The sequence below is a fragment of the Salmo salar genome, chromosome ssa14, assembly GCF_905237065.1.
Source record: "Salmo salar chromosome ssa14, Ssal_v3.1, whole genome shotgun sequence".
Lineage (NCBI taxonomy): Eukaryota > Metazoa > Chordata > Actinopteri > Salmoniformes > Salmonidae > Salmo > Salmo salar.
The window spans coordinates 69,866,537-69,928,904 of record NC_059455.1 but is presented as its reverse complement, the minus strand read 5'-3'; the positions used below and the strand labels follow the sequence as shown (position 1 = coordinate 69,928,904).

Sequence of the window (62,368 nt, the reverse complement as noted above, 5' to 3'; positions counted from 1 at the left end):
CAGTTCCAGATACTTGTAGAATATATGCTAAGGTGCCTTGAATCTTTTCTGGCTCGTGGTGGCCCAACTCCCTACAGCCCTTTCCTGCAGTCAAATGATCAAATTGCCCTCTTGTGGCTTCATTGGTGGAATATTATTCATATTTTCATAATTTCATAATTAATAAACATTATTTAAAGAAACATACAAATCTGGTGTTTCTATGTCAAACATGTATTTATTTATATTTCAGTCTTCTGTGATGTATATAAAGTGTAATATTGGGATGCAAACTCAAAATGTAATACATTTCAACTCTATATCTGACATGGTATAGCTGTCTTCTCTTTTTAAGCCCATAACCATGTGTGTGAGATGTATACTTTTGTTTCAAAGTAGATTAGTTCAAGACTCCCAAGAAACACTCTGCATGACCCTGATTTAGCCCACTGCAGTAGAAGTTTATTAAGACACTTCATGTTGGTGTTTCCTTTATTTTGGTAGTTACCTGTCTCTGTAATCTATTAGGTTATGAAGAAGGCTGACCTTTAACCAAACACTTTGGCATAACAAGAATCCTGCTCAGATCAAGTGAGGTAATGAGGTTACATGATGTAACCCTCTTCCGGTGATGATACACTTAGCTTGTCCAAAGAGAGCTTTCATAGCATTGTCAGGATGGGTTCCACATACAGTAACATAATATTTTTTTAGATTTATTCAACATTGCCCTTTCAAAAACCTTTTGAGCTCTGTAAACAATTTACATTTTGTTACTATAAATTCATGAAATATAGCCTTTGATTCTTAAAGAAGCTAACTCAAGAGCATAGCTCAACTGCTGCCCCATCAGAACCCCAACTATGAGCTTGTTTATATTGTTTGTAAACAATATAATTGTAAACAAACACTATAGCTTCAAAGCATGTTTAAGAGTAGGATTCAATTCAATCAGCGTTAGATCCGCGCACCTGATACATAAAGCCACATTGTCGGCTGTCCAGGGCACGGCAATATGATTTGAATCCTGGCCTTAAAATATGATTTTGATCTCATGGATAGTCAGTCCTTACACCCATAGCTCCGTCTATGAATCTGAGAGTGGTTACATTTCTCCTGCCCCATCCCTCAGAAAGTGGTGGGCAGACAGTTTTTTTTCAAATCCCAGACAGTAACTTTAAGCTACCACAGCACCCAAAATCTGTTGACATAGTATCACAACAGATCCCAAGATTTCAAGCTTTTACTACACTGTCAACCACCACTGATTTCACTGAATATATATATATATTTTTTTTTTCTGTTTCTGTTTGTCATGCTGGAATTGCATCACCAAATGACAGAGGAGATTGAATGTCCTATGCAGTACAATGCCACAATAGTGAACACTATAAATCCAAGATGGCGTAGCAGTCCGGTGTCTTTGTCTTCGGCTTGTCGTGTCCTGTGTATATATATTTTTTCTTTGCATATATTTCATATATTTAAAAAATATATATTTTTTAAACCTCAACTCCAACATAATCTCCTGCAACCCGCCTCACCCAATGTGGTATGGATCTGCTATTTTCTTTACTTTAGAACAGGAACCCCCAACAGAAGCTAGCCAGCTAACTAACTACTAGCTAGTAGTCAGCTAGTGGTCATCAGCTAACCTTAAGCCCGGACAACTCTTGCCAGTCTGCACAGCGCGATTCAACCCAGAGCATACTGGACTCTTTTTTTCCCCACATCTCTGGATTTCTACCGCAAGCACTGAACCTTTTCACCTGGATCATCGCATTTAGCTAGCTGCTATCCAACTGGCTACTCCTGGCTAACATCGCTGTCCCGAAGCAAGCACCAATTAGCCTGGAGCTAGTCTATGCTAGGCCCATCTCCCGGCCTTGGGCTACAATACCTATTTTGCCAATTGGCCTGGACCCCTTTTACTGCCGACACGGAGCCCCGCCGATCCTTCACGACAGGTCTACCGACGTAATCCGCCCGAGGGGGTTTTCAACAGGCTCCTCCGTCACGACGTCGGCTGAATGCCCATCTGCTAGCCTGCTAGCTGCGGCCCGCTAGCTGTCTAGAGCATATCGGACTGTTAGCTGAAGAGGTCCATCAGCCAATTTTCTTTGGCTACAATACCTATTTTGCCAATTCGCCTGGACCCTTTTACTACACGTGCTCCTGCTGATCCATCACGACTGGTCTGCCAACGTAACTGCCCGAAGGGCTACAACTGACTCTTCCATTGCGATGTCCCCCTAAGGCCCTTCTGCTAGCCAGCTAGCCCCGGTCCGCTAGCTGTCTGAATCGCTGTGTCTCCAGCCCGCCTAGCTACTCATGAACACTCGGCTACGCATGCCTCTCCCTAATGTCAATATGCCTTGTCCATTGCTGTTTTGGTTAGTGATTATTGTCTTATTTCACTGTAGAGCCTGCTCAATATGCCTTAGCTAACCCTTTTGTTCCACCTGCCACACATGCGGTGACCTCACCTGGTTTAAATTGTGTCTCTAAAGACAATACCTCTCTCATCGTCACTCAATGCCTAGGTTTTACTCCACTGTATTCACATCCTACCATACCCTTGTCTGTACATTATGCCTTGAATCTATTCTTCTGTGCCCAGAAACCTGCTCCTTTTATTCTCTGTTCCAAACGTACTAGACGACCAGTTCTTATAGCCTTTAGCCGTACCCTTATCCTAGTCCTCCTCTGTTCCTCTGGTGATGTAGATGTTAATCTAGGCCCTGCAGTGCCTAGCTCCACTCCCATTCCCCAGACGCTCTCATTTGTTGACTTCTTTAACCGTAAAAGCCTTCGTTTCATGCATGTTAACATTAGAAGCCTCCACCCTAAGTTTGTTTTATTCACTGCTTTAACGCACTCTGCCAACAAAGATGTCCTAGCCGTGTTTGAATCCTGGCTTAGGAAGGCCACCAAAACCCCTGAAATTTCCATCCCTAACTATAACATTTTCCGACAAGATAAAACTGCCAAAGGGGGCGGAGTTGCAATCTACTGCAGAAATAGCCTGCAGAGTTCTATCATACTATCCAGGTCTGTGCCCAAACAATGAGCTTCTACTTTTAAAAATGCACCTTTCCAGAAACAAGTCTCTCACTGTTGCCACTTGCTATAGACCACCTTCTGCCCCCAGCTGTGCCCTGGACACCATATGTGAATTGATTGTGCCCATCTATCGTCAGAGCTCGTACTGTTAGGTGACCTAAACTGGGACATGCTTAACACCCCGGCCGTCCTACAATCTAAACTAGATGCCCTCAATCTCACACAAATTATCAATGAACCTACCAGGTACAACCCCAAATCCGTAAACACTGGCACCCTCATAGATATCATCCTAACCAACCTGCCTTCCAAATACACCTCTGCTGTCTTCAACCAGGATCTCAGCGATCACTGCCTCATTGCCTGCATCTGTAATGGGTCAACGGTCAAACGACCACCCCTCCTCACTGTCAAACACTACCTAAAACACAGCAGGCCTTTCTAATCGACCTGGCCCGGGTATCCTGGAAGGATTTTGACCTCATTCCGTCAGTAGAGGATGCCTGGTTATTATTTAAAAGTGCTTTCCTCACCTTAAATAAGCATGCCCCATTAAAAAAATGTAGAACCAGGAACAGATATAGCCCTTGGTTCATTCCAGACCTGACTGCCCTTGACCTGCACAAAAACATCCTGTGGGGTACTGCATTAACTTTAAGCATCAGCTGTCAGAGCAGCTCACAGATCACTGCACCTGTACATAGCCCATCTGTAAATAGCCCATCCAACTACCTCATCCCCATACTGTTATTTTTTTTCTCTCCTCCTTTTCACCCCAGTATCTCTACTTTCACATTCATCTTCTGCACATCTATCACTCCAGTGTTTAATTGCTAAATTGTCATTATTTTGCCACTGTGGGCTATTTATTGCCTTACCTCCCTTATGTTACCTCGTTTGCACACACTGTATATAGACTTTTCAATTGTGTTACTGACTGTATGTTTGTTTATTCCATGTGTAACTCTGTGTTGTTGTTTGTGTCGCATTGCTTTGCTTTATCTTGGCCAGGTCGCAGTTGTAAATGAGAACTTGTTCTCAACTGGCCTACCTGGTTAAACAAAGGTGAAATCCCCCCCCAAAAAATGTTTTTTAGGCATAGCTTCCACACATTTTTCTGAAAGGGAAGGACATGGGCTTGAGGGCATTGTACGAATTAACACCGTCTGTGATTAACCCAAGGTAAATCAGCACTCTTACTGTAAGACGCTGGACACATTTGGGCCCAGGTTACATGCAAACGCAGCTAATCTTTTGAGACATTGATTTCATCTGCCTTTCGATGAGGGATGCAGGGAGTGTTTGTGTGTAAATTGCTCAGCTAACTGGTTGCTTTGTCATGTTAATCTTCTCCCAGTGATAGCCTCTGATGATGTTGTGCATGGAATGTATATGAATGAACATAGCACTGCAAAAGTTATTTCCCTACAAATGTTACTTAGAAATGTTTGTGGAGAAATTCCTCCCTTGATAACTAGAGAATCCTGACCTAATCTTTCAATCTGCAATATTTATGAATAACAAACATTAAGAACACCTGCTCTTTCCATGGCATTGGCTGACTAGGTGAATCCAGGTGAAACTCAATATTAGAAAGGTGTTCCTAATGTTTGTTATAATCAATGTATACTAATATAAAATGTATAGTTATACATATGTATATTGTAAAAAAAACTACATGTAGTTTCAGTTTAAATTCCTGATGGTGTCACACTCAATATTTGTACCCAATTATGACAATCCTCACCCAGTGTAAAACGAGACAAATATTGAGTACACAATATTATGTATAAGTATATATTGTATATCCGTACAGAACATAAGTTTCTGGGCCTTTTATTCAGTAATGTTGCAGTTAGGTCATAGGTCATATTTTACCCTGCAAAGTCTGTATTGTGGGTACATTTTCTCCAGTCATCCCCAAATGCCATCCTTCATATTCGATAGAAGGTAACAAACTTTCTATATCTCATCTCATGCTGCACACCATTTCAATACACTTTGTTTTATTTCTTATGTCATGGAAATTGACTAATATATTCCATGGTTTGGAACTAAGTAATATTGATCGATTAACTTTGATTTATTCAACATGGGAACATTTAGAAAATTAATCTGTGTATTCATAGATGACCTGTTTTAAACAAATACACACACGAAATAGAACAGCAAACATAAACAGTTAACATGTGATTCACACAGAAAGTCAGAAACAGCTGAACTGAGTCATCTTCAGGCTGACCCCTGGACAGTACTGTGGCTGCCATGTTTCTGTACTTTTGCAATTCTTGTTGTGTTTTAACAGCTTGGTTGTCATTCTCTCTGTTTTGTTGTTTCTTGTGATGAAATGTCCTGTGTATGTTTTCTTTAATCAGATGCTTTGATAAGACACCTACTGCGTTTGAGCAATCAGCACTCCTACGCAGGAGGGGAACTCTTGGACTTTAGAGTGGATTGCCTTGGTGGCAAGCTGAGCAGCAAGGGTCAGCCTGCAGTCACATGCTAGCACAAACATCCAATGATAGTCCTGTACTTCAACCTACGCTGCCAATGGGTCTGCGTCTGAGGTGGGCCGTATCATTTCTGAAGGACTATAAGACGTTTGGGAGGCCCAACGAAAGATACCATCCGATTTAAACTGTCCTGCAACTCAGGTGAGTGGTCCCCTTTCTTTCTCTGCCAAGGAACTCTTATGCTTGATGCAGTAAAAAGTTAGTTTTTCGTGCAATATGTTGTTTTGTAGTGAGTCAGGTATCTGTAAAAATGGGCATTCAATTATAGAGGGACATTCCTTCCCAACCACATTGTAAGCTGCACATTTAAACAGTATTGCTATAAGCAGTAGTTTGAGAGTGATCTTTAGAGTGCTTGATAGATGTTTCATTGCTGTTTTTCCAAGAGGTAAACTGTCGATGTGAATCAAGATGATTCTTCTCAGGGAATTCAGAAAGGCAAATGAAGATGAAAATCATAACAGAGTCCATGTCTAATTCAATTCCAAATTTGCTCAGACAGGCAGAACATGCAATTTCCTAGGGAGTCGGGGTAATGGACATTACATTACCATTCAGACCATTTATTATGATTTGAAATCTTCCTGATTTGAAATCTTCTTGAATTAACTGAGTTAAATTGAACTGATCTCAAACCTGCCACCAAGTGCACTTATTTGTTATCCCAAGAGAAAAACCTTGAAACTACTAAATGCTTTAGAGATGGCCATCCTACCATCCGGCAGTGGTGGAAAAAGTACTCAATTGTCATACTTGAGTAAAAGGAAAGAAACCTTAATAGAAAATGAGTAAATTAAAAGTGAAAGCCACCCAGTAGAAGAAGAACCTTGAGTAAAAGTTTAGAAGTATCGGGCTTTAAATGTACTTAAGTATAGTGGTGGAAAAATATTATTTTGTCATATTTGAGTAAAAGTAAAAAGTAAATGCTTACAGGCCTACATAAAATTCCTTATATTAATCAAACCAGACTGCACAATGTTATTGTTTTTTTAATTTAAGGATAGCCAGGGGCACACTCCCACACTCAGACATAATTTACAAACGCAGCACATCTTTAGTGAGCCCGCCTGATCAGAGGCACTAGTGATGACAACGCGTTAAATTGATAGGTCCGTGAATTGGTCCATATTGCTGTCCTGCCTGAGCATTCAAAATGTAGCAAGTACTTTGGTGTGTCAAGAAAAATGTATGGGATTAAAAAATACCTATTTTCTTTAGGAATGTAGTGGAGTAAAAGCAAAAGTAGGCAAAAATATAAATAGTAAAGTAAAGTACAGATACAGCAAAAAATGACTTAAGTAGTACTTCAAAGTAATTTTACTTAGTTAATTTACACCACTGCCATCCAGTGATCAAACCACACCTCCACAGACCAATGGGGACAAGCGAATTCTACCACTCTCTTCTCTCCTTAGGTGCCCTACTCAGCAGCCATGAAGTTCTCTCTTGCCGCCCTGGTTGTCATGCTTGCTCTGGCACATGGTAAGAGAAAGTTCTTCATATCTGAAAGGTGCACTCTGTTCGTCAGTTTCTCCCCTGTGGCAGCATTCGGAATTAAATACACAATCGCTGCTAAAATTACATGTATTTTTCACAAATATTTCATTCTGTATGTGGTTCTATAACTGCATTTCACATATGTGCAATATATAATATAATAATAGTGAGAGATATGCTTGATATGAAAATGTTATATTCCAGAGTTGGTGGATTTATTTTTAACGGCTGTATGTGTAGAAGGTCTTGTATGTGTTGTTGTATGCTATATGGGCATAAATGGTTTGTGTACAATGTGGGCCTCTGTTAATGACGTTACCCTCTGGCTACCCCTAGGAAGCCAAGCAGCACAGTCCCCCGAGGTTGAGAAACTGGCACAGTACTTCCAGGATCTGTCAGCTCAGCTGACCTCCACCACTCAGGAACTGGTGCAGAAGATCCAGTCAGAGTGAGTGACATTTTTTTAACTATTAAAAATATTTGATACACTTTTTTTTTAAACTATTACATTATTTGATACACTTTTGAAGAACCAGCCCTTCCAACCAAGTCCTAAATAAAAATTTGAAGAAAAAACACAAGTCATCCTCATTCTATTGCCTTATAATTTACAATAAAGAAACAATGAATGGAGCAGCCAAAAACAATGCAAAATAATGGATGTAGGATCAAAAATTATATACCCAAAAATTTGATGAAAAAAGGCCAATGGCCTGCAAAAGCATTAATAAGCAATGTGTTTTGATCCTATTTTTCAATAATATTTTTGGCACTACCTATTGTGTTCAGACCACTAATCACCCACTCCTTTCCGAACAGGACCTTCTTAGAGGATGGGAAGGCCCAGCTGCAGCAGATCCAGGCCAAGCTGGCACCACTGGCCGATAACATGCAGGCCCAGCTGAAGCCCCTGGCTGAGAACATGCAGGCTCAGCTCAAGCCTCTGGTCGACAACGTCCAGGCTCAGATGGAAGACCTCTTCCGCAAAGTGATGGACCAGACCAAGGCACTCGGCCAATAAAGCATCTCTTTTTCAACAACCTGACCATCTTGGACCGAATCAACAGCTCCATAGGCTTACAAGAAGCCAAAACCAGTTCACCAAGAATTGGAACCAGACAAACCTTCTGTTTAAGTCATTTGCATTTGTGCCAAGACCAATGTTGTTGACATGCAAAGACAGACAGTAGTAATCTAGAACATCATTAAAACTTGTAAACTGGTCCTGTGGTCTCTATTGTAATTTGTTGTCTATTAATTTTGACAGAAATTAGTTTCCAATCATACATCCCTTAGCATGTTTGTTTTGTGTCTGATTATTGAAATCTGCTTCATTTCTTAATTTAGGAATTATAGTTTCAATAATAACCCATTTTACTACATCACAGGTCATACACTACCAACCCATTCTCTCAATAAAGAAATCACTACACTTCCCTCCGTATTTATTTGGACAGTGAAGCTAAATGTTTAAATTTGGCGCTATGCTCCAGCACTTTGGATTTGAGATCAAATGTTTCATATGAGGCGACAGCACAAAATGTCACCTTTTATCTGAGGGTATTTTCATACATATCGGTTTTCCCGTTAAGAAATAAAAGCAGGGAAGAACCGGATTGCGGCTACATGGTATACAGCTACAGACGGAAGTGAGGCATACATTTGAGCATTTTAACTAACCCTAAACCTAACCATTGTTTTAACCTTAACCTAATTATCCTAACCTGCTACATTAAGTATCCTAACCCGCTGCGTAAGTTCTCCTCTCCTACTATGAAAAGTAAATTCTGTCTGTAGCTGTATACCATCTATGACAAAAAGTAACGCATTCAGAAGTAACACGGCCATTTTCTCAAATAATACAGACACTGGAATGATTTAATGACACACGCAAGTGTCTACTGCGAAAGACGACCTCCCTGCAAAAAATCTGCTCGCTGCAACATTTCAACAAGTTATCAACAAAAGTTGTTTTGAGTGAGGGAAAGTAAAAAAAAAAGTTGTGCTCATTTTTTTAAGGTTCTTAACATGTTATTTTCTTTAAAAAAAAAGTTGTGTTCATTTTTTTAAGGTTCTAAACATATGTTATTTTCTTAATCCATCTAGTGACTAAATTACAGCATAGGTTTAAAATATATTGATAGCTACTCTTGGATGCTAACCAAGGAGAAGGTACAGGAGAGAGGGGTGGGGCGGAAGTAACATTGGTAGGGCACAGAAGTAACAGATACTGTGCACTTCTCGCCAGACTTCCAACCCAAGCCTGTGTTACTTTGGCCCAAAACAGGTACAAAAGTAACGTTGCAGTAGTTCTGTTCTCGGTCTATTTCATTTGAAGTCCTTTAACCTAGAAATGAAATTACAGTTGCTAATGGTAGAGGACATGTATAAGTTGTTTATAATAAAATATGGCGGCTTTAGCTCTATCAATCTCTGAGTAAATAAGTGTTACTTACGCCCCGGGTTCTCCTCCACTTTATGTATCTAGTCCCTCCATTTGAAGAAGTCAGTATTTGGACAAATTCACTTATAGTCTATGAAAGTAGTCAAACGTTTACTATTTGGTCCCATATTCCTAGCACGCAATGACGACATCAAGCTTGTTACTACAAACTGGTTGGATAAAAATAATACTTAATAATAATATCACAACTTAAGTCTTCTACCTGCCTTCTCGATTCTGGAGAAATTGGTTTTCAAACAGCTAAATAATCTTTAAGTGCCAATTGTATTTTTTTGAAATTCTAATCTGGATTTTGTGCCCACCATAGCACAGAGATGCCTTTGTTAAAGTGGCATATCTTAGGATCAACACAGATGTCAAAAAGCTCTCTGTCCTTGTCTTAGATTTGAGTGCAGCATTTGATACTGTTGACCATGATGTCCTTCTGGACAAACTTCTCCAGTCCAGTTCTTAACTGGTTTAGGACCTATTAAACTGGTCAAGAGATTTTTGTAACTCAGAGAAAATAGATACCACGTGTGGTGTTTCACAAAGTTCAATATTGGGTCCGGTTCTTTTCAGTTTATATATGTTACCCCTTGGCAGAAAGCACGGCTATGCAGCCAATACACAACTTTAAAGGATTTTAACCCCACTAACAAAGAAAGCCATTGGTCAACTGCAAAACATACAGAATGCAGCAGCACGGGCACTGACCAAGACCAGATGGAGAGCACACAATACACCAGTATTAAATCCTCTGCATTGGTTGTCTGTGAGTTTTAGAATTGATTTTTACATCACTTAACGACCGTGCACCCCAATGCATGACATACATGCTTTAAAGGTAGCATGCGCAGACCAGCTGGCTGGTGTGTTTACGGACATATTCAATCAATCCTTATCCCAGTCTGCTGTTCCCACATGCTTCAAGAGGGCCACCATTGTTCCTGTTCCCAAGAAAGCAAAGGTAACTGAGCTAAATGACTATCGCCCCGTAGCACTCACTTCCGTCATCATGAAGTGCTTTGAGAGACTAGTCAAGGACCATATCATCTCCTCCCTACCTGACACCCTAGACCCACTCCAATTTGCTTACCGCCCCAATAGGTCCACAGACGACGTAATCGCAATCACACTGCACACTGCCCTAACCCATCTGGACAAGAGGAATACCTATGTAAGAATGCTGTTCATCGACTACAGCTCAGCATTTAACACCATAGTACCCTCCAAACTCGTCATTAAGTTCGAGACCCTGGGTCTCGACCCCGCCCTGTGCAACTGGGTCCTGGACTTCCTGACGGGCTGTGAGGGTAGGTAACAACATCTCCACCCCGCTGATCCTCAACACTGGGGCCCCACAAGGGTGCATTCTTAGCCCTCTCCTATACTCCCTGTTCACCCATGACTGCGTGGCCATGCACGCCTCCAACTCAATCATCAAGTTTGCAGACGACACTACAGTGGTAGGCTTGATTAATAACAATGACGAGACGGCCTACAGGGAGGAGGTGAGGGCCCTCGGAGTGTGGTGTCAGGAAAATAACCTCACACTCAATGTCAACAAAACAAAGGAGATGATCGTGGACTTCAGGAAACAGCAGAGGGAGCACCCCCCCATCCACATCGACGGGACAGTAGTGGAGAAGGTGGAAAGTTTTAAGTTCCTCGGCGTACACATCACGGACAAACTGAAATGGTGCACCCACACAGACAGCGTGGTGAAGAAGGCGCAGCAGGACCTCTTCAACCTCAGGAGGCTGAAGAAATTCGGCTTGTCACCAAAAACACTCACAAACGTTTACAAATGCACAATCGAGAGCATCCTGTCGGGCTGTATCACCGCCTGGTATGGCAACAACCGTAAGGCTCTCCAGAGGGTAGTGAGGTCTGCACAACGCATCACCAGGGGCAAACTACCTGCCCTCCAGGACACCTACACCACCCGATGTCACAGGAAGGCCAAAAAGATCATCAAGGACAACAACCACCCAAGCCACTACCTGTTCACCCCGCTATCATCCAGAAGGCGAGGTCAGTACAGGTGCATCAAAGCAGGGACCGAGAGACTGAAAAACAGCTTCTATCTCAAGGCCATCAGACTGTTAAACAGCCATCACTAACATTGAGTGGATGCTGCCAACATACTGACTCATCTCTAGCCACTTTAATAATGAAAAAAATTGATGTAATAAATACATATCTAGCCACTTTAAACAATGCCACTTTATATAATGTTTACATCCCCTACATTACTCATCTCATATGTATATACTGTACTCTATAGCATCTACTGCATCTTGCCTATGCCGTTCGGCCATCACTCATTCATATATTTTTATGTACATATTCTTATTCATTCCTTTACTTGTTAGATATTACTGCATGGTCGGAACTAGAAGCACAAGCATTTCGCTACACTCGCATTAACATCTGCTAACCATGTGTATGTGACAAATACAATTAGATTTGATTTGATTTGATTTGACCAAAAGTATGTTGACAGCTGTTCGTTGAACATCTCATTCCAAAATCGTGGGCGTTAATATGAAGTTGGTCCCACCCCTTGCTGCAATAACAGCCTCCACTCTTCTGGGAAGGCTTTCCACCAGATGTTGGAACATTGCTGCGGGGCTTGCTTCCATTCAGCCACAAGAGCATTAGTGAGGTCGGGCACTGATGTTGAGCGATTAAGCGTGGCTCATAGTCAGCGTTTCAATTCATCCCAAAGGTCTTTGATGGGGTTGAGATCAGGGCTCTGTGCAGGCCAGTCAAGTTCTTCCACATCGATGTCGACAAACCATTTCTGTATGGATCTCGCTTTGTGCACAGGGCATTGTCATGCTGAAAGAGGAAAGGGCCTTCCCCAAACTGTTGCCACAAAGTTGGAAGCACGGAATAGTCTAGAATGTCACGTATGCTGCAGTGTTAAAATTTCCCTTCACTGGAACAAAGGAGCCTAGCCCAAACCATGAAAAACAGCCCCAGACCATTATTCTTCCTCCACCAAACTTTACAGTTGGTACTATGCATTTGGGCAGGTTGCGTTCTCCTGGCAGACACCAACATAGATTTGTCCGTCGGACTGCCAGATTGTGAAGTGTGATTCATCTCCCCAGAGAAAGCGTTTTCACTGCTCCAGAGTCCAATGGCGGCGAGCTTTACACCACTCTAGCCGACATTCGGCATAGAGCATGGTTATCTGTGTGGCTGCTCGGCCATGAAAACCCATTTCATGAATCTCCCAATGAACAGTTCTTGTGCTGATGTTGCTTCCAGAGGCAGTATGGAATTCGGTAGTGAGTTTTGCAACCGAGGACAGACAATTGTCAGCACTTGGCGGTCCCGTTCTATTAGCATGCGTGGCCTACCACTTTGCGGCTGAGCAGCTGCTCCTCCTAGACATTTTCCACTTCACAATAGCAGCATTTACAGTTGACCGGGGAAGCTCCAGCAGGGCAGAAATTTGATGAACTGACTTGTTGGATAGGTGGCATTCTATGACGGTGCCACGTTGAAAGTCAGTGAGCTCTTCAGTAAGGCCATTCTACTGCCAATGTTTGTCTTTGGAGATTGCATGGCTGTGCGCTCTATTTTATACTCCTGTCAGCAACGGTGTGGCTGAAATAGCTGAATCCACTTATTTGAAGAGGTGTCCACATACTTTCATATAAGATAGTAAGTAAGAACAGTAGTCTATTATTGGTAATCCACAATTACTGTTTATAACTAAATGACAATACAATGGAAATAAAAACATTAGCAAATGATGAACATTACTGTAAATCATATAAAAAATAAGAATGCAAACAGACAGGATTCTCGGAATCAATCAGGACTGTAGTGCAGTTCATCACACGGCCACACTGCGGCCCTCTAATGTCATGGGTGGGATACACACCAGTACATCTCTAGAGGAAGGCAGCAAGACAGCGTGCTCAATAAATAGGGATGTCATTACTGTCTCAACTTTTATACTTTCACAGAACAAAATACACTGAGATGAAAACGTTGTGTGCCAAACAAGACAGACAGTAACAGCTCTGAAGCAGCACACAAACACAGAAGTGGGCTCAGCAAATAGCAAGAAATTATTTTCAGCAACTCAATGGCTCAATGGCTACTGGTCAAATTTGGTAGACAAAGTTTATGAATAAAACTCCAAATCTACAATACAACGTATTGCATGTAGTGTCCGACGTATTGCATGTAGTGTCCGACGTATTGCATGTAGTGTCCAACGTATTGCATGTAGTGTCCAACGTATTGCATGCAGTGTCCAACGTTTTACATGTAGTGTCCAACGTATTGCATGTAGTGTCCAACGTATTGCATGTAGTGTCCAACGTATTGCATGTAGTGTCCAACATATTACATGTAGTGTCCAACGTATTGCATGTAGTGTCCAACGTATTGCATGTATTGTCCAACGTATTGCATGTAGTGTCCAACATATTACATGTAGTGTCCAACGTATTGCATGTAGTGTCCAACGTATTGCATGTAGTGTCCAACGTATTGCATGTAGTGTCCAACGTATTGCATGTAGTGTCCAACGTATTACATGTAGTGTCCAAAGTCTGAAATTCCATGCATGATACATCATTTTATTCTGAGATCATAAGTACTTTTCAACGAGGACTTGAAAAATTATATACAGTACCAGTCAAAAGTTTGAACACATCTACTCATTCAAAGGTTTTTCTTTATTGTTACTATGTTCTACATTGTAGAATAATAGTGAAGACATCAAAACTATGAAAGAACACATAGGGAATCATGTTGTAAGTGTCACGACTCCTGCCGAGGGTGACTCCTCTCCCTGTTCGGGTGGCGCTCGGCGGTCGTCGTCACCGGCCAACTAGCTGCCACTGATCCCTTTTTCCTTTTCTGTTGGTTATGCCATTATTTGAGCTATTTAAGCCCGTCTCCCCACCTGTTCTGTGTGCGGGCTTGTTTCATTCATTTACACTGTGTGTTGTGTAGTGGATCGTGTTTTTTGGGACTTTGTATTTTGATACGCCCTGTTGTGTTGGGCGAATACTCTTTTGGTAGTGCGTAATAAAAAGCACTGTACTAAACGCTTCTGTTTCCTGCGCCTGACTCCACACCCACGACGTCCCAGCGTTACAGTAAGCCAAAAAGTGTTAAATCAAAACATATTTTATATTTGAGATTCTTGAAAGTAGCCACCCTTTGCCTTGATGACAGCTTTGCACACTCTTGGCATTCTCTCAACCAGCTTCAAGAGGAATGCACCTGGAATGCTTTTCCAACAGTCTTGAAGTTGTTCCCACATATGCTGAGCACTTGTTGGCAGCTTTTCCTTCACTCTACGGTCCAACTCATCCCAAACCATCTCAACTGGGTTGAGGTCGGGTGATTGTGGAGCCCAGGTCATCTGATGCAGCACTCCATCACTCCTTCTTGATCAAATAGCCCTTACACAGACTGGAGGTGTGCTAGGTCAATGTCCTGTTGAAAAACAAATGATAGTCTCACTAAGCCCAAACCAGATGGGATGGAGTATCGCTGCAGAATGCTGTGGTAGCCATGCTTGTTAAGTGTGCCTTGAATTCTAAATAAATCACTGACAGTGTCACCAGCAAAGCACCCCCACACCATCACACCTCCTCCTCCATGCTTCACAGTGGGAACCACACATGTGGAGATCATCCATTCACCTACTCTGCGTCTCACAAAGACACGGCGGTTGGAACCAAAAATCTGAAATTCGGACTCATCAGACCAAAGAATAGATTTCCACCGATCTAATGTCCATTGCTTGTGTTTCTTAGCCCAAGCAGGTCTCTTCTTTGGTGTCCTTTAGTAGTGGTTTCCTTGCAGCAATTTGACCATGTGTCGTGGAAATTCTAACGAAGTGAGAGAGACAGTCAGTTCTTCAAACAATCATCTTTATTTTATATCAATTCATTATTTGAATAATGGAGTTGGTCAACGACCACCCGTAGGTGACCGTTGAGAACCCAGCAGCAGATTTGCGTTACAGCTCTTTATAGAAAAGTACATCCTCCTGAATGTTTATAACAAACAACAGATTGATGGGCATAAAATACTGTAAAAACACCAGCAAATCCGCTCCAAGTGATTTTCATTTTGTAAATCTGTTCCAAAGTATTCCCACATATTATAGAGCGATATATGTAAGCAAGGTTTTGAAAGTATTATGTTTTAGTCAAATATATATATTTGGGCTACTTGTCCAGTTTGCAGTCTACAAATTAGTTGTAATTATGTTCTGGCCACTCGGCCATCCACTCAAGAACACTAGGTAGATGATCCCTATGCTGATGTTTTTGGTGGAATTGTGGCAAATAATCAAATATCGTTTCCATATACACACGTGATGGGGACGCTGGGTAATAAAGTATCCACTTCCTGAGTGTTTCCATTCATTGTGAAAAGCTGCTTCATTCTGCCGTTAAAATGTCCGGAATGGCACGATTCAAGTTATGAGTCAAAAAGCTGCTAAACAAATTGAAATGTTTCTTAAACTTTATAAGAATAGGCTGGTTTTCTCCAAAACAGAGATCCGATTTGGACAAATGCTCACGCACAGTTAAGACCTGCAGCTCTCACATCACTCGGAGTACAAGCAACATCTTTCACTTCATCAGCTTGAGAACGATTACTTTGCCAGAGAGAAATGCACAATTTACAGTACACAGCAATCATGGAGGAATGTATGGTGGTGTACTAGGAATGGATAACAAGCAGAAAAAGATATGGCGTGATATTTCAGTAGTTTAGGCAGAGAATTGTAACTAGATGATGCTCCCCATATGGCTCTGACTGGCTGCAGGACAGACCCTAGTGTTATTATACGAGTAATCTATAATACATTGCATAATCTATATAAGTTATTATACATTACGTCATCTGTACACATGTATGCATAATCAAAAATAAAGTACAGTAGATAAAATGACATTTAGGCACTTATAAAAAAAAAAACGTCTCCGCTGAATGATAAGGTGGCAGGTTTTGGCACAGGCATTTACATTATTGCTATCTGCTAAGATTTCACACCAATTATTATTTGAATCTAGAACGTTAACATTTTCATTAAGGCGGGACAGTTGCTGAAACAGATAATCCCTAATGTCGTTGTATAACCCACAGAAAAGCAAGGCGTGAGCTTTTGTTTCAACAGATCCATCGTTACAAAAAGAACAGACATTTATCTATCTAAGGAAGTGTTTGTTTATCAAAGGTTGTGCGTAGCTTCCGCTTTGAAGAGTTCCAAGAGTCATAAAAGTCTGAAGGGTCTTATCCTCCAAGGCCTAATCCCTCACCAACCAGCCCCCATCCTCATCCAAATTGGTGGATTCACCTTATGATATCCAGTGGAACAACCACTTTACAATAGTGCATCTAAATCTTTTAAGGGGGGGGGGGGTTAGAAGGATTACTTTATCCTATCCTAGGTATTCCTTAAAGAGGTGGGGTGTCAGGTGTCTCCGGAAGGTGGTGATTGACTCCGCTGTCCTGGCGTCGTGAGGGAGCTTGTTCCACCATTGGGGTGCCAGAGCAGCGAACAGTTTTGACTGGGCTGAGCGGGAACTGTGCTTCCTCAGAGGTAGGGAGGCGAGCAGGCCAGAGGTGGATGAACGCAGTGCCCTTGTTTGGGTCTAGGGCCTGATCAGAGCCTGAAGGTACGGAGGTGCCGTTCCCCTCACAGCTCCGTAGGCAAGCACCATGGTCTTCCATCCCCATCCTCCAGTCTAGTCAATCGGCCAAGTATAGTCAACTATCTGCTGCCAAGTTGATAATTAGCTAGGTTTGAAAGGCATGATTCTCTTTGTTTAGGCCTTCTGTGTTGCACTGTCTATCTTTGGAGGGGGAAGAATGTCCACTGACTACCCTTCTATATTGCACTCCCTTTAGATTGTCCATTTTAATCTCACACGTTTTTACATTAAATTTGTAAACTTTCTAATTTCAATAGCTCCTTGGTCATGTCACCTACTGGACTCAAAGAAGGTTCAGAATGTCCACTGACTACCCTTATATAGTCAGTTGACTATAGTTATTCCATTGTACTGGATCTAATGCATATTAGCATTTTAAATTCGTAAGTATAATAATGAAAACCTCTCTTGGCTGCTGGCTCTGTCACTTTCAGACATGCGCAGAGCAGACTGGAAGGGGAAGGGTAGCTCTTGACTTGAACCACAGGGGTTCTCTGTAAAGAGAGTCTAATCCAAAAGACACAGACACGCCCCTTGACTTTCAATTGGCACTCTTGACCTGTATGTATTCTCTCCTGATTGTTCTCCGTGGTGCTTAGTCAATGGGAACGGGCCCCATCATAAAGTTTTTACAGTCTGGCAGTCTGATTAAAGTGCCAGAGATATGACGACAGACATCCTCCTTTGTACGGTTGAAGACGGAAGTTCACATACACCATAGCCAAATACATTTAAACTCAGTTTTTCACAATTCCTGACATTTAATCCTAGTAAAAATTCCCTGTCTTAGGTCAGTTAGGATCACCACTTTATTTTAAGAATGTGAAATGTCAGAATAATAGTAGAGAGAATGATTTATTTCGGCTTTTATTTCTTTCATCACATTCCCAGTGGGTCAGAAGTTTACATACACTCAATTAGTATTTGGTAGCATTGCTTTTAAATTGTTTAACTTGGGTCAAACGTTTCAGGTAGCCTTCCACAAGCTTCCCACAATAAGTTGGTGAATTTTGGCCCATTCCTCCTGACAGAGCTGGTGTAACTGAATCAGGTTTGTAGGCCTCCTTGCTCGCACACACTTTTGCAGTTCTGCCCACACATTTTCTATAGGATTGAGGTCAGGGCTTTGTGATGGCCACACCAATACATTGACTTTGTTCTTAAGCCATTTTGCCACAACTTTGGAAGCATGCTTGAGGTCATTGTCCATTTGGAAGACCCATTTGACCCAAGACCCAAGTTTTAACTTCTTGACTGATGTCTTGAGATGTTGCTTCAATATATCCACAATTTTCCTTCCTCAGGATGCCATCTGTTTTGTGAAGTGCACCAGTCCCTCCTGCAGCAAAGCAGCACCCACAACATGATGCTGCCACCCCCATGCTTCACGGTTGGTATGGTGTTCTTCGGCTTGCAAGCCTCCCCCTTTTTCCTCCAAACATAACCATGGTCATTATGGCTAAACAGTTCCATTTTTGTTTCATCAGACCAGAGGACATTTCTCCAAAAAGTACGATCTTTGTCCCCATGTGCAGTTGCAAACCGTAGTCTGGATTTTTTATGGCGGTTTTGGAGCAGTGGCTTCTTCCTTGCTGTGCGGCCTTTCAGGTTATGTCGATATAGGACTCGTTTTACTGTGGATATAGATACATTTGTACCTGTTTCCTGCAGCATCTTCACAAGGTCCTTTGCTGTTGTTCTGGGATTGATTTGCACTTTTCGCACCAAAGTACGTTCATCTCTAGGAGACAGACCGCATTTCCTTCCTGAGAGGTATGACGGCTGCGTGGTCCCATGGTGTTTATACTTGCGTACTATTGTTTGTACAGATGAACGTGGTACCTTCAGGCGTAAGGAAAATTCTCCCAAGAATGAACCAGACTTGTGGAGGTCTGCAATTTGTTTTCTGAGGTCTTGGCTGATTTCTTTTGATTTTCCCCTGATGTCAAGCAAAGAGGCACTGAGTTTGAAGGTAGGCTTTGAAATACATCCACATGTACACCTCCAATTGACTCAAATTATGTCAATTAGCCTATCAGAAGCTTCTAAAGCCATGACATCATTTTCTGGAATTTCCCAAGCTGTTTAAAGGCACAGTCAACTTAGTGTATGTAAACCTCTGACCCATTGGAATTGTGATACAGTGAATTATAAGTGAAATAATCTGTCTGTAAACAGTTGTTGGAAAAATGACTTGTGTCATGCACAAAATAGATGTCCTTACCGACTTGCCAAAACTATAGTTTGTTAACAAGAAATTTGTGGAGTGGTTGAAACATGAGTTTTAATGACTCCAACCTAAGTGTATGTAAACTTCCTACTTCAACTGTATTTATGGGAGAAAATATTCTCCAACACTTTGGATCCTAATCTTGGACAGTTAAAAGACACAATGCGTCAATGCAACAAAAAAAATACATTACTAATTACTGTCCATGATTAACCTTAACCTTGTGGTTCTGTGGGTGTTTGGGCCAATAAAGTGCCAACTCAATTGTACCACTGACTAGTCTCTCATGCCCCTATGAATGGGGACACAGGGCAATAGTTTTTAATCTTAACCAGCCCCTTTTCTTTTCTTGACACAAAGTAGCAGTTTACCAGATAAGAAGTCAAGAAGATCAAAAAGTAGATTGTTGTAAGAGTGTATCACGTCCTGTGCTGGCCCCATTGTCATATCCATTCTGGATTCTGAGTGGTAAAATCATAGCTGAAAAATGCCTCTATGTATGTATATACTGTATGTGGGAATGTCTTATGTCTGTCCTACATGCTACTTTTATTATTCTCTTGTAAATGGTTCAGTGCCTATTATTTAGGCTGTGTGTAGATTGGGGCATAAAGGAAATGACCTCTACTAGATTATAGTGATAAGGAAAACAACATACAGTTTTGGCCTGTGTATTCATTTGCCTATAACTAATCAGAATTTCATTATGTTTACATAAAAAAGAAAATACTTCAAAATGAGAAGATCCTGCCATGGAAAAGACAACTGGGTGGACATAAAGTGGAAAGGAGGGGAAATAACTCACACCATGCAGCATGCAAATTTGATAGTTATATTTTCAATAATGAATGGTTAGCTGTTATGTGACAATTAGGTCAAAAACTCTATTTTATTTTTTGGTGTAGATGGCCAAGGAAGTTGCACAAAACTTTAGAACCTTCACAAAATCACATGGAGCAACTGCGAAAAGAAATGGCTGAGGATAAACTAAGCATGTCTGGGATGTAATGACATTTAATTCAAAGTAAATGTAAATTCTTTATTTTTATGTACAGTCGTACGGAGAAAATGTTTTATGAAATGTATGCATTCACTACTGTAAGTCGCTCTGGATAAGAGCGTCTGCTAAATGACTAAAATGTAAAATGTAAAAAATGTCATGGCCAAAAGTTTTGAGAATGACACAAGTATTAATTTTCACAAAGTCTGCTGCCTCAGTTTGTATGATGGCAATTTGCATATACTCCAGAATGTTATGAAGAGTGATCAGATGAATTGCAATTAATTGCGAAGTCCCTCTTTGCCATGCAAATGAACTGAATCCCCCAAAAACATTTCCACTGCATTTCAGCCCTGCCACAAAAGGACCAGCTGACATCATGTCAGTGATTCTCTCGTTAACACAGGCGTGAGTGTTGACGAGGACAAGGCTGGAGATCACTCTGTCATGCTGATTGAGTTCGAATAACAGACTGGAAGCTTCAAAAGGATGGTGGTGCTTGGAATCATTGTTCTTCCTCTGTCAACAATGGTTACCTGCAAGGAAACACGTGCCCTCATTGCTTTGCACAAAAAGGGCTTCACAGGCAAGGACATTGCCACCAGTAAGATTGCACCTAAATCAACCATTTATCGGATCATCAAGAACACCAAGGAGAGCGGTTCAATTGATGAGAAGAAGGCTTCAGGGCGCCCAAGAAAGTCCCGCAAGCGCCAGGACCATCTCCTAAAGTTGATTCAGTTGTGGGATCGGGGCACCACCAGTACAGAGCTTGCTCAGGAATGGCAGCAGGCAGGTGTGAGTGCATCTGCACGCACAGTGAGGTGAAGACTTTGAGGATGGCCTGGTGTCAAGAAGGGCAGCAAATAGCCACTTCTCTCCAGGATAAACATCAGGGACAGACTGATATTCTACAAAAGGTACAGGGATTGGACTGCTGAGGACTGGGGTAAAGTCATTTTTTCTGATGAATCCCCTTTTCTATTGTTTGGGGCATCTGGAAAAAAGCTTGTCCGGAGAAGACAAGGTGAGAGCTACCATCAGTCCTGTGTTATGCCAACAGTAAAGCATCCTGAGACCATTCTTGTGTGGGGTTGCTTCTCAGCCAAGGGACTGGGCTCACTCACAATTTTGCCTAAGAACACAGCCATGAATAAAGAATGGTACCAACACAACCTCCGAGAGCAACTTCTCCCAACCATCCAGGAACAGTTTGGTGACGAACAATGCCTTTTCCAGCATAATGGAGCACCTTGTCAGAAGGCAAAAGTGATAACTAAGTGGCTCGGGGAACAAAACATTGATATTTTGGGTCTATGGCCAGGAAAATCCCCAGATCTGAATCCCATTGAGAACTTGTGGTCAATCCTCAAGAGGCAGGTGGACAAACAAAAACCCACAAATTCTGACAAACTCCAAGCATTGATTATGCAAGAATGGGCTGCCGTCAGTCAGGATGTGGCCCAGAAGTTAATTGACAGCATAGCATGCCAGGGCGGATTGCAGAGGTCTTGAAAAGAAGGGTCAACAATGCAAATATTGACTCTTTGCATCAACTTCATGTAATTGTCAATAAAAGCCATTGACATTTATGTAATGCTTGTAATTATACTTCAGTATTCCATAGTAACATCTGACAAAAATATCTAAAGACACTGAAGTGGCAAACTTTGTAGAAATTCATATTTGTGTCATTCTCAAAACTTTTGGCCACGACTGTATGCATGCATGTATGTATGCATGTATGTGGGACACAAAAAAAGGCAGTGTAGAACACCATTGCACAAAATTCATTGCTCCAATAACTTTCAAAAGATTGTTCCGAAGTTTGCCCCCCCCAAAAAAATGTATTTTCCTGTGAATTAAGTCGCACACAAATGTGTGTGTTTTCACACTAATTAAGCCACAGAAAAATGCAAAACACACAAAATCTGCTGACATACTTTTTGTACAGATTTGCACGAATTGAGTGTGATGAAAAGTATTATAGATTCCTACACACATTCCACATCAATAATAACAAAAGAAAGAGAAATAAACTTAAAGAAAAACGTATTTACAAAAAAGAAGAGAAAGAGAGCTGTTCATTCAAACCTTTTGGCTTGACTGCATCACAGCTGTCCATCCTGAAAGCCTTTATCTGTTTTGTGTTCAGCTATTCTTAATTTGAGCACACATTATGTCTATCCAATGTAGACTATAGTGGCAAGAAAAAGTATGTGAACCTTTGGAAATACCTGGATTTCTGCATAAATTGGTCATCACATTTGATCTGATCACAACAATTGACAAACACAGTGTGCTTAAATATACAAATTACAAATTATTACATTTTTCTTGTCTATATTGAATGCATCATTTAAAGATTCACAGTGTAGGTTGGAATAACTATGTGAACCCCTAGCCTAATGACTTCTCCAAAAGCTAATTGTAGTCAGGAGTCAGCTAACCTGGAGTCCAGTCAATAAGACAAGATTGGAGATGTTGGTTAGAGCTGCCTTGGTCTATAAAAAACACTCACACAATTTGAGTTTGCTATTCACAAGAATCATTGCCTGATGTGAACCATGCCTCAAACAAAAGAGATCTCATAAGATTAAGAATTGTTGACTTGCATAAAGCTGGAAAGGGTTACAAAGTATCTCTAAAAGCCTTGATGTTCATCAGTCCACGGTAAGACCAATTGTCTATAAATGGAGAAAGTTCAGCACTGTTGCTGGGAGTGGCCGTCCTGCAAAGATTACTGCAAGAGCACAGTGCAGAATGCTCAATGAGGTTAAGAAGAATCCTAGAGTGTCAGCTAAAGACTTGCAGAAATCTCTGGAACATGCTAACATCTGTTGACGAGTCTAATATACTTAAAACACTAAACAAGAATGGTGTTCATGGGAGGACACCACAGAAGAAGCCACTGCTGTCCAAAAAAAACATTGTTGCATGTCTGAAGTTTGCAAAAGTGCTCCTGGATGTTCCACAGCGCTACTGGCAAAATATTCTGTGGACAGATGAAACTACAGTTGAGTTGTTTGGAATGAACACACAACACTATCTGTGGAGAAAAAAAGGCACAGCACACCAACATCTAAACCTCATCCCAACTGTAAAGTATGGTGGAGGGAGCATCATGGTTTGGAGCTGCTTTGCTGCCTCAGGGCCTGGACAGCTTGCAATCATCGACGGAAAAATGAATTCCCAAGTTTATCAAGACACCAGTTGAAGCTCAACAGAAGTTGGTTGATGCAACAGGACAACGACCCAAAACACAGAAGTAAATCAACAACAGAATGGCTGCAACAGAAGAAAATATGCCTTCTGGAGTGGCCCAGTCAGTCCTGACCTCAACCTGATTGAGATGCTGTGGCATGACCTCAAGAGAGCAGTACACACCAGACATCCCAATAATATTGCTGAACTGAAATAGTTTTGTAAAGAGGAATGGACCAAAATTCCTCCTGACCGTTGTGCAGGTCTGATCTGCAACTACAGAAAAGATTTGGTTGAGGTTATTGCTGCCAAAGGAGGGTCAGCCAGTTATTAAATCCAAGGGTTACTTACTTTTTCCACCCTGTACTGTGAATGTTTACACTGTGTGTTCAATAAAAACTTGGTTTTTTACCTTTATTTAACTAGGCAAGTCAGTTAAGAACAAATTCTTATTTTCCATGACAGCCTAGGAACAGTGGTTTAACTGCCTTGTTCAGGGGTAGAACAACAGATTTTTAATTTGTCACCTCAGGGATTTGATTTTGCAATCTTTCAGTTACAAGACCAACGCTCTAACCACTAGGCTACCTGCCGCCCCACCACATGAGAACATAAACATGTTTGTGTGTTTGTCTATTGTTGTGAGCTAGATGAAGATCAGATCAAATTTTATAACCAATTTATGTAGAAATCCAGGTATTTCCAAAGGGTTCACATACTTTTTCTTGCCACTGTATGTACACAACATGGGGCTGTACTTTTGCTTAGACCCGGCAGACCTGGCACAATTAGCCACTATGCTAAGTATGACCAGCTGAGCACAAAATTATATCCGGCAACAGAATTCTGTATCAGGCAATTAAAATCGTCAGCGTAGTTGGACTTGATTCAACACTTTTTCACGAAAGTGTCCAGAAGTCCACCAGCACGTTCTGAAAATCAAACTACGTAGATCACAAGAGGTATGTTACTGGACGAATATTTCATGGCATAGAGCGCCACACAGATTGGGGTGTTTTTTCTCTCCTTTGAAATATACAATTGCATTTATTGTGTTAGTGTGTTGAGAAGGGAAGTGCATTCAAGTGCAGAAGGTGTAGGTGCATTTTAGAGATTTAGGATGATTCATATCATACCTTATGAGTGTGTTCCTATTGAGAGGTTTGCGAAAAATTGTAGTTTCAAGAGCATCACCATCGCTTTAAAAAAATTGTACGGTTGAGGAAATTTACAGATGAAAAAATAGAGTTGGCCTTAAAAAAGGGAATATAATGCTCCAGATAAAGGTTCTGAATGACACACTTTCATGTTTACAACATCTATAGACCTTCATCGCTATACTGAAAATGACGTATTTGGGTGTTTTTGGAGCCTTTGTTCATGTTTTATCTGTGCCTCTGCAACTGTAGAACGAGCATGAAAAAGTCTATCGCTGGTGGATAAGTTTCTCAAATCAAGGTGAAATTGTAAAAAAAGTGTCTGTACACTTCTTTAACATGGCATTTACCTTAAAAATAGAATTATGTTCATTAAAAAAGGGAACTTGTCCTTTAATTCAAAGGTTCTTTATCGGGCAAGAGTTCTCCATGGACCTTAAGCACCGAGGAAGAACCATTTAAGAACCTTTATTTATTTCTGTGTTGGCTGGCACAACTGTGCAACCAGGCACGTGCCCAAAAGGGGCAGGAGAGAGGTATAAAAAAACAAGTCAGCACATCCCACCATGACCATACACTTCTTAAGAAGATGTTTATAGTCTCTGTCTAAACTATACCTAGGCAGATCCTTTCTCAATCTCTATCTTGAACATGAGAGCCCAATTCCGGGGAGTTCTCACCTTGGCACTCATGGTCGCCGTGTGTGCATTGCTCTATGTGCTTCTGTATGGACAAATCTCTGATCATAGCGTCAGGTATGTATTCTGCACCAACAAATAGCAATATATCTGACTTGTTTAGTTAGTCAATGGATGGTATTTAGCCTTTAAGATTACACATTGTGGGGGACATTCACAACAAGGATAAAAACTCACAAATAAAACTCAAACTCAATAATATTTTTTTCTTGTTCCAATTGTTGTATTTGATGCCTATTTGAGGCATTTGACCACATAATTATGAATGAAAATTTGTTAATTACAGTGCACATATTACTGTGTAATTAAGTATATTCATTCTTACACTAATTGCACTGTACAGCAGTAACCCTAACCCTGCAGTGTACTTAGTGTAAAAATGATTGATTACAATACTTGTTAAACTGTACTTGCATTAATACTTACAAATTAATAATGGCATGTAATAATGTATAATAATTATTACTGTTTGATTTGATCATAATGTCCCAAAAAAGAGGTGAAATTATCAAGGTAAACTGATGTTTTCTGATACTTTCAAAATACGTTTGTAGCCCAACATTTTTCTGTATGGTTTTATCTGAAAATATATATTTTTTAACATTGAAGTGCTAGTAAAATATTGTCATTATTGTGTGTATGGATTCTATCGTTCTGTTGATAGAATCCTAGATTTACATGACATCAGTGCATGACAAAGTGAAAATTCGACCTCAGTGGAAGTTAGGATTTACCTCTGTAGGCTGTTAAAATTGACCGGCTAAAGGGACATTTTACCACTTTTTGACATCATATTCATAATTTCTTCGCACCATGACAGTGTTTCAATGTAACCTATAAATCTGAATCTAAAATTGTATAACTGAAAAAACAAAGATGTTCTGTATTCAATAAGATAAGAAGAAAACATCATGAGAAAACCCCCTATGATGTCATCTTTTATATTGTTTAGCTATTTTCAAAAACTACAACTAGTTCCTCGGGGAGGGCGTCTCCATGAAATGAATTGCCCTTGTAAAAATACAACAAGAGATGTCTTTACGGCTGGATCCGGGTCTGCACACAAGGAGACCCCCATGCTCTGGCTGCAAAAAAAGGACTTCAAGCAATATCCCATCTGGGCTTCTGAGGATGTTTATGTCCGGGACAAGCAAAAGAGGCAGATGGTAAGCCTGTGTGTTTTAGAGTATACAGTCACTGGTCAAGGATATGCAAATCATTCCCAAACATCCTAGATAAACTGTTCGTGTGTGTGTGTGTGTGTGTGTGTGTGTGTGTGTGTATGTGTGTGTGCCAGACCTGTCCCCAGTCTCTGAGGAACTCCCAGAACACAGGCTTCAAGCAGGCCTTTATACCAGACATCCAGATGTACCTCCACGGAGAACTACTCAACCAGTCAGAGTGGAACAGACTAGCCTACTTCAATAACCCCTTTGGCTTTATGGACTACACAAACTACACAGGTGTGTGTGTCCAGGAGTAGAACTACCCTTTGTCAGGCAGCTCAGCTTATAGAGCCAACTCCCTCTCCAGCTGTGTAGACTTTTGATAACGAGACATAATGACACCTACTTTCCTTATTTACAGTGCCTTTGGAAAGTTTTCAGACCCCTTGACTTTTTCCACATTTTGTTACGTTACAGCTTTAATCTAAAATGGATTAAATAAAGAAATACATTTTTAAAAAATGTTTTAAATACAAAAATACTGAAATACCTTATTTACATAAGTATTCAGACCCTTTGCTATGAGACTCTATATTGAACTCAGGGGTGCATCCTGTTTCCATTGATCATCCTTGAGATGTTTCTACAACTTGATTGGAGTCCACCTGTGGTCAATTCAATTGATTGGAAATGATTTGGAAAGGCACACACCTGTCTACAGTTGAAGTAGGAAGTTTACATACACTTAGGTTGGAGTCATTAAAACTCGTTTTTCAACCATTCCACAAGTTTCTTGTTAACAAACTATAGTTTTGGCAAGTCGGTTAGGACATCTACTTTGTGCATGACACAAGTAATTTTTCCAACAACTGTTTACTGACAGATTATTTCACTTATAATTCACTTTATCACAATTCCAATGGGTCAGAGGTTTACATACTCTAAGTTGACTGTGCCTTTAAACAGCTTGGGAAATTCCATAAAATGATGTCATGGCTTTAGAAGCTTCTGATAGGCTAATTGACATAATTTGAGTCAATTGGAGGTGTACATGTGGATGTATTTCAAAGCCTACCTTCAAACTCAGTGCCTCTTTGCTTGACATCAGGGGAAAATCAAAAGAAATCAGCCAAGACCTCAGAAAACAAATTGCAGACCTCCACAAGTCTGGTTCATTCTTGGGAGAATTTTCTTTACGCCTGAAGGTACCACGTTCATCTGTACAAACAATAGTACGCAAGTATAAACACCATGGGACCACGCAGCCGTCATACCGCTCAGGAAGGAGATGCGTTCTGTCTCCTAGAGATGAGCGTACTTTGGTGCGAAAAGTGCAAATCAATCCCAGAACAACAGCGAAGGACCTTGTGAAGATGCTGGAGAAAAGAGGTACAAAAGTATCTATATACACAGTAAAACGAGTCCTATAACGACATAACCTGAAAGGCCGCTCAGCAAGGAAGAAGCCACTGCTCCAAAACCACCATAAAAAAGCCAGACTATGGTTTGCAACTGCACATGGGAACAAAGATCGTACTTTTTGGAGAAATGTCCTCTGGTCTGATGAAACAAAAATAGAACTGTTTGGCCAAAATGACCATTGTTATGTTTGGAGGAAAAAGGGGGAGGCTTGCAAGCCGAAGAACACCATTCAAACCGTGAAGCACGGGGTGCAGCATCATGTTGTGGGGGTGCTTTGCTGCAGGAGGGACTGGTGCACTTCACAAAATAGATGGCATCATGAGGCTGGAAAATTATGTGGATATATTGAAGCAACATCTCAAGACATCAGTTAGGAAGTTAATTGAGTGTATGTAAACTTCTGACCCACTAGGAATCTGATGAAAGAAATAAAAGCTGAAAGAAATTATTCTCTCTACCATTATTCTAACATTTCACATTCTTAAAATAAAGTGGTGATCCTAACTGACCTTAGACAGGGAATTTTTACGAGGATTAATTGTCAGGAATTGTGAAAAACTGAGTTTAAATGTATTTGGCTAAGGTGTACGTGAACTTCCGACTTCAACTATATATAAGGTCCCAAAATTGACAGTGCATGTCAAAGCAAAAACCAAGCCATGAGGTCGAAGGAATTGTCTGTGGAGGTCTGAGACAGGATTGTGTCGCGGCACAGATCTGGGGAAGGATACCAACACATTTCTGCAGCATTGTAGGTCCCCAAGAACACAGTGGCCTCCATCATTCTTAAATGGAAGAAGTTTGGAACCAGCAAGACTCTTCCTAGAGCTGGCAGCCCGGCCAAACTGAGCAATCGGGGGAGAAAGGCTTTGGTCAGGGAGGTGACCAAGAACTCGATGGTCCCTCTGACAGAGCTCTAGAGTTTATCTGTGGAGATGGGAGAACCTTCCAGAAGGACAACCATCTCTGCAGCACTCCACCAATCAGGCCTTTGTGGTAAAGTGGCCAGACGGAAGCCACTCCTCAATAAAAAGGAACATAACAGCCTGCTTGGAGTTTGCCAAAAGGCACCTAAAGACTCTGATCATGAGAAACAAGATTCTCTGGTCTGATGAAACCAAGATTGAACTCTGGCCTGAATGCCAAGCGTCTGGAGGAAACCTGGCACCATCCCTACGGTGAAACATGGTGGTGAAAGCATCATGCTGTGAGGATGTTTTTCAGTGGCAGGGACTGGGAGAATAGTCAGGATCGAAGGAAAGATGAACGGAGCAAAGTACAGAGAGATTATTGATGAAAACCTGCTCCAGGGTGGTCAGGACCTCAGACTGTTGCGCAGATTCACCTTCCAACAGGACAACGTCCCTAAGCACACAGCCAAGACAATGCAGGAGTGGCTTTGGGACAAGTCTAAATGTCCTTGAGGGGCCCAGCTAGAGCCCAGACTTGAACCCAATCAAACATCTCTGGAGAGACCTGATGATTGCTGCACAGCAACACTCCCCATCCAATCTGACAGAGCTTGAGAGGATCTGCAGAGAAGAATGGGAGGAACTCCCCAAATAGAGGTGTGCCAAGCTTGTAGCGTCGTACCCAAGACTTGAGGCTGTAATTGCTGCCAAAGGTGTTTCAACAAAGTACTGCGTGAAGGGTCTGAATACTTATGGAAGTGCGCGATATTTCTGTTTTAAAAAAAAAGTATTAGCAAACATTTCTAAAAACCTGTTGTTGCTCTGTCATTATGTGGTATTGTGTGTAGATTTATGAGGGAAAAAAACAATTTAATACATTTTAGAATAAGGCCTTATTAACCTAACAAAATGTTGAAAAAGTCAAGGGATCTGAATACTTTCCGAAGGCACTGTATCCTTTAGTACTTATCATACCTGGCTAGATCACACAATAATACAGCGTTAAAGAGGGCAGGTCTTCATTGGCTAAAGGAGTGCATTGGGCTTATTACCACCCAGCAGTAAAATTACACGTGACCATTGAGTTACGGTAATCTCCTTTTATGCATTCTGGTCATGTGTTGGTAGTACCCAACTCGCTAAACAATCATCAGGTCACTTATATTCAGGGCTCTATTGTCCCTCTAACCACTCTGACATCAATGCAAATGCAATGGAAAATCACACCAAACACTTAAAACTCACCGTGATTGATCAATTTGAAGAAAGAAGTTCAACATTAGATTGAAACTGAGTGGAAAACATGGGAGTTGTGGATGTTGTTTCAAAGCCTAACAGAAGGAAATGGACAGAGCTTTCTAAGGGGATTTATTCATTCAAAACACCTATACCCATATTAGAGGTTATGCATATGCGTAGGCCAAAACTCCTGTAATCGCCTTTGAGTATGGTCAGTATTATTATTACTGGATGTACTGGTTACCTTAATGCTACTCTTCAAACATTCTATCCATGAGTCTGGGAGACAACATATATGCCTAGGCGATGCTGTTGGTTCGTTCATTGATTGTGCAGGGCGACTTATAGAGTTACCCTACAATTATAGTGAATTTGTATTTGATTTGGAATGGCCTAATAATAGGTTTAGTGACAGAATATCTCACCACCTTGCATTTCCATCTCTTCCCCTCTCCTTCATTCCTTTCTCGAGCGCGCAAAGACAGGGACTGTCAACAGTGTAATGAAATATGTTTTGTTGTGAAAACATGTTACTATTGATGTTCCCAAACAAATTTCATTTGGTTTCCCATTTGGTTTCCTGTCCATTTAATAATGGGACATTCTAAATCAAAACTAATTTTACATATTAGTAAAGACAAGATAAAATTGAAAATATTCTGATGGGGGAACAGTGTGTACAGCCTGAGGCAAGGAACAGAGCGCAAGCTTTTTTTGCGACATTCTCAAATGCTCATTAGCCTAAAGTTACATCATGCTGCCCATTAACACTATCGTTCAAAAGTTTGGGGTCACTTAGAAATGTCCATGTTTTTGAAAGAATAGCACATTTTTCGTCCATTAAAATAACATCAAATTGATCCGAAATACAGTGTAGACATTGTTAATGTTGTAAATGACTATTGTAGCCAGAAACGGCTGCTTTTTTAAAATTGAATATCTACATAGGTGTACAGAGGCCCATTATCAGCAACCATCAATCATGTGTTCCAATGGCATGTTGTGTTAGCTGATCCAGGTTTATCATTTTAAAAGGCTAATTGAACATTAGAAAACGCTTTTGCAATTATGTTAGCACAGCTGAAAACAGCCTACACCAGTCTCAACATCAACAGTAAAGAGGGGACTCCGCGATGCTGGCCTTCTAGGCAGAGTTGTATGACATCTTCAGTTTCTTGGCAATTTCTCGCATGGAATAGCCTTTATTTCTCAGAACAAGAATAGACTGATGAGTTTTGCGAAGAAAGTGCCTTGTTTCTGGCCATTTTGAGCCTGTAATCAAACCCACAAATGCTGATGCTCCAGATACTAAACTAGTCTAAAGAAGGCCAGTTTTATTGCTTCTTTAAACACCTATGTAGATATTCATTCAAAATCAACCGTTTCCAGCTACAATAGTAATTTACAACAGTAACAATGTCTACACTGTATTTCTGACCAATGTGATGTTATTTTAATGGACAAAAATTCGCTTTTCTTTCAAAAACAAGGACATATCTTAGTGACCCCAAACTTTTGACCGGTAGTGTAGATGTTCCATAGGCATCAGCTGCTTGCTTGTACAGTATTTATGCAGGCCTGTCCACGCGAAACTTTTTATGTTAATTAAAGGTAAATTACCGTGAGACCAGCAGTCTTTCTCATGACAATAACCGGCTGATAAAATACAGCCACAGCCCTAGGTGTGCAGCCTCAGGAATATGACATAAAGAAAGAAACAGCAAGACAGAGAATGGAAAAAGCAAGTGGCTTATGCATTTGATTGCCCAAAGGAAGTCCTTTGCTTAAAGCTGCTATATGTAACTTTTTGGGTGACCCCACCAAATTCACATAGAATTGTGAGTTAAAAATCTATCATTCTTATTAAAAGCAAGTCTAAGAAGTGGTAGATCTCTTCTAAGTTTCTATTTCTATAGTTCCCTTTCTTAAGTTACATTTTTGCTTCTTTTACTTTCAGTTTTGTACAGTGGCACGTATTCATGGATGCCAAGGGAAGTCAGGCTTCCCCAAACAATTGACAAAATAAAGAAATAAAAAACTGAGTGAGCTCAACTGTGAACGGTCCTGCCACACCAAAAAACAATTATAAAGCGAAGCCAGTTTGGATTTGGCTTTCCTCCAATCACATCACATTGAGAGCAATAGTTATTGACATTGTCTTGTTTCCTAAATTAGCTATGGATGGAGGTAGGGATTTAGACTTGTTGTTTTACTTAATTCTCCATACTGGCCAAATTAGTACAATGGCAATTCTGATCCAACCATAAATTCATACATTGTGCCCCTGGCCTGAGAGGATGGAAGTTCAATATGTAGCTAGATGTAGAAGACTAATGTTAACTAGCTAACGTTGCCCATGAAAGGAAGGTAGGCTAGCGAGCAAGCATTTTAGCCAGGTAGCCTAGGACAAAAAATAAAAAAGTGTGTACTGTATGATTGTGTGATAGACCATTTCATCAACATGAAAGAGAGGAGGATGGCACTGGTGTTTCTCCACAAGTAGGGTGAGTCAACAACTTTTTTGTACTTGCACGAACAGAAATTAGAAACATGGACCGCCACATCATATTTAGCTTATGTGGATAGGACTAAATCCTTTTGGGGATCTTTTAATTGTCACTATTAGACCAAGCATAAGTGATTTGATGATGTTGAAATATTGAATTTGAAATGGTGCTGAAATAGTGGAGTTAGCTCCTGTTTTTATTTAGACTGGGTTCTAAATCAATAGTTGTTTAATAGTCAAGAAATGTCAGAAACATTAACTTGCTTGACCATGCTGTAGGTCATGTAACTGTTTGTTACATGCTATTTGCTTTGTGGACTCCACCAGACAGATGTTGTTCTCTAGTTTTGTGATGAAACAAAGGCGTGGTTGAATTTATTCTGCCACTGTGTCTTCTTATTGTCTCGGCCTTAGGCCTATATATCTCAGTGGCATGGCATATGAACTAACAAGTTATAGAGCAAAGAACGCAATTATTATTAACACAGGTTGTAATATGGCATTGTCTTCCTGGCTTGGCTTCACCAGTGATTTTACCAACACACCGCTAAGTCCACCAGCGTACACCATATTCAAACAGCTGAAAATACAATATTTTTCTTATGGAAAATATATTTTACAGCGGTTTAGATGGTACAATGATTCTCTATACCATACTTTCTTGTTTTGTCACATAAACTGAAATTAGACAAGGAAATGTCAGAGCGATTTCTGCATATTGCACTTTTAAAGGGAAACTGCAATTAAAAATGGGAAATAAAACTATTGGCTCTGGTTTCCCTTCATGTTCTGGTAATTTATTCAACCTTCGGTGCTTGTTTCTATTATCCAAGTGACTTTTGCGCATGTTAACATTTGAGCAATGTTTGACACATTTGGAATCTCTAACCTATAGGCCCTTTTGGTCAATGTCATAGTGCCTGGTATGCATGCTGGACCAGTTTGACTGGATGTTTTAACTCCATTAATCTTGGAAACTCCAGAAGCGACATGAGACCGTTCAGATCAAGTTAACTTTATTCTAAAACTGCATAAAACCGTCTTGTCTCAGCTGTTGTATCTGTACCGGGCTTAACTTTTTCCAGATTTTTACTGCAGCCTATGCAACGTAAAGCGTCAGAGTTTATTTTCATCAACGAGCCAATGGTTTATTTACTGTTTCTACTGGTATGTAGATCTACTTGGCCTTTATTATTAAGACATTGTGAATGGATTGGTTACAAAGTATTTCCAAGTTGCCCCTTTATTGAATCCCCCAAAAAGTGGTTTTGTATCTGTGTGTTTACAGAGATAAAGGCAGTGGTGGATCTGATCCCCAAGCCCAGAGAGCCCCTGCTCTTGCCACGGGGAAACCCTGGATGTATATGCTGTGCTGTGGTGGCAACAGGAGGAATACTCAACGGCTCTAGGATGGGCAAGGAGATAGATGCTCACGACTATGTGTTCCGGTCAGTGGGGCCATTGTGGTCTGTGTGTGTGTGGTGTGTGTGTGTGTCTCTGTGTGTGTTGCTGTGAGTGCATGCATCAGCACATTGCAATGTACAATAGAAACAAAATGCACCAATCAGGAAGGATAAAAAGCTAAGCTAATTAAAACAAACATGTTGATATTGACGTTTCAGCTATAACCTATTTTTGGTTCTGGATCATGACTTTGTGTTTGAAGTCAGGAGATAGACTCCCATGAGAATAAAAAGGGGATGTGAGTTTAACTCCTGGCCGTACTCCTGGCAAGCACCGGAGGTGTTTATCACACTAGGGCTTTAGTCCAAGCTGGGTGAATTACTATAACTCCAACAGGATAGTCCATATAACTTTATTTTCTACAAAGTCCTCCAGTATGATCGCTACATCAAATATTTGTTGTACTTTGTTTTATTAAGGTATGGTTACAGTATGTTTGGAATGGGATTTATTCAGCAACACACACACATAGACTTACAGTATAACACACATACATCTCAAGCGTTTAGTTTACATTGTTGCTATCTGGACATTGTCACTCTCTCTGCCCTGGAGCCACCATTTTTTTTTATCTGACAGGGTCCATTTGTGTCAGGGAGGGAAGGGATATGAGACACACACCTTTTAAGTGCATTGTGGGATTGGCTGGGATGCTGATGGGGACTGACTGGCTAGAAATGTCTGCTTGCTTAGCCTGAAGCATTGCGGGTGAATGAAAGGGCTGATGTAAACTTTTAAGGGGCAGAATGGTCACCATGGTAGCTGGGCTGCTCCACTGGTTGACCTGGTCTGACTTTGTAAAGGTTATTAAAGGATTTCGGACTGTGGAGCCTGTGGAAAACCCTGTTCAAATAGGGCTGAATGAACGACTATGAGCTCATACATAGATTAGTAGGTTGAATCGCATTAGAATGATACAGACACAGTCAGAATCTGATATTGCCAATTAGGATTAGACATGTTATAGACAACACAACTGTTATGTGTGCAACATACTTACCAGTTATCATGATCATGTCAACGTAATGGAGGTGGTCAATGTTTGTGTGACGAGTGATGACTAACCTTGCCTGTCTCTTCCTGTCTCTGTCCCCGTTCCTGTCTCTGTCAGGATGAATGGTGCCATAACCAAGGGTTACGAGGAGGATGTAGGCAACAGAACCTCGGTCTACGTTCACACCGCCCACTCCATCACCCAGTCTCTTTTCATATTCAAGAAATATGGCTATGACAGTGCACCGCATGACAAGGTAAGTAACTGAAGTGCTGCTGCTGTACTGGCATGAGACCACAGTGACTTTTTAAAGGTTCATGACTGAGATGGTATTGTGTTTTCACTGTAATGGGGAAATTTAAGATCAATAAAGTTCATATTTTCAGTTTAGAGTGCTTAACATAATGTTAAGCATATTTCTATGTTTTCCCTTTCTGTTTTACACATGATTTCCAGTGTTCTGTTTGTGACACTGGGTGCAGCTTGATGGTCACTAGACTTGAAGCTGAATGTTATGGATTGTTCTCGTATCTGTTGATAGCGATTGACGCCAGACTGGAGGTCCAAGTTCAAGGACCAAGGACATTCTGATTATTCACTGTTGGTTTGTCTTCTGTGGAACATAGTGTGGTTCTGTAGCAGATGACAAAGTCCCTGCCTTTTGTTTTGACTTCCTACAAGCCTGTCGGGCTGGTGTTTACAGAACAGTTAGCTGTCTGCTGATTAGGATATGAGGGTCTTCTCAGAGAAGGCCAGTTAGACATTTTCTCTGCTTCTCTGGTGTAGGTGTCTCCCTGTTGCAACTTGTAATAAACCGTATAGATTTTTTTATTGATTTAATCTGCGACTGCGCTGCTCTTTAGTACACATGGAAATTCCTATTACACTCACACACACTCACGCACCCACACGCAGGCATGCACACACACACACACACATACTGCTGAGTGTGCCTGTTCTGTGCAGGGTATAAAGTATGTGCTGATTCCAGAGGGGCTGAGGGATTTCCAGTGGCTAAAGGGTCTATTGGGGAGGACAACTGTCTCTGATGGACCCTACAAGAACAGACGGTAAGCCTGTGGCGTGGTCTCACACACTGACACTCTTTGCTCTCTCGACTATTCCATTGTGCCAGGCAAGCTCAGCTAAAGTCATTTTTAGATTTCAAATAGTTTTTGAACCCAGTTCTAACACACGCACGCACACACACACACACACACACACACACACACACACACACACACACACACACACACACACACACACACACACACACACACACACACACACACACACACACACACACACACACACACACACACACACACACACACACACAGCTCAGTGTTGTGTTTGCTGTCTTATCTGCAGACCGTGGATGCAATACTCAGGAGAGTTTGATGAGAACCGCTTCTATGTTCTTCACCCTGACTTCCTCAGATACACCCGTAACAGGTATAACAAACAGCGTCCAATAACAGTTGTATGAAAGGAGAGAAGGCTAGCCCTCTGCTTGAGAAGGATGCAATAGGCCCTAGTGTAGCCTAGGTGCCAGTCTGTTTCAGCTCTCTTGCCAACTCTATATGGAATTGTCTTCTCTAGCAATGACACGTTGTACAAGGAGTGAAATGGTAGCCAAACAGACTAGTACCCAGACTAGTCCTAGTGGCCTTCAACACACATACGGTTAAGGAATTGCCACCTACTTTGTGGCATATTCAATGTGGTCCATTCTGGCTCTGTTGATAGGGCACAGTGCTAGCAATCTCATGATTGTGTGTTCAATTCTCACTGGGACCACACATGTGAAACTGTATGTACGTATTACTCTAAATTGCTATGGATAAAAGTGTCTGCTTAATGGCTTATATTATTTTTAAGAAGACACACAACATGGGGCAGTTCCCATAGAAATGACTAGTATAGTAACGGCGTCAAGTCAGCTACAGTGCCTTCAGAAAGTTTTTCACATCCTTTGACTTTCTCCACATTTTGTTGTGTTACAGCCTGAATTTAACATTTATTCAATTTAGATTTTTTTTGGTCACTGGCCTACACACAATACCCCATAATGTCAAAGTGGAATTATGCTTTTTGAAAATTTTCCAAATGAATTCAAAATGAAAAGCTGAAATGTCTTGAGTCAATGAGTATTCAACCCTTTGTTATGGCAAGCTTAAATAAGTCCATGAGTACAAATTTGCTCAACAAGTCACATAATAATGAACTCTGTGTGCCTTAATAGTGCTTAGCATGATTTTTGAATGACAACCTCATTTCTATATTCCACACATACAATTATCTGTAAGGTCCCTCAGTTGAGCAGTGAATTTCAAACACATATTCAACCACAAAGAGCAGGGAGGCTTTCCAATGCCTCTCAACGCGACTTGATATTTGTGTATTTCATTTTCAATACATTTGCTAAAATTTCTAAAAACATGTTTTCACATTTTCATAGTTTATTGTGTGTAGATAGGTGAGAATTATTTTTTCATCCATTTTGAATTCAGGCTGTAACACAACAAAATGTGGAATAAGTCAAAGGGCGTGAATACTTTCGTGATCACATAGTGCATGTAGTGCAGTACTCGCTTCTCTGTTACAGTTGAAGTCGGAAGTTTACATACACCTTAGCCAAATACATTTAAACTCGGTTTTTCACAATTCCTGACATTTAATCCTAGTAAAAATTCCCTGTCTTAGGTCAATTAGGATCACCACTTTATTTTAAGAATGTGAAATGTCAGAATAATAGTAAAGAGAATGATTTATTTCATCTTTTATTTCTTTCATCACATTCCCAGTGGGTCAGAAGTTTACATAGACTCAATTAGTATTTGGTAGCATTGCCTTTAAATTGTTTAACTTTGGTTAAACGTTTCAAGTAGCCTTCCACAAGCTTCCCACAATAAGTTGGGTGAATTTTGGCCCATTCCTCCTGACAGAGCTGGTGTAACTGAGTCAGGTTTGTCGGCCTCCTTGCTCGCACACGCTTTTTCAGTTCTGCCCACAAATGTTTTATAGGGTTGAGGTCAGTGCTTTGTGATGGCCACTCCAACTGACTGATGTCTGACTGATGCCTGACTGATGTCTTGAGATGTTGCTTCAATATATCCACATAATTTTCCATCCTCATGATGCCATTTTTGTGAAGTGCACCAGTCCCTCCTGCAGCAAAGCACCCCCACAACATGATGCTGCCACCACCGTGCTTTACGGTTGGGATGATGTTCTTCGGCTTGCAAGCCTCCCCCTTTTTCCTCCAAACATAACAATGGTCATTATGGCCAAACAGTTCCATTTTTGTTTCATCAGACCAGCGGACATTTCTCCAAAAAGTACAATCTTTGTCCCCATGTGCAGTTGCAAACCATAGTCTGGCTTTTTTATCACGGTTTTTGAGCAGTGGCTTCTTCCTTGCTGAGCGGCCTTTCAGGCTATGTCGATATAGGACTCGTTTTACTGTGGATATAGATACTTTTGTACCTCTTTTCTCCAGCATCTTCACAAGGTCCTTTGCTGTTGTTCTGGGATTGATTTGCACTTTTCGAACCAAAGTATGTTCATCTCTAGGAGACAGAACGCGTCTCTTTCCTGAGCGGTATGACGGCTGGATGGTCCCATGCTGTTTATACTTGCGTACTATTGTTTGTACAGATGAACGTGGTACCTTCAAGCATTTGGAAATTGCTCCCAAGGATGAACCAGACTTGTGGTCTACAATTGTTTTTCTGAGGTCTTGGCTGATTTTCCCATGATGTCAAGCAAAGAGGCACCGAGTTTGAAGGTAGGCCTTGGAATGCATCCACAGGTACACCTCCAATTGACTCAAAAATGTCAATTAGCCTATCAGAAGCTTCTAAAGCCATGACATCATTTTCTGGAATTTTCCAAGCTGTTTAAAGGCACAGTCAACTTGGTGTATGTAAACTTCTGACCCACTGGAATTGTGATACAGTGAATTATAAGTTAAATAATCTGTCTGTAAACAATTGTTGGAAACATTTACTTGTGTCATGCACAAAATAGATGTCCTAACCGACATGCCAAAACTATAGTTTGTTAACAAGAAATTTGTGGAGTGGTTGAAAAATGAGTTTTAAGGACTCCAACCTAAGTGTATGTAAACTTCCAACTTCAACTGTACTTCTGAAATGAAACTGTGCGTGTATATGTGCTCCTCATTCGTAGGTTCATGAGGTCCGAGGCGCTGAAGGGTTCTTATTGGGCTATATGCAGACCTACTAACGGAGCATTCACACTCTTCCTGGCCCTGCACACCTGTGACGTGGTTAGTCTGCACTACTCACACACACACAAACACACACAATTTCCTTTTAGAAGTAACTTAGAAGCGAGTGCTGTACTGCACTACATCCACTGAATGTAATTACGTTGTTCTACGTAGCTGTCTTAGCGCCATGACTATGCTGAAACAGACCATTGAGTTATTTGATGGTCTTATGATGCTCTTTATTGAAATTGGGCCCTAGTTTAAAGTAGTGCACAACAGTGTAAAGGGAACATGGTAGCATCTGAGATCCTCAATCTCTCCCTCTGCCCTCTCTCAGGTGGATGCGTATGGATTCATCACTGAGGACCACAGTAAATATCCTAACTACTACGCTGAGAGGCACTCTAAAACCAGAGTCATCTTCTACGCTAATCACGACTACAACCTAGAGATCAAGACCTGGAAGAAACTACATGACACCGAGATCATCAGGCTTTATCAGAGACAGGAGAGCCCAGAGAGAAAGACAGGAAAGCCAACAGAACCATAAAACCCTGTCTCTCTGCAGAGATGAGGAAAGATACATCGACATGTATCTTGTTACAAAATAAACTAAAGACCAATGCATTTATATCAGAATAAACAATAAAATACTGGTGCCAAGTAATGTATTTAATTAAAATGCATGTATTATTCATCCCATGCCATCAGGGGCAACAGTGAGCGCTGTTACCTTCAAGTAGGTTGAAGTTTTTCTAGGGCGTTGTTGACGGAGATGGCGGATAGGTATCTGCCTCAGGTGCCAAAGGTAGCACGCTCGAATCCAGCAATTGAAAGTTGTTTTTTAGATTTTTGTTTTAAGCCTATCCCAAACCTTCACCCTTACCTTAACCATTTAATTCACCCTTACCTTAACCTTAATTCTAACATTTACAATTCAGAGTTAATGCCTAAACTTAATTCTAACACTTACAATTCAAAGTTAATGCCTAAACTTAATTCTAACATTTAAAATTCTGCGTTAATGCCTAAACTTAATTCTAACATTGACAATTCAGAGATAATGCCTAAACTTAACCATAAATACTTAAAAAGTTGATGTTTGCAACAACTTTGAAATTTTACATTTGAGAAACATGGACGGACATCTAATTCTGACTGTGAGAGCTAGCTGACAAATAGCCAATAATACTGGTGCCAAGTAATGTATTGAATTAAAATACATGTAAAATACATTTGCAAGTAGCCCCCTTTCTTTATGGTTTGTGTTAACGTTGCTTTAAAGTAATTTGTCAACATATTGTGACGTGGAATCTACATGGACAATACATTGGATTTGAAAAAAGTTTTCAACTGTTGTTTTGAGGTTGAAATTTCAACCACAGGATTATGTCATCATGGTAACCAAATTTCAACATACACAAACCTTGTATAAAATATGTTGAATGTGTACCTTTAACCCTCATGGGAATTGGCCTATATGGATAGGGCTAATGTAAACGCTTCTTACAGAAGTAAATGCTTCTTTGATCAATTATTAATTGATAGACAAGCTGGCATTAAAGCCAAACCAAGTTAGTGGCACAGATGGAACTATCAACTTCAAATGTTGATATTTGATATTTGCGTTGACAATCAAATGATTCAATAGCACTTTTGAAATACAATAAATAGCCTATAAAGCTGTTGATAAGTTAACAAATGATATGTTGAATTCACATTTGCAACTCAAACTAAAATAAATGTTAATGAATGCAATTAAACGATATTATCTCAACTACAATCCAGGTAATGTGGTTGTGCTATTAAATGAAGCACAGAGATAACACATGAATCTGTTGTATAAATAAACATAATATCTGACATTGTATTCACATTTGAACATTGCTGTGCTTTTAAATGGTTGAAAGCGCAGCGATAGAGATTTGGGTGACTAAGCCAAAAATCGAACATTGTTTTTCCATTGGAAATTGGTTGTGCTTTTAGATGGTTGAAAGCACATTGGAAACTGAATTAACTTTTCGCTGTCTTTTTGAGCGGGTGAATATAGTTTGTAATCTCATTGATCAATATCTCAACCAAATATTACCCAATTATCCACGTTGAAATGACGTGTTGTGCCCTTTGGGAAATGTCACGTTTGAGGGGTGCTCACAGCTAAAAACTAAACGCTGATATCGGGACCTTGACAGGTTTAGCAGTGAGTATGTGAACACCATGAAAACACACAAGACTGATGGCTATGGCTATGCACAACAAGTATATTATTATTCTGGCTTTATCTAGTTTTATTTGTGATATTTTATCTTGCCTCACTGGCTTGCTAACTTCCTAGGTAATCAAGCCTCCGATGACATCTGTGACGTTGTAGACGATAACCACCGAGGTAAAGACAGTTTCAAGTGGGATATTTGACGGATATTCACGCTTTCAAACCTCAATAGCTTTCAAACCACTTGAGCCACAGACTCCAAATAAGTGTCATGATGTTGGAAAAATTGCGCACAGCATTGCACAGGTCTTATTTTCACGATTTGGACATTAATTCGCTTTCTAAAGCTAATAAATGTGGACATGTGAACAGCATTTTGTATTTCTAGTTGAATTAGTTAGGGAGCATAAACAAACTTCTTTACATTCGAATTTCAATAGCTCCTTGGTCATGTGACCTACTTGACTCAAAGAAGGTTCAGAATGTCCACTGACTACCCTTCTATATTGCACACCCTTTGGTTTGTCCATTTTCATCTCACACGTTTTTACATACAATTTGTAAACTTTCTAATTTCAATAGCACCTTGGTCATGTAACCTACTGACTTCAAACAAGGTTCAGAATGTCCACTCAGTGGACCTACACATTGCACACCCTTTAGTTTGTTCATTTTCATCTCACTCGATTTTACATGAATTTTTCAAAGTGTAAAACTTCAATCCCTCCTTGGTCATGTGACCTACTGGACTCAAACAAACTTCAAAATGTCCACCGACTAGCCTTATATATTGCACACTCTTGTTTGTGTACGGTACAATCAAGCAGTGTAACGTACATTTTTCATAGTTTTACATTTCAGTAGCTCCTTGGTCATGTCAATTACACACCTAATAAGTGTGCAGTGGATATACACCCATATTGCATAACCTCTTGTCATGTATATTCTATATTGTTGTACATTAATATTAGTTTGACAATTAGGGGGTTCAGTCAGTGTTGTGTTTACCCTTTTCTTTAATATTTATCGAAAATAATTGGTAGTTCTAAGTACTTATTTTCCCTGTTTTTTATTTTGCCACAGTATATAACAGCTGTACACAATAGGAGAGACTGACAATAGCTCCTTTCATCGTTAATATCAACCATAAAGGAAAAGGGCAAAGTATGAGAGTCATGTTATTCATTGTCCAAAGCAGGGATGGAGAGTGAGGTAGGCTGCAGTGGGTTTGCTGGGCAATACATATACTGAACATGTAACCACAGTAATGGTGGCCAAAAAAATCAATGAATAAAAATGGAATATTGACAAATTAAACAGAAACTGTAGACCTTTAATCTTTTACAACATGTTAACAGAAACTTTACTTCAAATAAGTACAAAACATTTCACAGTGTTAACTTTCTCTTTATCCCTGGTTGATGTACATTTCAGAGCCTCTTCAGTGTGGATGGGGTATAGCATACATTTCAACAACAAAGACTGCACTTCCAGTTTGTGTTCTTCACTCTGTTGAATTCTTTTGTCTTCATTCCGAGGCACAGCACATGGAACCACCGTTGGCATGCAAAACATTCAATCTAAAACAAAACAAAGTGTAACATGTTATAAATAATATCAAATATCAATGCAGTATGACAAATTAGCCATCTTAATTAGCCAATTAGCTGTCTTACATGTTGTCTTACATGTTTTGACTGTTGTCAAAAGATTCTAAACATGTTAAATAAAGTTACTAACCCAGTCAGTCTTTGGGCCACATAAAGCAGTTGTTGGCTTTGTTGAACTCTGAAATCATAGGCATGAACTGAACATATGGCTGTCCCACACAACTACAGTCGTGGCCAAAAGTTTGGAGAATGACACAAATATTAATTTCCACAAAGTTTGCTGCTTCAGTGTCTTTAGATATTTTTGTCAGATGTTACTATGGAATACTGAAGTATAATTACAAGCATTTCATAAGAGTCAAAGGCTTTTATTGACAATTACATGAAGTTGATGCAGAGAGTCAATATTTGCAGTGTTGACCCTTCTTTTTCAAGACCTCTGCAATCCGCCCTGGCATGCTGTCAATTAACTTCTGGGCCACATCCTGACTGACGGCAGCCCATTCTTGCATAATCAATGCTTGGAGTTTGTCAGAATTTGTGGGTTTTTGTTTGTCCACCCACCTATTGAGGATTGACCACAAGTTCTCAATGGGATTAACTTCTGGGGAGTTTCCTGGCCATGGACCCAAAATATCGATATTTTGTTCCCCGAGCCACTTAGTTATCACCTTTGCCTTATGGCAAGGTGCTCCATCATGCTGGAAAAGGCATTGTTCGTCACCAAACTGTTCCTGGATGGTTGGGAGAAGTTGCTCTCCGAGGATGTGTTGGTACCATTCTTTATTCATGGCTGTGTTCTTAGGTAAAATTGTGAGTGAGCCCACTCCCTTGGCTGAGAAGCAACCCCACACATGAATGGTCTCAGGATGCTTTACTGTTTGCATGACACAGGACTGATGGTAGCGCTCACCTTGTCTTCTACAAGCTTTTTTCCAGATGCCCCAAACAATCGGAAAGGGATTCATCAGAGAAAATGACTTTACCTCAGTCCTCAGTAGTCCAATCCCTGCACCTTTTGCAGAATATCAGTCTGTCCCTGAAGTTTTTCCTGGAGAAAAGTGGCTTCTTTGCTGCCCTTCTTGACGCCAGGCCATCCTCCAAAAGTCTTTGCCTCACTGTGCGTGCAGATGCACTCACACCTGCCTGCTGCCATTCCTGAGCAAGCTCTGTACTGGTGGTGCCCCGAACCCGCAGCTGAATCAACTTTAGGAGACGGTCCTGGCGCTTGCTGGACTGTTTCCTTGCCGGTAACCATTGTTGACAGAGGAAGAACAATGATTCCAAGCACCACCCTCCTTTTGAAGCTTCCAGTCTGTTATTCGAACTCAATCAGCATGACAGAGTGATCTCCAGCTGTCACGTCCTGACCAGTAATAGGGGTTATTTGTTATTATAGTTTGGTCAGGACGTGGCAGGGGGGTGTTTGTTTCATGTGGTTTGGGCTATGTATTTGGGTAGAGGGGTGTTTGGTTTATGTGGTTCGGGGTTTGTTAGTCTATGTTCTATGTTAGTATATTTATATGTTCTATCTAGTCTTTTGTATTTCTATGTTTAGTTCATTGGGGTTGGACCTTCAATTGGAGGCAGCTGGTTATTGTTGCCTCTGATTGAGGGTCCTATAATTAGGAGTTTGTTTTTCATGGGTTTTTGTGGGAGATTGTGCTTGTTTAGCTGTGTGCCTGACAAGACTGTCCAGTTCATTTGTGTTTTTGTATACGTTTGTGTTTCTCTTCTTCACCTAATAAAAAGATGAGTATATATTTTCCCGCTGCCTCTTGGTCTTTACCCTACGACACCCGTGACAGAATCTCCCACCAACGACGGACCAAGCAGCTGAGAAGGGAGCAGCAACAGTGCCCAGTAGAATCATGGACATGGGAGGAAATTCTGGACGGGGCTGGACCTTGGCACCAGAGGAGATAGAAGCAGCCAGGGCGGAGCGGCGCTGGTATGAAGCCTTGTACGCGCCGAAGGGGAAGCACGAGAGGCACCCCCAAGATTTTTTGGGGGGGCACACGGGTAGTTTGGCGAAGCCAGGATTGAGCCGCAAGCCAACTCCCCGTGCTTATTATGGAAAGCAACTGGAGGGGAGAGCGCCGGAGTATGCAGAAGTGCGCACGATCTCGCCTATGCGCACGCACAGTCCGGTGCAAGCGATCCTAGCCCCTCGCATGTGCCGTGCTAGAGTAGGCATCCAGCCTGGAAGGAGGATGCCTGCACAACGCATCTGGCCACCAGTGCGCCTCCTAGGCCCAGGTTACCCTACGCCTGCTCTACGCACGGCAACCATCAGGCCTCTGCACAGCCCAGTTCGCCCTGTACCAGCACTCCGCTTGTGCAGGGCTGCTATTTCCATCCAGCCAGGACGGGTTGTGCAAGAGGTGCGCTCCAGACCTCCAGTGCTTACCCATGGCCCGGGTAGTTCCTGCTTCTCGTGCTGACCCTGAGGTGTGTAGTCTGGCGTCTCCTAAACCAGCACCACGCACCAGGCTTCCAGTGCGTCAGCCCAGTCCAACTCGTCCTGTTCCTGCTCCCCGCACTAGCCCTGAGGTGCGTGTCTTCAGTCTGGCACATCCGGTACCAGCACCATGCACCAGGCTTCCAGTGCGTCAGCCTAGTCCAACTCGGCCTGTTCCTGCTCCTCGCACTAGCCTTGAGGTGCGTGTCCCCAGTCTGGTACATCCACTACCAGCCCCACGCATTAGGCTTCCAGTGCGTCAGCCCAGTCCCAGTCCAGAGGGTCCGGCAACAGTACCTCGTCCAGAGTGTCCGGCAACAGTACCTCGTCCAGAGTGTCCGGCAAACAGTACCTCGTCCAGAGTGTCCGGCAAACAGTACCTCGTCCAGAGTGTCCGGCAAACAGTACCTCGTCCAGAGTGTCCGGCAAACAGTACCTCGTCCAGAGTGTCCGGCAAACAGTACCTCGTCCAGAGTGTCCGGCAAACAGTACCTCGTCCAGAGTGTCCGGCAAACAGTACCTCGTCCAGAGTGTCCGGCAAACAGTACCTCGTCCAGAGTGTCCGGCAAACAGTACCTCGTCCAGAGTGTCCGGCAAACAGTGTCTAGTCCGGAACCGAGTGAGTCTGCCTACAGTCCGGAACCGAGTGAGTCTGCCTACAGTCCGGAGCTCCTAGAGTCGCCCTACAGTCCAGAGCTCCCAGAGCCCAGTCCAGGGTCTTCAGTGACTGGCCTCAGGCAGAGGTATGCAGTGGGGGTGGTTTGGTCCGGGAGGGGATTAAGGCCTGAGCCTAAGCCACCTCCACTGTAGGAGGTTTGGGGAGGGGGGGGGGGTTGTAGCACAGGAGCCGTCGGTGACGGCAGCCACCCTCCCTTCCCTCCCTTTAGTTTTGGGGATTTATTTTGTTTTGGGGGTTTATTTTGGTTATTTGTGTGAGGTGCATCCGGGGACTGCACCTTTGGGGGGGGGGTATTGTCACGTCCTGACCAGTATAGGGGTTAGTTGTTATTGTAGTTTGGTCAGGACGTGGCAGGGGGTATTTGGTTTATGTGGTTCGGGGTGTATGTCTATGTAGAGGGGTGTTTGATTTATGTATTCCCGGGTTTTTGGGCACTGTTCTATGTTAGTGTATTTCTATGTTCTGTCTAGTCTATTTCTATGTTTAGTTTATTGGGGTTGGACCTTCAATTGGAAGCAGCTGGTTATCGTTGCTTCTGATTGAAGGTCCTATAATTAGGAGTTTGTTTTCATGGGTTTTTGTGGGAGATTTTGTTGTGTATAGCTTTGTGCCTTACCGGCCTGTTATTCGTCGTTGTGTTTTTTTGTGTACGTGTTTGTTTTGGTTTACCTTCTTTGTCCATTTAATTAAAAAAAGATGAGTGCACATTTTCCTGCTGCGTTTTGGTCATTCTACCCTACGACAACCATGACATATCCACAGTAAAACAAGTCCTATATCGACATAACCTGAAAGGCCGCTCAGCAAGGAAGACGCCACTGCTCCAAAACCACCATAAAAAAACAGACTACGGTTTGCAATTGCACATGGAGACAAAGATCGTGCTTTTTGGAGAAATGTCCTCTGGTCTGATGAAACAAAAACTGTTTGGCCATATTGACCATCGTTATGTTTGGAGGAAAAAGGGGGAGGCTTGCAAGCCGAAGAACACTGTGAAGCATGGGGGTGGCAGCATCATGTTGTGGGGGTGCTTTGCTGCAGGAGGGACTGGTGCACTTCACAAAATAGATGACATCATGAGGCAGAAAAATTATGTGGATATATTGAAGCAACATCTCAAGACATCAGTCAGGAAGTTAAAGCTTGGATGACCCCAAGCATACTTCCAAAGTTGTGGCAAAATGGCTTAAGGACAACAAAGTCAAGGTATTGGAGTGGCCATCACAAAGCCCTGACCTCAATCCCATAGAAAATGTGTGGGCAGAACTGAAAAAGCGTGTGCGAGCAAGAAGGCCAAGAATCCTGACTCAGTTACACCAGCTCTGTCAGGAGGAAAGGGACAAAATTCACCCAATTTATTGTGGGAAGCTTGTGGAAGGCTACCCAAAACGTTTGACCCAAGTTAAACAATTTAAAGGCAATGCTACCAAATACTAATTGCGTGTATGTAAACTTCTGACCCACTGGGAATGTGATGAAAGAAATAAAAGCTGAAATAAATCATTCTCTCTACTATTAATCTGACATTTCACATTCTTAAAATAAAGTGGTGATCCTAACTGACCTAAGACAGGGAATTTTTACTAGGATTAAATGTCAGGAATTGTGAAAAACTGAGTTTAAATGTATTTGGCTAAGGTGTATATACATTTCCGACTTCAACTGTATGTCAATGCTGTTAAACAGGTTAATGTAAAATAATGAATTATGTTGGCTTACACTTATGGTACCTCCAAGGCTGTTTAATGATGATTATTGCGGTCATGTCAAACATGTTATATACTTAGGCTATTGTAACAAGGCATATGCCAGCATTGTAGCCCTACTGGCAACGGCCATTAGAGCTCACTTTGCCACGTATGAGCCCTGGTTAGAGTCCCTGTTGCAGCTTTCACTTTATTCCGCTACATTGGTGGAAGCATTGGGATCACATCCAGCTCACTTCTAATTATGTGATCTAGTAGTGGGAAGCATTTTCTTTTTCAACATTGTGTTGGGTGTAATTACATTGATATATCTAGTGAACAATGAATAAGCAACAAAGGGCGTGACTTATAGAAGTAGTCACTACAGGTGTGATCAAGCCTTACATCAAAGTTGCCTGAAGCTGAATGGAAAGTGCTATGCCCTGACCAGTTATTCAGAATAAAATCCTCTGTGAATAGACATTTACATAAGTTAACTTACCAGTCTGGACCCAAAACAAACACATTCTACACATTTACAAACTACCTATTTAAAGTGTTATTACAACCATGGTGTTATTTTGTTACTGAAGCTCATATCTAATAACCTGACAATGATCCACATCATATGGGTAGACAAATAATGGAAGTGTGTTGTGCAGCAAAAAACAACTATCCTTTTTAGGTTTCAAACCAGTAATATGAATCACTGTTGATCCATCCTGTTTTAATCTAATGAGATGAGTGTAGGATTTCCTAGCCTAGAATTCCCAGTCAGGAAGGACAAAGCTGGCAAAGACTGAAATCAAGTTAGGGGTTACATGTCAGACTCTCCTATACCACAGACTCTCCTATACCGCCAACATGTTATACCTCATAGCTTGTAAATAAACCGTTTTTAAAGTAATATAAATTGTTTAATTATTATAGGGCTGTGAAACGCATTGCCGAATGGCTTCAGACCGAGCATTTCTCACTGGAAATTGCTGCTGAAATTAAAAATAGCTTAAGGATAACGTATTTAATTAACTTCAGACTCTCCTATGCCACTATTCCCAACATCTTATACCCCATCGGTTGTAAATAAACCCTTTTTAGGCTGATATAACTTATATCATTATTATAGGTCTGTGAAAACTGTATTTCATCAAGCTGCCCACTCAAGAAAAAGCTTCAAACTGTAACCAGTTCCTGCAACCTGGTTCAGGTTATCAGTCAACCTATCAGGGTAGTTACAAACAGGAATGGAATCATCAACATGTATTGACCATATCTTTACTAGTACTGCAGAAAGTGCATTAAAACAGTATCCAAATCAATCTGATGTAGTGATCACAATATAGTAGCTACAGTGCCTTCGGAAAGTAGTCAGACCCCGTTACTTTTTCCATATTACATTACAGCCTTATTCTAAAATGGATAAAATAAATAAAACATCTCAGCAATCTACCCCATAACGACAAAGCGAAAACAGGTTTTTAGAAATGGTTGAAAATGTATTAAAAAAAAGGTACTTAAGTAGTCAGACCCTTTGCTATGAGACTCGAAATTGATCATCCTTGAGATGTTTGTAGAACTTGATTGGAGTCCACCTGTGGTAAATTCAATTGATTGGACATGATTTGGAAAGGCACACACCAGTCTATAAAGGTCCCACAGTTGACAGTGCATATCAGAGCAAAAACCAAGACATGAGATCAAAGGAATTGTCAGTAGAGCTCAGAGACAGGATTGTATCGAGGCACAGATCTGGGGAAGGGTAACAGAACATTTCTGCAGCATTGTAGGTCCCCAAGAACACAGTGGCCTCCATCATTCTTAAATGGAAGAAGTTTGGAACCACCAAGACTCTTCCTAGAGCTGGCCGCCTGGCCAAACTGAGTAATCCGGGGAGAAGGGCCTTGGTCAGGGAGGTGAACAAGGACCCAATGGTCCCTTTGACAGAGCTCTTGAGTTCCTCTGTGGAGATGGGAAAACCTTCCAGAAGGACAACCATCTCTGCAGCACTCCACTAATCAGGCCTTTATGGTAGAGTGGCCAGACGGAAGCCATTCCTCAGTAAAAGGCACATAACAGCCCGCTTGGAGTTTGCCAAAAGGCACCTAAAGGACTCAGACCATGAAAAACAAGATTCTCTGGTCTGATGAAACCAAGAATGAACTTTTTGGCCTGAATGCCAAACGTCACGTCTGGAGGATACATGGCACCATCCCTACGGTGAAGAATGTTGGTGGTAGCATCATGCTGTGGTTTTTCAGCGGCAGGGACTGAAAGACTAATCAGGATCGAGGGAAAGATGAATGCATCAAAGTACAGAGAGATCCTTGATGAAAACCTGCTCCAGAGCGCTCAGGACCTCAGACTAGGGCGAAGTTTCACCTTCCAACAGGACAATGACCCTAAGCACACAGCCAAGACAATGCAGTTGTGGCTTTGGGGCCAGTCTCTGAATGTCCTTGAGTGGCCCAGCCAGAGCCCGGCATTGAAGCCGATCTAACATCTCTGGAGAGAACTGAAAATAGCTGTGCACCAACCTGACAGAGCTTGAGAGGATCTGCAGAGAAGAATGGGAGAAACTCCACAAATACAGGTGTGCCGAGCTTGTAGCGTCATATCCAAGAAGACTCGAGGCTGTAATCACTGCAATAAAGTACAGAGTAAATGGTCTGAATACGTATGTAAATGTTATATTTCAACCTCTCCCTGGACCTCTATAACAGGCAGTGTCAGAGGAAGGCCCTAAAAATTGTCAAAGACTCCAGCCACCCTAGTCATACACTGTTCTCACTGCTACCGCACGACAAGCATTACCGGAGCACCAAGTCTAGGTCCAAGAGGAATCTAAACAGCTTCTACCCCCAAGCCATAAGACTCCTGAACATCTAATCAAATGTCTATACAGACTATTTCATTCCCCCCCCCCTTTACACTGCTGCTACTCTCTGTTATTATCTATGAATAGTCACTTTAAAACTCTGACCTAGATGTACATATTACCTTAATTACCTCGACTAACCAGTGCCCCACACATTGACTCTGTACCAGTACCCCCTCTATATAGCCTCGCTATTGTTATTCTACTGCTGCTCTTTAATTATTTGTTACTTTTCTTTTCTTTTTGTATTTTTCTTAAAACTGCATTGTTGATTAAGGGCTTTTAAGTAAGCATTTCACTGTAAGGTCTACACCTATTGTATTCGGCGATGGGACAAATACAATTTGATTTGATTGATGAGGAATTAAAATATTGTATGGTTGAGAGGGATGAGGCAAAAGGTATGGCAAATAAGTCTGGAAGCACAACGGATTGCCAAACATACTGCAAATTGAGAAATCATGTGACTAAACCGAAAAAAAGAAGAAGAAACTATACAATAAAACAAAGACAAATTATATAAAGAGTCATAGTATAAAGCTTTGTACCACCTTAAATTACATTTTAGGCAAAAAGGCAAACTCAGTTACATCATTTATTTAATCAGATGGCTTATTCGTCACAAAATCCACTGATTTTGCCAACCACTTTTATATTTTTTTCATTGGCAAGATTAACAAACTTAGGCATGACATGCCAGCAACAAACAATGACATTACACATCCAAGTATATCTGACCAAATTCTGAAAGACAAGCATTGTCATTTTGAATTCCGTAAAGTGAGTGTGGAAGAGGTGAAAACATTATTCTTGTCTATCAACAATGAGAAGCCACCGGGGTCTGACAACTTGGATGGAAAATTACAGAGGATAATAGCAGACGATATTGCCACTCCTATTTGCCATATCTTCAATTTAAGCCTACTACAAAGTGTGTGCCCTCAGGCCTGGAGGGAAGCAAAAGTAATTCCGATACCAAAGAATAGAAAAGCCCCTTTTACTGGCTCAAATAGCAGACCAATCAGCCTGTTACCAACCCGTAGTAAATTTTGGGGAAAAATTGTGTTTGTCCAGATACAATGCTATTTTACAGTAAACCAATTGACAGCAGACTTTCAGCATGCTTATAGGGAAGGACATTCAACAAGCCCAGCACTTACACAAATGACTGATGATTAGCTGAGAGAAACTGGTGAAAAAGATTGTGGGAGCTGTTTTGTTAGACTTCAGTGCGTCTTTTGACATTATCGATCATGGTCTGCTGATGGAAAAACGTATGTGTTATGGCTTTACACCCCCCCTCTTTTAATGTGGATAAAGAGTTACCTATCTAACAGAACACAGAGGGTGTTCTTCAATGGAAGCTTTTCCAACATAATCTAGGTAGAATCAGGAATTCCATAGGGTTGCTGTCTAGGCCCCATATTGTTTTCTTTGAGTAAAGCCAGTGTGTCTATATATGCGGATGACTCACCATACACATCAGCTACTACAGTGACTGAAATGACTGCAACACTTAACAAAGAGCTACAGTTAGTTTCAGAATGAGTGGCACGGAATAAGTTAGTCCTAAATATTTCAAAAATGAAAAGCATTGTATTTGGGACAAATGATTCACTAAACCCTAGATCTCAATTAAATCTTGCAATGAATAATGTGGAAATTGAACAAGTTGAGGTGACTAAACTGGTTGGAGTAACCCTGGATTGTAAACTGTCATGGTCAAAATATTAATACAACAGTAGCTAAGATGGGGAGAAGTCAGTCCATAATAAAACTGCGCTGCCTTCTTAACAGCACTATGAACAAGGCAGGTCCTACAGGCCCTAGTTTTGTCTCACCTGGACTACTGTTCAGTCGTGTGGTCAGGTGCCACAATGAGGGACTTAGGAAAATTGCAATTGACACCATTGCATATAAGGTTATAAGGTTACAATTATATAATAATTATTTAAGTGACAACCTGGTTGATTAACAATAATGGGTTGTTAACACTTTTTTTTTCATTTTAATATATGGGTCACAAAAAAGGCAGTGTAAAACACCATTGCCCATCATGCATTGCTCTAATAACTTTCAAAATATGTTTTTCCGAAGTTTGCCCCCCCAAAATGTATTTTCCTACGACTTAAGTCGCACAAAAAGGTGTTTCTTTTCACATGAATTAAGCTACACAAAACAGCCAATTGCGCACAAAATCTGCTGAAATACTTTTTGTACATATTTGCACAAATTGAGTGTGAGATTGTGTTGCCCAAATTGACTATCCGCAGCCGCTCTACAGGAATACTTTAAAGCGGGCAGGGTAAGGTGACTGGAATCAGATGTGCTGCCTCTTGATTTCAGCATATTCTCTCTGTTTTCGTTGGTCAAACGACACCAGTTTTCCTGGAACATCAGCTCTTTAGCTTGCCATGCTGTGTGGAGGACAGTTGTTTGGTTTGATAGCTCAGGAATCGTAGGACGATGGACCTCGGTGGCGTACGGGTGGTCGGTGGGTGGTGAACCTAGCTCCCTGTGGATTATTATTTTGTAAAGGGCTCAATGAACTTCTGCATAAGTCATTTTCCCGTGCTTTCTGGTACTCCATATATTCTCACTATTTCCTCTCGATTCTAAATGTTGACATTTGTCATGACTCATGAAAATATTGTTGGTTTTTGAGAGTGAAAGAGAGAGAAGTCTTTCGGGAGTACCACACCTGTCTTCCAGTTCACCCACTCGGCCCTCCGCTGTTTTAAATGTAGTGTCCAGGTTCTGGATGGTAGTAGTCAAGTCTTCTATTTTCTTTCCCACTGTTTCAAAATGTTTGCCCACCTTTTCAAAACCACAATTTCTATGCATATAAGCAATTCCGGGCATTTTTTTATATTGTTTTTTCTCTCACGGGCTTGTTGTCTAGTTTCTTATATTTACTGCAGCTTCTTGTGGTCATACTGTTTGCATAATCGGAAAAGATTATCCTAATCTTTCCCCCTTCCGTTTTGTAAATTAGTATAAGGGTTTAGTAGTTTAGTAAATTAATTCATGTTGTGGCGTGTAGATCAGCTCACACTGCAGTGCTCTCGACCTGAAGGTGTGTCTGCAGCTCAGTCTTGTGACAACCTATTATGAAGTAACGACGATTTAACAATGTCAGCCTTAAAGGTAGGGCAAACCTTACTTTCTGATGAAGAGGGCAGCACACAAAGCTATGAACATGCTCCAGGTGGTCGAAGGGAAGCTTCTGATGGAACCTACCTCCAAAATCATCTGCCGAAACCCGGGACTGAATCAGACGTTTAGATCTTCAGTCTAATGCGGGCCCAACTGACCTATTTCGGCAAGCATCTTGGTTTATTTCGGTGGCACCTTTGGGGACACCCACGAGTGGCACAGACTATGAACACTCAAAAGGCGTCGTGGCCAGTACTGGGATCTAAGCTTAGATTTTGGCGTTAGCACCACACTCTAACATTTAACCAAATGAGCTAACTGTCCGCTTGCCAGGTGGGTCAATTGTTATGAGCGATCGTGGATCAATCAGCAAATAAATACTAGTGGGCGGGAGCCTCTTGATTGCTCCTTGTGGCCACTTCAAACAACTGAGAGATTCGTTTAAATGGTAGAGCTAGCACGCTAGCACTGGCCCTGGACCTCCCTATCGTACCTCCTCATTTATGAATTTGACAGAGACGCGCGCCGACAGAAATATACATCAATCTCAGATTAAGCATACCAGCAAACGAAAGAACGCCTTTCTACCTCGGTATGTGTAGATTATGTATCTAATGCTGTCTGGATAAATGGAGTATGGTAGGTCATACTTTTTCTGGTAAAAGATCATCAGATACATGGGATACATATAGTAAAACAGTTGGGCGCTGTTAAACTCATTCGTTTCAGCAGAGAGGAAGATGCGAAGCGAGAGGGCTCACTCTCGCCAAAATCTGAATAAACTCAATGCGTTCGTATGAGCATAATATGCAGACCTAAACTTGTCGCCTGCATTCCTGCCTTCGGGAGGACTCGCATTGTTAGGGCGGAGACATGCGCATCTCGTCATTATATATTGATCTCTGGTTTCAGCCATTTACTAAATAGAAAGGAAAGTTGTCGGGTGCACAGTGCACTGTTCGGATACTTCCTGTAGAAGAGGCCTCCCAAGTGTTGCAGCGGTCTCAGGCACTGCATTCCAGTGCTATAGGCGTCACTACAGACTATGGTTAGTTCCCAGGCGGTGTCACAACTGACCGTGGGGTAGGCAGTCATTGTAAATAAGAATTTGTTCGTAACTGACTTGCCTAGTTAAATAAAGGTTCAAAAGTACATAGGCCTATTTGGAAAGCCAGCAATTTGGCCAGCGCACGTGGCAATAGGGCTAGCTGTTAATTTAGTTGCGGCTGTCACTGCATCTAAAATGTGTGAAGATAATGTGTTTTAAGTATAATTCCAAATAATGAGACAAGAAAAAGGGAGGGGTGTGTCTCCAGAATGCATGGACTCGCTTTCTTGCGCCAATTGCTCTCCAATTCTTGCACCAATTCTCCATTACATATGTAACCAGTAGGCCTAGTAAATGTACCGTTAATCCCGTAATTTGGCTTTTTTTTTTTTTACCGTCAGTTAAGAACAAATTCTAATTTACATTGACGGCCTAGGAGGACCCAACGCTCTAACCACCGCCCCACATATTACAGTAATTTAACGTTCACATTCTTGGAGTGGAAACGTTGTTTGCAGAGTTCACAACCTGCTACACTTGTGAGAAACACGTTTTTTTTTTTCATAGCCATCATTTAAGAGTTATAAATGTTTTAATTGTATTTTGTTTGGAGCGCTCCATGTGAGCAAGGAGCATTTGTATGGTTTCTCTGTCCTGTTAATAGTGAGGGAGCGCACGCGCCTGAGCTCATTTCTTTAGCCGCCAATGGATCAGTGTATCAATGTGTCCATACGGCAAAACCTGGTGCTCTTGCATTAGTTGAGTTTGAATTTTTAGATTGACATTTTATTTCAGATTAAGGATTAATAACCACGTGAAAATAATTTTGAGAAACGAAAATATTATTATTGAAATTAAACTGTTCCACTAAAATGCGCATATACAAATAATTATAACTGACACGCACAGGTAGAAATTGTATGATAAATTGTAAGCTTCCTCAAAACTTCAACCTCATGAGCTAGCTACATGGTGCGATAGATTGCCCTAGGTTTATCTGGAGAAAATATTGTAGCCTAATGCGGAAAGCCTGCCGATGTATTGATTGTGTATGGCATGGATAGGTATAACAAATATCAGGACAACTTCTCTCCAATTGATAATATTTTATTTAACTCTTTGGACCGTAGGCCTACACAGCCGTGACTTTTCTATCAAATCCGCATCCAAAAATCTCAGGCTGTATAGGCTAATTCTATAGGCCTTAAGAAAATATATACACATTTCCTTATAACAAAAAATATAAGCCTATTATAATTAGTTGGACCTGAGTTATAGAAATAGCCTACCAAAATATACGCACCGGGATAGCAAAACGTTCAGTATAAACGCCTCGATCATACCGACAGTGTCATTGCATTTTGGTACACCAGAAGTACATTCATTTCCAATGGAACACTGCGTTGCCTTGCAGCATTGCGTTGCAGATGCAGTTGCAGTGCGTTCTGTGTGGTGCATACGTTGGATTCATCAAACGTATGCGTCAAACTGTATGCGTAGACGGCTTAACAGAAATGGTAGCAGAACGTGAATGTTGAACACATTCCAGATTATACTGCGTTCCATTATGTGCAAGGACACTATCGGTGTGCAGAAATCGCTCCTCCATTTCATGGTTGCTAAAACTGTAATAGATTGCCTAATTTCAGTTTGTGACAAAACAAGCTAGTGTAGAGAATCGTTTTACCATCTTTTCCATATCAACAAATATTGTATTTTCAGCTGGTGTACAAAACCGTAAGTAAAAGAAGCAAAAACTCAATTTAAGAACTCTTCTTAGACCTGTTTTCAATGAGAATAACAGATCTATAACACACATTTATATGTGAATTTGGTTGAGTCGCCCCAAAAGTTACATATTGCAGCTTTAAACGACCAAATCAGATTATAATAGCACCAGCTATTAGCAATATATATTTTTAAATTAGATCATCTTTGAAAACTAACAAATCACCAAAATACAAACTAGAGAGTCAGTGACAATCCAAAAATGCCATGGCATTGGGCCCTCGTTGATTTTGTTATGTTTGAGTCACTCAGATAGCATAACACAACATAAGCCATAGCAAAATGTGAATTGCAGTAAATTAGCTTTAAAACGGCAATGTCTCTCAGCCCCATGGTAAAATAAGTAGAATTGCAGAAAATTAGCTTTGAAACTGCAATTTCTCTTAGCCCCTTGGCAAAATGTGTAGAATTGAAGAAAATGTGTTTTAAAACAACACACACAAACTCTCTCTCACGTTGCACTACGCCACAGGGGTACTGGCGAGCCTTCACCATTTTGATCCTGACCATCACCTCCTCTGTACTGCCCACTACAGCTGGGGCGGCAGGTAGCCTAGTGGTTAGAGCATTGGACTTGTAACTGAAAAATTGCAAGATCAAATCCCTGAGGTGACAAGTTAAAAATCAGTTGTTCTTCTCCTAAGCAAGGCAGTTAACCCACTGTTCCTAGGCTGTCATTGAAAATAAGAATTTGTTTGTAACTGACTTGCCTAGTAAAATAAAAAAAATAAATGGCAGGTGGCCTTACACAACTTTGGTTTTAGTAAACATAGGTGACCTGATTCCTTTGGCAGTTGAGTGTTTTGTACCCCACCCTCAGTTTATTACCTTGCCATAGGAACCTTGAAATTAGACTATGTTATTATTGAAATATGGATTCTGGGACCAGAACAGAAAGCGTCTGAAATAAGAATAGCAGTCTGGGGAGAATACTCATCTTAATTGTTTCCACCTTTCCTGTTAAAGTGAGAGGTTATCACCTCAATTAATTCAGTATATTTCGTTTTATACATGGCCTCAATAGAGGTAGGGATAGTAATACCAAGGCATTTTATTCCTTTGCCAGACAGGGTACCCGATGGGTGTTGAAACCATTCATAGCGTAGGCTTCAGTCTTACTTACATTCAGTTTATATCCTGAGTAAATCCCATATGTTTTTGTTTTTATACATATCATAGCGCGCACACACACACACACACACACACACACACACACACACACACACACACACACACACACACACACTCTCTTGAGGAACAGGGGGTATGTCCCAAATCAGGATAGAGTTAGTGAGCATCGTTTTAATTAAGATATCAGTTTTTGACTCGCTGGGCTATCCACGTGTGACAGGCACGTGCAGTTAGAAGCCTGGTTTGAATTAGAGGCATGCGTTTGATCAATATACACCCTTTGTGACATGGATGAAGCCTAAGTCAGAATGTGAAGCCAACTGAAGCTAGTTAGATTTAGACAATCCTGAATATTTCTAGCCGGCTCCGTGACATAACCCTCAGATGTAGCATGCACACCCATTATAACAGACACCAAGATAGTTATGTGAAAACCGTCTTTGAGACGTTCTGTCAACAGTAACTACATAAACATGTGTAGAAGCAGATGGGTGTGCATGTACTTACCATGAACCAAGGTCAACACTGCCATGACTGTGTGTTGACCTTGGCTACAGTCTCATCGTCCAGAGAGAACAGATAGATCTGAACTCCTTTACTGACCAGCTCACTCATGATCTTGATCTTAAACTTGGCTGTCACTGGGATGACGTTCACCTGGAATAGACACACACACACACACACACACACACACACACACACACACTACAGAGAGAATTTGGTGTTCATGGGAGAATTCCACAATATTTATTTTACAAGTACTGAAACAAACCAATTTTAGGAGATGCATATTCTGCATGATGTTTAGCATGCTAGTTTGTTTACAATGTCCATGCAACTCATAGTACTGTGCAAGCTGCAGACTCATGCTGTATAGTGTTTACTGACAGAGTCCCACCCAAAGGCCTCCTAACCTACACTAGCTTCTTGCCCGCAACACACACCACATAGCTACACCAGGGATACAAACTAGTCCCCCTTTGGTGAAATTCGCCGTTTTGAATCCAAAATAAGTAACCTACGTGATTCGTTTAGATCCGATGGGAAAAGTTTGTGCACTTGATCGATGGCTACTATAGTGGCCACTGTAATATAGCAAAAATAGAATGCCTGTTTCATTCGATTTCTACTTGAAGAAGTTATTTTCCCAAGTGCAATATTTAGATGTGTGTGGTCACAAGCGTTCTATTATAAAGGCTGTCCTGGCTAACTGCAATATTAGTGTATTGTTTTTTCTCTGGACTTGAGTGTCATTTGCAGTAAAGTCTAGGCAACAAATAACATTGGATTGCTTTCCTTACATTTTTTTGCTGTGAGTTGGTTCACATTAACAACTTTTTATTTTACACACAGAGACTGATCATGTAGATCATATTCTTTGTTATTTAATTAGTTAAAACCTGCATTTCAAGAAGGGATCCAGCCTAAGTCACCAGAAATTAGAATTTTTTTACATTTTTAGTCATTTAGCAGACACTCTTATCCAGAGCAACTTACAGTAGTGAATGCATACATTTCATACATTTCTTTTTTTTTTCTCTCCATACTGGTCCCCCGTGGGAATCTAACCCACAACCCTGGCGTTGCAATCACCATGCTCTACCAACTGAGCCACACGGGTCATTTTAAAGGTGACATATATATCAGGGATTAGCAGGGATTTCTTTTGCATGTTTCAGTGCAAAGTTTGCATCCCTGAGCTACACACACCACAGTTCATCAGTCCTCTAATTTTACAGTCACTACATCTCAATCAATCAAATGTATTTATAAAGCCCTTCTTACATCAGCTGATGTCACAAAGTGCCCTAAAACCCCAAACAGCAAGCAATGCAGGTGTATAAAAACCCCGTAGAAAGGCCAGAACCTAGGAAGAAACCTAGAGAGGAACCAGGCTATGAGGGGTGGCCAGTCCTCTTCTGACTGTGCCGGGTGGAGATTATAACAGAACATGGCCAACAGGTCAGCACCTCAGGAGTAAATGTCAGATGGTTTTTCATTCAGAGTATCTCTACCGCTCCTGCTGTCTCTAGAGAGTTGAAAACAGCAGGTCTGGGACAAGGTAGCACGTCAGGGTTCCATAACCGCAGGAAGAACAGTTGAAACCACCTGGCCAGGTTGACATCAGGCCAGGTGGTCAGAGAGAGAGAGAGAGAGAGAGAGAGAGAGAGAGAGTCCATAAACACAAACAACTTCTGGCAAAATTGGAAAAAATCTAAACAAGAGGAATTAGCGATACAAAATGGTGACATATGGACAACTCATTTCAAAACACTCTACAACCCCGTTCAAATTGACACAAACGCAGAACAACGCCAAATTCATGAGAAGTTGAATGGATTAGAAAAAGCTATAAAGGACAATCAAAATCCATTGGACTCCCCAATTACTGACCAGGAGTTCTATAAGAAACTTCAGGCCCTCAAATTTAAAAAAGCATGCGGACCTGATGGCATCCTAAATGAGATGCTCAAACTCACTAGTGCAAAATTTCAATTGGCTATATTAAAACTGTTTAATTTGATCCTGAGTGTAGGTTATTTCCCTGACATCTGGAATCAAGGACTCATAACCCCAATCTTTAAGAACGGAGACAAATTTGACCCTAACAATTACAGAGGCATTTGTGTGAACAGTAACCTGGGGAAGGTTTTCTGTAGTATCATCAATGTAAGAGTTCTAAACTTCCTTAATAAGCACAATGTCTTGAGTAAAAGCCAAATTGGATTTATACCAAAACATCGCACAACTGATCATATTTACACCTTACACACCCTGATAGATAAACATGTCCACCAAAATAATACCAAAATATACGCTTGCTTTATCGACTTCCAAAAAGCATTTGATTCTATTTGGCATACAGGACTGTTCTACAAAGTTATTGAAAGTGGTGTAGGGGGTAAAACATATGACATAATTAAATCAATGTATACTGGAAATACATGCAGCATTGAAATTGGTAAGAAAATAACAGAATTCTTTAACCAGGGGCGGGGCCTTCGTCAGGGTTGCAATCTGAGCCCTGCACTCTTCAATATTTACATTAACGAATTGGCCACTATTCTAGAAAAATCCTCAGCCCCTGGTGTTAGTCTCCTCAATTCAGAAGTTAAATGCCTACTCTTCGCAGATGACCTATGCCTGCTGTCACCCACAGCACATGGCCTACAGCAGAGCCTGGACCTGCTAGAGCAGTACTGCCAGACCTGGGCCCTGGCAGTAAACCCCAAAAATACTAAAATAATGATTTTCCAGAGAAGATCCAGATCTCAGGGAATTAGACCAAAGTTCTCAATTGGTACAAAATATATAGAGTACTGTACACACTACAATTACTTAGGTTTAAAAATAAGCTCAACTGGACACCTTAATGAGGCAGTGAATGAACTGAGAGAGAAAGCACGCAGGGCATTCTACGCCATTAAAAAGCAAATTCAAATTGAAATACCTATTAAAATTTGGGTAAAACATATTGAATATGTCATTGAACCAATTGCACTTTATGGCAGGGAGGTGTGGGGTCCACTTGCAAAACAAGATTTCATCAAATGGGACAAACACCCCATTGAAACCCTACATGCAGAGTTCTGTAAGATTATCCTACGTGTCCAGAGGAAAACTACAAACAATGCATGCAGGGCAGAATTAGGCCAATATCCACTAATAGTATAACTCAAAAAAGAGCAATTAAGTTTTGGAAACATCTAAAATACAGTGACCCCCTCTCATATCATTACCAAGCCCTGCCATGCAAAGAGCTGAGCAAAGAAAAGAGTCCCCTCATCCAGCTGGTCCTGGGGCTGAGTTCACAAACCTGTTCTACTAACACACTGAAGCCTCAGGACCAGAACATCCAATCAATCAGAATAAACCAAATTACAACACAGTCAAAACAAAACTACATTGCTTATTAGGAAACACAAGCACAAACACAAAGCAAAATGCAGTGCTATCTGGCCCTAAATCGACAGTACACCATGGCTACATATTTGACCATGGTTACTGATCAAAACCTTAGAAAAACCTTGACAAAGTACAGGCTCAGTGAGCACAGCCTTGCCATTCAGAAGGGTAGACACAGGAAAACCTGGCTCCCTGTAGAGGAAAGGCTGTGCAACCACTGCACAACAGCAGAACCTGAGACGGAGCTGCATTTCCTGACAAAATGTCAAAAATATAAAACAATTAGAGAGTGTCAATTCCCCAAATTTGAAACCCTTATTCAAGGTTTCAAAGACCTCTCTGATGAGGATAGGCTACCCGTCCTGTTGGGGGAGGACAC

General features: G+C 41.1%; 2 protein-coding genes and 1 non-coding gene across 4 annotated transcripts; all 3 read left to right on the top strand.

Annotated features, from left to right (window-relative positions):
- Positions 1 to 5,484: 5,484 nt before the first annotated feature.
- On the top strand, positions 5,485 to 8,275 carry LOC106570190 (type-4 ice-structuring protein). The gene is made up of 4 exons (XM_014142237.2): positions 5,485 to 5,696; positions 6,971 to 7,037; positions 7,389 to 7,500; positions 7,872 to 8,275. The coding sequence occupies exons 2-4, from the start codon at positions 6,989 to 6,991 to the stop codon at positions 8,071 to 8,073; spliced, it is 363 nt and encodes a 120-aa protein (XP_013997712.1). The 5' UTR covers positions 5,485 to 5,696; positions 6,971 to 6,988; the 3' UTR covers positions 8,074 to 8,275.
- A 17,109-nt stretch (positions 8,276 to 25,384) lies between these two features.
- LOC106570212 (alpha-N-acetylgalactosaminide alpha-2,6-sialyltransferase 1) lies at positions 25,385 to 42,024 on the top strand. Of its 2 annotated transcripts, XM_014142298.2 has the most exons (9): positions 25,385 to 25,556; positions 26,452 to 26,665; positions 26,797 to 26,962; positions 34,032 to 34,191; positions 35,319 to 35,457; positions 36,168 to 36,271; positions 36,573 to 36,656; positions 39,396 to 39,495; positions 39,776 to 42,024. In XM_014142298.2, the coding sequence occupies exons 1-9, from the start codon at positions 25,453 to 25,455 to the stop codon at positions 39,986 to 39,988; spliced, it is 1,284 nt and encodes a 427-aa protein (XP_013997773.1). In that variant the 5' UTR covers positions 25,385 to 25,452; the 3' UTR covers positions 39,989 to 42,024. The 2 variants fall into 2 exon arrangements, with proteins under 2 accessions (XP_013997773.1, XP_045550701.1); XM_045694745.1 differs by lacking the exon at positions 36,573 to 36,656.
- On the top strand, positions 36,680 to 36,763 carry LOC123726957 (U6atac minor spliceosomal RNA). The gene has a single exon (XR_006759063.1). It is a non-coding gene; the product is annotated as a U6atac minor spliceosomal RNA (small nuclear RNA).
- Positions 42,025 to 62,368: the final 20,344 nt, after the last annotated feature.

Bases quoted from the DNA above. Each gene is read 5' to 3' on its own strand.
- LOC106570212 (XM_014142298.2), top strand. From the start codon at position 25,453: ATGAGAGCCCAATTCCGGGGAGTTCTCACCTTGGCACTCATGGTCGCC. The intron at 26,963-34,031 runs GTGTGTGTGTCC...GTGTGTTTACAG, and splicing joins GGACTACACAAACTACACAG to AGATAAAGGCAGTGGTGGAT. The intron at 36,657-39,395 runs GTATAACAAACA...CCTCATTCGTAG, and splicing joins CTCAGATACACCCGTAACAG to GTTCATGAGGTCCGAGGCGC.
- LOC106570190 (XM_014142237.2), top strand. From the start codon at position 6,989: ATGAAGTTCTCTCTTGCCGCCCTGGTTGTCATGCTTGCTCTGGCACAT. The intron at 7,038-7,388 runs GTAAGAGAAAGT...GGCTACCCCTAG, and splicing joins CATGCTTGCTCTGGCACATG to GAAGCCAAGCAGCACAGTCC. The intron at 7,501-7,871 runs GTGAGTGACATT...CTTTCCGAACAG, and splicing joins GTGCAGAAGATCCAGTCAGA to GACCTTCTTAGAGGATGGGA.